The 72,089-nt window shown below is 41.1% G+C and overlaps 1 protein-coding gene and 2 pseudogenes across 4 annotated transcripts; 1 reads left to right on the top strand and 2 right to left on the bottom strand.

The window, feature by feature from the left end:
- LOC119506939 overlaps positions 1–33 on the bottom strand; it is a 15,405-nt pseudogene extending 15,372 nt beyond the window's left edge.
- Positions 34–18,856: 18,823 nt separating this feature from the next.
- On the bottom strand, positions 18,857–27,165 carry LOC119506940 (annotated as a pseudogene).
- A 345-nt stretch (positions 27,166–27,510) lies between these two features.
- On the top strand, positions 27,511–59,572 carry LOC119507337 (cytoskeleton-associated protein 2-like). Of its 4 annotated transcripts, none has more exons than XM_037800508.1 (10): positions 27,511–27,629; positions 44,219–44,494; positions 45,595–45,679; positions 50,488–50,566; positions 50,672–51,534; positions 52,265–52,469; positions 54,292–54,462; positions 55,234–55,303; positions 57,884–58,136; positions 58,631–59,572. In XM_037800508.1, the coding sequence occupies exons 4-10, from the start codon at positions 50,504–50,506 to the stop codon at positions 58,884–58,886; spliced, it is 1,881 nt and encodes a 626-aa protein (XP_037656436.1). In that variant the 5' UTR covers positions 27,511–27,629; positions 44,219–44,494; positions 45,595–45,679; positions 50,488–50,503; the 3' UTR covers positions 58,887–59,572. The 4 variants fall into 4 exon arrangements, with proteins under 4 accessions (XP_037656436.1, XP_037656437.1, XP_037656435.1 ...); XM_037800509.1 differs by having other exon boundaries at positions 44,219–44,465; XM_037800507.1 differs by lacking the exons at positions 27,511–27,629; positions 44,219–44,494 and adding an exon at positions 44,680–44,805.
- The last annotated feature ends 12,517 nt before the right edge of the window (positions 59,573–72,089 follow it).

Raw genomic sequence — 72,089 nt, forward strand, 5'->3', positions numbered from 1 at the left:
AAGTGCGGGAGGGCCGCTGCCGCCGCTTCCCATTTGTGCGCGCGAGAATTGAACGGGCCAATGGGCGCCGAGGGCGGGGCCAACGTGCGCGCGGGGCGGGGCCGGGCCCTCCGAGGCCTGCTTGGGTCAATGCGCTCGGCCCTGCGTACCCCTTGCTTTATTCAAACTCCCTCAATCGCTTGACATGTGTTCAGTACCTACCATGTGCCCTGACCCTGGCTGATAAACACCTGCGGTAGGCCAAGTCCTCAGACGCTCACAGTCCGCTGAAGAAGGCAGACGAGGAAAAGGCACGTATAACCAGGGAGCAAGGACCCAGAGCCTGGGAATTTCCGTTGCACAAAGGTTGTCATCTGGGCATCAGGGTTCTGAAGGGGGAACGTTATCTCCTTTTCACAGGTGAGGCGTCAGGCTCAGAAGTTCTTTGTCCAGTGATTGCTGGAGGAAGGCAGACGCTTTACCCAAGGTACAGGAACTGCAAATATGCACATGAAAAGATGCTTCCCATCAGCCCTCATCAGGAAAATACAGTTAATGAGATACCACTTGCTACACGCACACAGCTTCTTGGTGTCTCAGTGTTCTCAACTGTAAGATGTGTCTAATAAGAGGATCTCCCTACCCCATGGCTTTTTTTAAGAAGATTCGATGAGAAAATTATTATAAAGAGCCTAGTGGTGTCTGACACGTAGTATGCCTTCAGTTAAAGTTAGCCATTTTTACTAGCTCAGCCAGATGAACAAGTATATATAGATGCTAAGTCAACTTGCTTCTCTAGATGGAAATTACTGCAAGAATTTGGTAGTATGTGGCAACTGATACTGGTATCAGACTATGAAAACAAACTAGCTTCCTCCATGAGTCTCCAAAATTGCTTTTTTTTTTTTCCTATTAAGAATGCTCTTGATGCAGAGCTAAGAATTATTAATTATATTAAATCTTGACCTTTAGGAGAAAAAAAGTGACTCAGAGAACCTCCAAAACATTATATGAAATATCAAAAATAGATAAATCCATAGATACATGTGATGGTTGGGTGGCTTTATGTGCCCCAGAAAAGTATGTTCTTCAGTTAATCCATTCCTGTGAGTGTAGACCTATTGTGGGTATGAATTTTAATTATATTATTGCAATTGAGATGTGACCCACCTCATTCAGGTGGGACTTAATCCTCTTACTGGGGTCCTTTATAAGAGGATAAAACACAAAGAGAGGAAATACAGAGAAACTCAGAAAAAAGACTCCGAGAAACTGAGAGGAACCCACTGAAGCTAGAAGCTGGAAGCAATGAAACCTGGGAGAGAAGGACCAGTGGACATTACCATGTGCCTTGCTGTCTGACAGGAGCCAAAGCTCATGGGTAGCTGGCCTTCAGAGAAGGTATCATCATGTTTATACCTTAATTTGGACATTTTTCACAGCCTAAAAACTAAGCTTATAAGTTAATAAATTCCCATTGTAAAAGCAACCTGTTTCTGGTATATTGCATTTTGTCAGCTTTAGCAAACCAAAACAAGAAGCAATGCAGATTGGTGATTGCCAGGGTGGGAGGGAGGGAGGAACAGGGAAAATCCATTTAATAGTTAAGGGATTTTTCTTTGGTGGGTCGGAAATGTTTTGAAACTAGATAGGGGTCATGGTTGTACAACATTGTGAATGTACTAAAGGCTACTAAATTGTTCACACTGAAATGATTAATTTTGTTAGATGAATTTCACCTTAATAAATTATTTTTTTTAAAGCGACTCAAAGAAAACCATTGAGATCTCAGTAGGCTGAGTTGGTGAATAAGAAAACCTGCAAAACTACTAGGTTTTGCAATAGGGTGATTCTCCCCTAATCTCCGGACTCACCTACTCCAAATGGTAATTTTTTTTTTTGAGACACTTTTTTGATATTCTCATCCCACAATTGTTGGAGGGATGGCAGATTCACTTCTAAAAGATCCAAGGAGAACTTTCTTACAGAACAGGTGTTTGTGAACACAGCTGGCTGTGAAGCTGCAGGCTCCAAGTGTACCTCCAGTGGTCACAAGAAGCAGGGAAGGTGCCTGTGATACAACAGGGTAGGACAATCCAAGGGATGGAAGGAAAACCAGGAAAGGGTGTGGACACAAAGCCCTGGGAGGAAACAGGCAAGAAAGTGGGAATGATTCACAGCATTGGGCTCTGGAGAGGTCTAGTAGGATTGGGACTGAAAGGGACCACTGGATTCAGACACTAGAACTTTTTGGCAAAAACAGATTTTATGGAAATGTACAAAACATTGTTGAGACGTGGAATATGACTCCCGGGGAGGAATGTAGACCCGGCATCGTGGGACGGAGAACATCTTCTTGACCAAAAGGGGGATGTGAAAGGAAATGAAATAAGCTTCAGTGGCAGAGAGATTCCAAAACGAGCCGAGAGATCACTCTGGTGGGCACTCTTACGCACACTTTAGACAACCTTTTTTAGGTTCTAAAGAATTGGGGTAGCTGGTGGTGGATACCTGAAACTATTAAACTACAACCCAGAACCCATGAATCTCGAAGACAGTTGTATAAAAATGTAGCTTATGAGGGGTGACAGTGGGATTGGGAATGCCATAAGGACCAAACTCCACTTTGTCTAGTTTATGGATGGATGTGTAGAAAAGTAGGGGAAGCAAACAAACAGACAAAGGTACCCAGTGTTCTTTTTTACTTCAATTGCTCTTTTTCACTCTAATTATTATTCTTGTTATTTTTGTGTGTGTGCTAATGAAGGTGTCAGGGATTGATTTAGGTGATGAATGTACAACTATGTAATGGTACTGTAAACAATCGAAAGTACAATTTGTTTTGTAAAAAAAAAAAAAAAAAAAAAAAAAAAAAATAAAATGATGATAAAAAAAAAAAAAAATTTTTGAGAAAAATTAACGAAGGCTTAAATAAATGGAGAGATATAATAGGGACAGGGATCAGAAGACTCCTATTTTAAAAATGTCCATTCTCCCCAATTTACTCTATAAATTAATTCCATCCCAGTGAAAATCCTATAAGGCTTTTCTATAGAAATTGACAATCAGATTTCAAAATTTAAAAGGAAATAAATGCAAAGGATCTAGAATAGCTTAAACAATTTTGAAACAGAACAAAGTTGGAGAACTAACATTTCCTGATTTCAAGGTAGTGGACTTATTATAAGGACTTGTTATAAGGACAGTAATCAAGACAGTATGGTAGTGGTGTAAGGAGAGACAAGTAGATCAATGGAATATAATAGAGATTCCAGACATATACCCAAACCTATATGGCCAATAGATTTTTTACAAAGGTGCCAAGACTATTCAATGGGGGAAGGAATAATATGATAGACTTCAATATTTCACTTTCAATTATGGATACAACAACTAAGCAGGAGATCAAAAAGAAAATAGAACACTTGAATTACATTATGAATTAACCAACTAGAGCTATCAGACATCTATAAATACTCAATAATAGCAGGATATATGTTTTTCCCATGGGACATTCTCTTGGATAGACCAAATGTTATGCCATAAACCAAGTCAATAGATTTTAAAGGATTTAAATAATACAAAGCATGTTCTCCAACCACCATGGAATGAAATAGAAATCAGTAACAGAAAGAAACATAGGAAATTCACAACTATGTGGCAATTGAACAACACTCCTAAATTACCAATGGTTCAGAGAATAAATCACAAGAGAAATGAGAAATACTTTCAAGTGGAAGAAAACAAAAGCAAAATGTACCAAATTTGCATGATGCAGCTGAAGAAGTGCTTAGAGGGAAACATAAGAAATACTTTAAGGAAATAGAAAACTAGATGAAGAGCAAAATAAATGCAAAGCTAGCAGAAGGAAGGAATAAGAAAAATTAGAGTGGATATAAATGAAATAGAGAATAGGAAAACAGACAAAATCAGTAACACTAAAACCTGGTTCTTTGAAAAGATCAACAGATTGACAAAACTTTAACTAGACTGACCAAGAAAGTCAGAGAGGACTCAAAACTCTAATATCATGAATGAAATAGGAGAAATTACAACTTAAAAAAATGAAAATATGGAACTCACAATAGTTCTCAAACCTTTAGGAGACACAGAAACTTGGTATAATGATTACAAGCCTGAGGCAGGAGAAAGCAGAAGATGGTGTGGGAGAGAGGAGAAGATGGCAGCATAGAGAAGAGTGGAAGTTAGTTAGTCCCCCCAGAGCAACTAATAAAAAACCAGGAACAACTAGTAAAAGAGTTGGAATAACTGCTGGGAGACTACCATTACCGTCCGCACATCGTACAACAATCTGGAATGGGAGAAATGCCCGAGGTCACAGCAAAAAATCTGTAAGTAAAAACTGCGGACCCGAGCCGAGAGCCTCCTCCTTCACAGCAGCCTGAACCGCAAAGCCTTGCGGTGCTAGAGAACAGCACTCTGAAAAAGCGAATATACCTCAGCACAGCTCCAACTGGGGTTTTAATGTTAACCACTCAATACAAACTACAAATCCCCAAGCAGACAGAGGCTTTTGGTGATGACTGACCTTGGAGAATCAGGGGATGTATCTGTCTCGGGATAGGGAGCCAAAGAATCAGGTGCTATCTCTGTCTGATGGGTGAATCTGGGGGCCATAGGCTGACCCTGAAAGGAGACTTTCTATGCCTTTCTCTCTCTCTCTCAATCTGGGCAGCTCAGTGGAGAAAGCCTCAACCATTTTCAGCTCACAGTGCTCTACAGTAGAGAAAGCCTCAGCCATTTAAAACTCGCAGCACTCTGACCCAGACAAGGGTAGAGATAGCAGAGTCAGAGAAACAAAGAATCTATTTATATGCAAATGACTTCTCTCTAGGGGGCATAGCTTCCCAAGAGGAAAGAGGTGGGACCCACCTCTACTACCCTCCTTCTATTCAGAACCAGACCCCTGAGCCTGGGGGAAAACAGGAGGCCACACCTCCTTATACCAATCTGGAGTGACAGGCTGACAGACACCACCTGCTGGGCAGAAAAGCACAAGGTGTGTCAGTCGTCTAAGACACACCATCAGGTAAACCGGACACCGAATATTTCTTCCTTCTGGGACCTCAGCCTGCTGTCTGCGGTCGGGGTTACTGCTTCTAGGGGGAGTGGCGGCCGGTAGCCGAGCCCTCAGCTCTCGGGGCTGCTTAAAAGGTACCGGCGGCAGGGGCTCTTTCCCGGAGGCGAGGGCGAGGCGGAGGACGTGGCCAGGGTCCTCGGCGAGAGGCGTGCAAGGTGTGGAGGGCGGCGATAAGGACAAAAACACTCTTCATCCAGTAGGAGTATGCGCCAAAGAGAGAGAGTTTATTTAGGGGGGTTACAGGTTATATAGGCTGGTAAGAGGGGCAGGGCTGGAAAGGAGGTGAAGTAGCCTTAAATGGCAATATTGAAGGGAGAGGGGCTAGGATTGGTTCTGAGAGGACGCAGGAGCCGTTGCAGCGGGCGGGGGTTGTTCTGGCCACGGTGCATGCGCGCTGGCGGTGGCAGGAGTGGCCTTGGCACCAGGGAGTGAGTGGGTAAGATAAGGTAGTGGGGAAAGGGCAGTTGGGAGAAAGGCGGTTTCCTCCGGCAAGCCTCCCCTGCCAGTGGCATTTTGGGTGAGGAAAAGGGAGCTGCCTTGACCTCGCTCCTCAGGCTCGGGGGGGCTGCAGAGGGCACTCACGCCCGTACCTACTACCCTCCCCAGGGGGTGATCAGGTCCCCTGGCCCAGGCCTGGCAAGCCGAGGTACAAGCTCAGACACCCGCAATTCCCCTTTCTTTTCTAATTAGAGGAAGAGGCTTTACCGGAGAGGCCCGCTAAGGGTGAGGGAAGGGGGAGGTTAGGGAAGGGAAAAAGGGGTTGACGGTGGCTCAGCGAGGCTGGAGCTCAGTGTTGGTGTGGTGCCCGGGCGCTTGACAATGGCTTCGCTGCAGCGGGTTGGGCGAAGGTGAGGGGTTTAAAGTTCAGGGGTTTAAAGTTCAGGGGTTCAGAGAAGCTGGAACTCGAGGCGAGAGCGATGTTCAGGTGATTGAGAAGGGCCTCGCGGTCGGCGGGTTGACCGGTGGCGTTGAGGTCGCGGAGGGTTGGCTGTCATCTTGGAGTGGGGGGCGTCAGAGGTGGCGAGTCGCTGATACTGGATTTGCACGAACGAGGAAAAAATGGCATCTGTTTGTTTTCTTACAAGCTGGACAATTTTGCGTATGAGGCAGGGTCCTAAGATGAGAGCTAGAATAATTATTAATAGGGGGCCAAGAAAAGGAAGGATGTATGGGAGGATGGGAGTGAAAAAACTGGACCAATAATTGGTGGCTTCACGATCTCTTTTACGCTTTTCCAGTCCCTCTCGGACCCTTTTCAGGCTGTCCTCGACGAGACCTGTGGAATTGGCATATACACAGCACTCTTCTCCTAGGGCGGCGCAGAGGCCTCCTTCTTTGAGGAGGAGAAGGTCAAGACCTCGGCGGTTTTGGAGCACTACCTCAGAGAGGGAATTGACAGAATTTTTTAGATGGTAAATAGCGTTTTGTAGGTGACGAATGTCCTCGTCAACAGCCGCCCTGAGGTGAGTTAGGGCGGAGCCTTGACTGGCTAGTGCAGCGATTCCGGTGCCAGTGCCGGCAAGACCTAGGAGGGAGGCAATTGTGAGGACGGTGATGGGCTCTCGCTTTTGCAGAAGGGCAGGAGTTGCAGTTTTTTCCAGACGGAGGAAGAAGTCTTCTTCGCTGTGGTATAAGACCCTAGGGATAAGGACAATTAGGAGGCAAGTTTCTTTATATTCACTGATGATATTCGTGCTGAGACAGGGGGTAAGTCCTGTAGAGGAGCAGAGCCATTGGGAGGAGTTATGAGGAATGAGAAATTTTGCCGAGCTGCTGGGAGATGAGTAGCTGGCACAGGCAGTGAGGTCGGGAGAGTTACTGGAGCGAGGGCGGACGCACTTTCCCGTATAGGAGACTGAATGAAAGGTCAGGGGGACGGCAGAGGTATTCCAATTGCATTCCGAGGGGCTGTCTTCTGTGCTTTCTGAAAAGGAGAGGTTGGAGGCAACGGGCTCGTACAGTGAGGAAGAGGTGGAGAGGCAGAGCCAGCAGGAGGAGGTAAAATTGGGGTTGGAGGAGTTCACTGAGGCAAAGGCGGCTTGGATGAGGCTGAGGAGGGGAGAGGAATAACGAGAAGGGGGGCAGAAAAGGTTGGGGTGGTGGGGTTGGCGATGCGTTGTTTGTAGCTGAGGTGCGGCCTCCGGATGCGCTGCTTGTACTTGAAGTGCGGCTGGAAGGCTGTGGAAAAAGGGGGTTAATGACTTTATTGGGACCTATGCCAGAGGGTGTTCTTAAAGCAGTATTTTGGTATGGTTGGCTTATAGCCTCCTTTTTTATTAGAATAAGTGATCCTCGGTCGCCTCCTTTCTCATAGATTCTGAAGCCTCAAGTTTGACCGAGTAACCAGGAGGGATCAGTGGGGAGCTGCACTGTAAGATTAAGATGTGTGCAGGATTTCTCACTTTCTTGGCCGAGCCAGTTAACAGTAGGGAGTTTGTACCCTGTAGGAGCCCACTTTAAGGTAAGGTAATGATCAGGAACAGGAGGCTTCCAATTAGTGGCTAATGTTTCACACCCCCAGTATGCACGGTAGTACTCGTTGGGGGAATTACAGCACGATTTTCCAGGATTTGAGGATGGGCACATGTAATATTGGGCCTGGGGATTACTTACCTTTCGAGCGCAGGTTTCTTCGACTCTGGAGACAAAGGTGGTGAAAGGCTTACTCGGCTTCTGGAAGAGCTTGGTGAATTTATTAGGCCGACAGGCAGAGCAATTGGCAAACGCGCGTAAGGCGATGCCTCTGAGGACAGTCCAGAAGGCAGCAGGGGCATTAATATAAGCAGACGCATTTAGAAACGCTCCAGTGCCCAAATAGGCTTCAGGGGGATGATAGACTCCAATGGCTGCATCTTGCTCACTTTGCTTAGCTGCTTCTGCCTGGAAGTGAGCACGCCAGTCAACAAACTGACCGGGGTTAAAAATTGAACGGGCAAGCGAGGCCCAGTCTTGTGGGAGGCAATAGTTCATGGCGAGATCCTGCAGTATTTGGGAAGCATATGGGCTACCTAACCCGTCCTCCTTGACGGCCTTGCGAAGCTGCTTGATAGTATCTAAGTCAATGGGATACCAGTCATGCGGCCTCTGTGGGGTGGGGGCAAGGTTAAGAGGAAAACAGCGAAAAGCACGAGAGAAAGGAGGACGCGCTTGCAGAGGGCTTGGCGCGGGAGTGGGGGTAGGGGGAGCGTTGCCCCAAGGGTTGCCTTGAGGTGCAGAAGGCAGCCAGGGGTTGTTAGCCGGCAGGGTGGAAGGAGTGGCGGCAGCTGCCGGTAGCGGCTCCAAGGGGGAGCTCGCCGGAGGGAGAGGCGGGAGTGGGAGGCCCCAAGCGTCGCAAGATGGCGGCACGGTGGGCGTGGCTAAGACACAAGATGGTGGATCAGCCCCGCCCTGTGAAAGGGTGGGGTTCAAGGCATAAGATGGCGGACTAGCTCCGCCCTGTGGAAGGGCGGGGTAAAGCGTATGCGGTTTCTGGCCCAGCTTAGGGCTGATGTCATCGCCAGAGCATTTCCTTCCCTCGATGGAAGAAGAAGGAGGAAGTTCGCCATCTTGGCGTGGCGCAGTGTTATTTTGCTTTTTGGGAGTCACCTCGAGCGCGTTGTTAATCTGCTCGACTAAGGACTCCGTGTCCGAGTCATGATTTGAATTAGTATCGCTATCTGAATCTGTTGGCTGGGTTGATAGTGCCTCCTTGGATTTAACGGGGCCTCTATCAGGGGGGAGGGAGCCTTGAAGGCAGGAGCGGATGGTTATCAAGGTGGGGAGCAAGCCGGGAGGGAAACGCTTGCTCTCATGTTCCATGGCGTTAGTGACTCGATCAATAAGGCGATCATAAGTAACAGGGTCCCAAAGATGGCAAGTGGTGAGCCATGGGTTAAAGGGCAGCAGGAGATCCCAGTATATCTGCAGCTGCCGGACAGACACTTTACAGCGATGCGTGTCTAGGAGACCCGCTAGAGCACGAACTTGAGGTGCCTGACATGTAGATATACGATTACCCATAGCTGAGGGGAGAGGAGGGGGAGTTGTTCCCGAGCCGGGCCGGCCCGGCTGGCGGGGAGGAGGAGGAGGAGTTGCTTACCGAGCAGAGAGAATGAGATAAACTGTGGCTGCAAGGCCGAAGGAGACGGCGAGAGCAGAAAGCAGTGCCCTTTGGTAACGGGAGCAGTGAGGGGGGGCAGTTGCAAAGAGGCACACGGCACCAAATGAGGAAATAAAGATACAAAGAACTACAGCAAAGTAATGGAGGGGAAGAGGGAGAGTGTTAGGAGGAACGGGGGTCATAGAAGTGCGCATACAAGAGGACGAAGAGAGCGTGGGGGAAGGGAGGAGTTCCTACTGGATGAAGAGAGCGTGGGGGAAGGGAGGAGCGGCTTCGGAGCAAGGAACCTCCCACGGCTCCGGAAGCGGCGAGGGAGAGGCGGCCCTTACCTTGCAGGCGAGGAAATGGGAAGCTGGAGAGGCGTCCGGGCGAGCGGGTGACCTGCCAAACTGTTGTGCGGAGACGTTCCTCACACGGGGCACCAGTTGCGGTCGGGGTTACTGCTTCTAGGGGGAGTGGCGGCCGGTAGCCGAGCCCTCAGCTCTCGGGGCTGCTTAAAGGGTACCGGCGGCGGGGGCTCTTTCCCGGAGGCGAGGGCGAGGCGGAGGACGTGGCCAGGGTCCTCGGCGAGAGGCGTGCAAGGTGTGGAGGGCGGCGATAAGGACAAAAACACTCTTCATCCAGTAGGAGTATGCGCCAAAGAGAGAGAGTTTATTTAGGGGGGTTACAGGTTATATAGGCTGGTAAGAGGGGCAGGGCTGGAAAGGAGGTGAAGTAGCCTTAAATGGCAATATTGAAGGGAGAGGGGCTAGGATTGGTTCTGAGAGGACGCAGGAGCCGTTGCAGCGGGCGGGGGTTGTTCTGGCCACGGTGCATGCGCGCTGGCGGTGGCAGGAGTGGCCTTGGCACCAGGGAGTGAGTGGGTAAGATAAGGTAGTGGGGAAAGGGCAGTTGGGAGAAAGGCGGTTTCCTCCGGCAAGCCTCCCCTGCCAGTGGCATTTTGGGTGAGGAAAAGGGAGCTGCCTTGACCTCGCTCCTCAGGCTCGGGGGGGCTGCAGAGGGCACTCACGCCCGTACCTACTACCCTCCCCAGGGGGTGATCAGGTCCCCTGGCCCAGGCCTGGCAAGCCGAGGTACAAGCTCAGACACCCGCACTGTCTTCTTGGAAAACCTGATTGGGGTGGCCAAGGAGGTCAGATGTCTAGACAACAGAAAACTACAACCTACACTAAGAAAAACAAAGTTACAGCCCAGTCAAAGGAACAAACTTACACTTCAACTGAGATAAAGGAATTTAAACAAATAGTGCTAAATCAATTCAAAAAGTTTAGAGACGATATGGCAGAAGAGATAAAGGCCATAAAGAAAACACTTAGCATACATGAAGCAGAAAAAACAACTGGAAGAATCTATGGAAATGAAAGGCACAACACAAGAGATGAAAGACACAATGGAAACATACAACATCAGATCTCAAGAGGCAGAAGAAAACACTCAGGAACTGGAGAACAAGGCACCTAAAAGCCCACACACAAAAGAAGAGATAGAGAAAAGAATGGGAAAATATGAGCAACATCTCTGGGAACTTAAGGGCAAAATGAAATACAAGAATGTACATATCATTGGTGTCCCAGAAGGAGAAGACAAGGGAAAAAGGGCAGAAGCAATAATAGAGGAAATAAACAATGAAAATTTCCCATCTTTTATGAAAGACATAAAATTACAGATCCAAGAAGCTCAGCATACTCCAAACAGAATAGATCTGAATAGGCTTATGTCAAAACACTTAATAATCAAATTATCAAACATCAAAGACAGAGAGAATCAGGAAAGCAGCAAGAGAAAAGCGAACCGTCACATGCAAAGGAAGCTTAATAAGACCATGTGCGGATTTCTCAGCAGAAACCATGGAGGCAAGAAGGAAGTGGTGTGATATATTTAAGGTACTGAAAGAGAAAAACCACCAACAAAGAATCTTATATCTGGCAACACTGTCCTTCAAATATGAGGAGAGTTCAAAATATTCTCTGATAAACAGACTGTTCTAGTTTGCTAATACTGCCAGAATGCAAAACACCAGAGATAGATTGGCTTTTATAAAAGAGGGTTTATTTCATTACACTTTTACAGTCTTAAGGCCATAAAGTGTCCAAGGTAACACATCAGCAATCGGGTACCTTCACTGGAGGATGGCCAATGGTGTCCGGAAAACCTCTCTTAGCTGGGAAGGCATGTGGCTGGTTTCTGCTCCAAAGTTCTGGTTTCAGAATGGCTTTCTCCCAGAATGTTCCTCTCTAGGCTACAGTTCCTCAAAAATGTCACTCTTAGTTGTACTTGGGATATTTGTCCTCTCTCAGCTTCTCCAGAGCAAGAGTCTGCTTTCAACAGCCATTTTCAAACTGTCTCTCATCTGCAGCTCCTGTGCTTTCTTCAAAGTGTCCCTCTTGGCTGTAGCTCCTCTTCAAAATGTCAGTCTCAGCTGCACTGAGTTCCTTCTGTTTGTCAGCCCATTTATATGGCTCCACTGATGAAGGCCCACCCTGAATGGGTGGGGCCACGCCTCCATGGAAATATCTCATCAGAGTTATCACCTACAGTTGGGTGGGGCACATTTCCATGCAAACAACCTAATCCAAATGTTCCAACTTAATCCCCACTAATATGTCTGTCCCACAAGATTGCATCAAAGAATATGGCTTTTTCTGGGGGACATACACATTCAAACCAGCACACAAACAATGAGAGAGTTTGTGAACAAGATACCTGCTCTACAGGAAATACTAAAGGGAGAACTACAGACTGATAGGAAAAGACAGGAGTGAGAGGTTTGGAACATAATTTTGGGTGATGGTAGCACAGCGATGTAAGTACACTGAACAAAGATTGCTATGAATATGGTTGAAAGAGGAAGGTTAGGAGCATGTGGGACACCAGAAGAAAAGAGGAAAGATAAAGACTGGGACTGAGTAACTCAGTGAAACATAGAGTGTTCAACAATTGTGATAAAATGTACAAATATGCTTTTTCATGAGGGAGAGCAAATGAATGTCAACCTTGCGAGGTGTTAAAAATAGGGAGGCATTGGGGGAAAAATACAATCAACATCAACTAGAGAATGTAATTAACAGAATCATTGTATTATGCTTCCTTGAATGTAACAAAGGCAATATACCCAGGTAAATGCAGATAAGAGGGGGGCATAGGGGAGCGGTGTGAGACTCTTGGCATTGGTGGTGGTGTCTGACTCTTTATTCTACTTTGATCTAAGGTTATCTTTCCTTTTGCTGCTTTCGAGGTGACATGTTTTTTTGTTTTGTTTTGTTTTTTCTCTTTCTTTCTTCTTTTTCTTTTGCCTCTCTACCTTCTTTGACTCTTCCTCCTGCTTTGTGGAAGAAATGTAGATGTCCTTATATAGATAGTAGTGAGGGTGGTGAACACATAAATATGTGACTATATGTTTGTTTTCTTAGGATGGAATGTATGGCATGTGAACAAAACCGTCTTAAAAAAAAAAAGTGGGTTGATGACCAAACCTTGAGAGCAATATACTGAGTGAAATAAGCCAGACACATAAGGGCAAATATTGCCGGGTCTCACTAATAGGAGCTAATTATAATATGTAAACTCATAGACATGAACTATATATAAGTTACCAAGATATAGAACGAGGCTAAAGGATGGGGAGCAGTTGCTTAGTATGTACAGAATGTTCAACCAGGATGAACTCAAATGTTTGGAAATGAACAGAGGTGACAGTAGCACGTTGTGAGAATAACTAACAGTGCTGAATGGTGCGTGAATGTGGTGGAAGGGGTAAGCTCACGTATGTCACCAGAAGGAAAGTTGGAGGTTAAAAGATGGGAATGTATAAGACAATGAATCTTGTGGTGAACGATGTCCATGACTAACTGTACAAATATTAGAAATCTCTTTCATGAACCAGAACAAATGTGTGACACTGCAACTAGAAGTTAATAATAGAGGGGCATATAGGAAAAAATATATACCTATTGCAAACTATATACTACAGTTAGTAGTATTTCAACGTTCTTTCATAAACAGTAACAAATGTACTATACCAATACTAGAGTCAACAATGGAGGGGGGTGCTTAGGGATTCGGGAGGATTTGAGTTTCCCTTTTTTTTTTTTTTTTTTTTTGTCTTTATTTCTTTTCAGGAATAATGAAAATGTTCTAAAAATTGAACAAAAATTAATTGTGGTGATGGATGCACAGCTGTGTGATGGTACTGGGGGGCAATTGATTGTACACTTTGGATCTTTGGATAATTGTATGGTATGTGAACAATCACAATTAAAAAGAAAACTGTTGCAATCAACATGGATTAGTCATCCAATCATGTTGAGTAGAAGAATCAAATCAAATATAAACACTCTTTGATCCCATTAATACAGTTGTTTAAATCAGGCAAAAATTGTGGAAGAGAAAGAGAGCAGTGAATGGGATGAGGCACAAGGGAGGTTTCTGAGATTCTGGTAATGTTTTATTCTTAACCTGGGTGGGTGATTAAGTAGGTATATTCATATAGGGGAAATTCAACATACTACATGTTTATGACTTCTGTATACTTTCCTTTAATAAATTTTTAAATAAAAAATAAAATTTAAAAAAAAAGCCTGAGACAACCCAAATTGAATCTTGTATTTTTCACTACCTGAATTTTTTCCTTTGTTATATATTGATTTTTAACTTTTCCCCGTCTTTGTTTGCATTTTTCTCTAATCATGTAATATATTTTCAAGGCAGACTGCCAACATGTTCTTAAATAAGCATTGCCCAACTTGACATCTAATGCTAACTCCAATATGTTTATTACACAAAGAAAACTTTTAAAATATTACTCTCTCACATTGTTTTATATCCCACTCTGCTATTTTTCAAACTTTAATAGCTACTTTAATGACATGAATGGTAAAAAGGATTTTGCAGTAGAATCTTAAAGCTGGAAAAATCTAGATTGCGTGTCACTAGGGAACAGGCCTGGGGCTTTATGGGAAGGAGTGGAGCAAAGGATTGTTATACCTTTTATAAACCTGTGAGTGCCATTTAGTTTTTTTTTTTTTTAGCCATGTGTATGTATTACTTTGATTTTGAAAATATATTAAAAAGGTTTATCTGCAAAATATTGACTACAAGTAATAAACTATCCAAAAACCTTCTCTAGATATGGAAGTTTTTTCTATTCATTTTTCTCTTACTTCTGAACCACCATAAGGTTTTAGAATAGCATCTTAAAGACACCTCAAAGAAGAAAAATAACCAGCTGGCAGCTAAATATATGAAATTTATATGAATTCATTTTAGCAGTCATTTTCTTATTGTATTTATGGAATGTACTAGCAATCAAACTTGTAAACTTTCTGAATGAGCCTGAGGTTGCAAATGAATGACATTACAGCATTAGATTACTTCCAATGCAAAATATCCTGCCTCAGATTTACTGAGGTATAGTTTACATACAATAAAAACCATTTGTTTTTAGCATACAGTAATGAATTTTGGTAATTATTTTATACAGTCATACAATCACCACCACTATCAGGATATAGACATCCCATCACCCTAAAATGAAGAATATTGGAATATAGACTCTCCCATCACCCTAAAAGTTTCCTGTGCCCCTTTGCAGACGATCCCAACCCCTGCCCCCAGGGTCATCACTGAATTTCTGTACCACTTGTGGTGGACACATTAGTGTGTTTGCACAAAACGCCGAGGGTGTGGATATGTAAACAAAATGAAGAAAGAGTAAAATAGATGTAGGGTAAAAGAGGACTCGAGGCAGAAGAGATCACCGTGCAGGTCAGTGCAGCGCGGTTGGAATGAGGCAGGGTGGGAGGTGGGGAGCCCTCAGAGCAGAGAGCAGCGGGTCTCAGGGTGGAGGGGAGCCCAGAATCTCCCGGCGGCTGTTAGGGAGCCCACCCTCACCACTGCCCCTCCAAGATGCTGGGGTCCTTGTGGGGGGACCTTCAAATCGCCTCTACAGGGAGTCACCTCCGTTAGGTGGTAGGGATTTATGAGGCACCTTGGTGTCTGGGGAGAGAAGTTTGAGAAGCACCGTGTAGAAATAAGACAGCTCAACGTGCTGCCTACAGTTCAATTAATCAATACATTCAACAAATAACTGAGAACCTCGGCGCCAGCCACTGTTTTAGCACAGGATATTTATTCCTTCTCACACTATATGCAGATTTAGTAAAGACTAGATAGTCCGGGACTCTTCTTCATGACATCAAGAGCTCAGATATTATGGAATAACACTGAATTAAGTGGGAAAATTTTGGCTTTATATGGTACCTTTATAAAAGATTTCATTTTGATATTTCAGCATGAAAAGCCCAGTACAGCGAACAATACTGAAATCTTTCATACTCATTTCCTTGATAAGGACTGCTCAAATTCTGTTATATTATATGAATCCTCTTCATACTTGCAAAAGTTTACATTAATGGCTATTAATGTATATAGCTATTAATATACATGTACGTATATTATGACTATTAATATACGTATATGCTGAGTATATACATTAATCTATATAGTATATGTATTCGTTAATGTGTAATATAAAATGTATATGTATGTATGATGTATACAGCTGTTAATATACATAGACACTTTATCAGTGTTTTTTAAATTCACTGATTTTTATTTAAAATGAAAATAGCTGACTGAATATTTGTTTACCTTTTTTGTAGCAATTCAAGCATTATGCAATCTGTATTCTTAATCCCTTTTAAAGCAAGAGGAAGAACAAGATAGAAAGCATAGCTCTGCTGATTTGGAAACATTAAAAAAACTTGGTTGAAAATGCATTGAGGAGAATCAACAGAAAAGAAAAGGGTAAGTTATTCAAATTCTAATCATTGTATAGCTGGGGAATTGGAAAATATTGATAGAATATCAATTTTCATGTGACTTGATCTTAAGTGTCATAAGCAAGTGGTCAGGCAGATTTTTGTTTGCTTATATAAGTAATTTATTTAATGTTATAGGAATATTGTATTTATCCATACTGAAAGAGACAGTAGTGTTTATCAATAAGAGCCACCTAGAAATGTAGTATTCTGTGCTATCCACCATAAAAAGCATGGCATACGGTGTGTATATAATTCCACTTGGGGCTTCATTCTTGTACATAGTGTCATATGGAAATATATATATATATAATTATTTTAAATAGTCACATTAATGACTGTTTTTTTCCTCTTGATTTTAGATCTCTTTTTATTGTGGAATATAACATATTTACATAGAAGTGATAACTTTCCAAGTGCAATTCAACAAGTAGTTGGAGGGCAAATTTCAAAGAATTCAACTAGGTGGTTCTGTCATAAAGTACAGTGAAAATAATGCCTATAAGCAGTGTTGAACATCCTTTAGAATGTGATCTCAGCTTGGCGTTTCAGACATACACAATATATAAACCAGGTGATTTCTGTCTGTTATGTAACCATGGGAACCCTTTGATTTTAAAATTATAAAAGAACTCATTTTTAGGTGTTCTTGATTCTTTTCTAGCCAGTCTTGAGCTGTAGTTAAAATTTCCCATAGAGCTATCTTACTTCTTTCTATTTGCTCATCGGTTGGTTTGTTTTAGTAATCATCCAATTACTTTCTTTGAAGAACAGCCTGTTTTTGACATGAAAATATGCCACTGCTTTAGTGGCTTTACGGCTCAGGCTTCACTGTAAACTTTCATTGAATAGGGCTGAAAAAAGGTTGAATAGGGCTGAATAGGACTTGATTTTCTCATGTTTCTAGAGACATTTTCACTAAAATTGTACAAAATAACCTTTTGTAATGTTATCCCCAGCAATCCAGGGCAAGGGACAGCATTATGAGCGTGTACATATGTGTATGTGTACATGAGTGTAAGTTTGATAATTCAGTTACTAACCCACCTTGCTTGGTTAAGATCTAACATAAATTATACCAAGAGGAGCATATAATTTTACAGCAAGTCTCTATTGATTTATTCTAAGAGGTTTAAGCCTGTATTTTTCATTCAATCAGCATTTATTGAGTACTTAATAGATGCTGGGTTTAAATATAAAAAAGAATAAAACACATTTCCTGCCCTGAAGGAATTCAATACTGGGTTGACCAGCACACAAATAGAGAGTTTCAGAGCTATTCTGGACATATACTGATGGAACTGCGTGCAGAGCACTAGGGAGCCCTGAGGAAAAGCTGATGTGTGGGAGGAAGGTGTGAAGGAAGGTTAATGGTGGTGAGTTTTGATTTAGCGATTATGGGTCCTGGGTTTTATTTCTGGTCCAATGATGCAGTCTGTCATTTTAGGAAAGTTGTTTCAAAAATATATCATAGCTCTATTTTGGTTTGATTTTTGTAAAGCTGTATTCAGCCCATATTACTATGTCAGCATATTGTTTTGTAATCAGAAATCTAAATTAATTACAATTTGAAAATGTTAATAGAGCATGCCTGTGCTCTTTCTTTTATTCCTTATTTTTATTTCCCTCCATTGTGAAAATGCAGGAGATAAAAAACTCAAAGGAAAATAACCCAACTCTAATCTTACTATCAAAATGTAACTTTTAATGCCTTATATATAGGTTCCTATATTTGAGGGTTTTAATTGTAATTTTCTGAGTTTCTTCTTTTGAAGAAAGTGCTATTTTTGACTTAATCCACAAACTGATGTTTACTGGGCCTTTTTTATGCCAAATCATGCTGGGTGGTGTGGGGAGGCCTCTGCAGAAGGAATAGGGAATACGGCATTGTCCTCAATCAGCTAGCAAGCTTTGGAGGATGCTTGTCCAATATTCATGAAATGAGTAATACTGTTGAAATTTGCATGATTCCCGTTACTCTGAAGGTTCAGAAGGGCTCTTGAAAGGCCCCCTGTCTGAAGAAGCAGATGCAGCAGACAATGTCGATGGAGGTCACGATGCTGTCGTTTTAGATCCGGAGAGACTTGAACCTGGTCTAGACGAGGAGGACACGTATGTTGTGACGTCCCCAGAAAACTCTAGATGGCGTCTGTGGGTGTGTGGCTTAACTACCATAAAAATGCCTTGTTATGTCACCTTGCACCATAAATGAATATTTATTTACACCTTGATCTTTTATCTGGGATGAGCAATGGTTATTACAGAATTTCTTACTGGCCCTATGCTATAATCTTTCAGCTTGGACTTACTAGTTTTTCAATATACTAGGTTTGACTTTGAAAAAAGTTATAGGACAATGAAGGAGGTGTTTTTTGAAATCACTAACAACCTTTTCTTCTGCTCACTTGCCTTGTGCCTTGTGGTGCTCATTTTTTAAAAATTAAATATTGTTATGGTGGTATTATGCTTTGAGCCCATCAACAAATTCTCTCTGTGCCCCTAATATGAAGGCTTAATGTCCAAAAAATTTTTTCACAGGGACTTTGAGGAAGACGACAGCTGTGACTGGGTGTCAGAGCGGAAGCAGCGCTCTGGCTGGCAGGGAGCAGCTGATGAATAACACTTGGGAAATGTGCCTCAATCATACTGCGTAGATTTTTAAATGAGTCTTTAATGTTTATATTATAATTAATCCATAGGATGAATATTTTCCCTCGGAAACACAATGAAGAGAGGAAACTGAATATTAAAATTGTCCCTGATAGTATCACGGGCTTTACAAAACTCTAGAACTCCTGAGGTTTTGTTTTGTTTTGTTTTGTTTTTACCACGAATGATACTTTATTTAGTCATTTTGGTTTACAGTTGAAACTCTGGAAATTCAAAATTAACATCCTTGCCAGTGAGTTTCTTACACACATCAGAGAAAGTTTCAACCTTGTGTTCTATATTGTTCTGCTGCGGTTTGTCCAAATGAACCTTTATAAGCCGGCTGCTGTCCAGTTTTACACGATTCTCTTGCCCACAGTTTTACTTGGAAATACCAAGTTTTCAAGTATTGCATCGTGTACAGCTGTTAGAGTATAGCCCCTGGGACACTCTTGCTTATTTTTTGTACGGCTTTTTTGAGTTGGTTTAGGCAGAATTCTCCTCTGAGCAATAAAGACAACGTGCTTTCCACTGAACTTTTTCTCCAATTTCCGTGCTAGCCGGACTTGGATTTTCTGGAAAGACTTCAGTTGAGGAATAGTAACAAAGATTATAATAGCTTTCTGACCACCACCAACTTCAATTTCCTTGGCTGCTGTTCTATTCAGTTCCCTTTATTGAGCCTTTAGGTCTGAGTTCATCTCTAGGTCAAGAAGAGCCTGAGAAATGCCAGATTCGAATTTATCTGGCTTTTTTTTTTTTCACATTTTATTTTGAAATAAATTCAAAGTTATAGGAACAGTTGCAAAAACAATACAAACCCCATACACAGAACTCCAGCATTCCCTGATGCCCCCTGATACCCTGATCCACTAACTTTGACATGTTGTCACACCGCTATTTCTTTCCCTCCCTCCCTCCCGCCTTCCCTCTCACCCTCCTTCCCTATCATCCATCATCTATTGCTCTGTCTTCTGACCATATGAGAGCCAGCTGCACACATGCTTGAACAAATACTATAATTCACCTATACAATTCCCATGAACAAGAACATTCTTTTATGCAATCCCATTAAACTCAGCTAAGAAGTACAAGAGATTCAACAATGATACAAAGCTTACATTCTATATTTCCTTTTCCTTATGTCTCAACTGTGTCCCTTCGAGCTTGCTGTCCTCCATCCTCAGATCCCATCCAGGTTCATCCTTGGCATTCAATTGTCATCTATTTAGACTGTCTTTTTTTTTTTTTCTCAATTGTGGAAACATATATACAGCCTAAATCTTTCCATTCCACCCCCTCCCTAGCATTCCATTACTGGGATTAATCACATTTAGAATGTTGTAATGCTATCACCTTCCCACCTTTGATTACTAGACATTTCCCTTCATCTCAAACAGCAACCCTACACTCATTTCTTAATTCCCCATTGCCCCTTCCCCCATTTTTCTTAACCCATACTCTACTTTTCATCTCTATGGTCATATTATCTGATAATTTCTTTGTGTTTACTGTGGGGCTTAAAATTAAACTCTTAAATCCATAACAATCTTGTTTTTCTTTGATACCACCTTAATTTCAATAGGACACATAAACTATGTACCTATACTCCTCCATTCCCCCACCTTTATATAGTTCTTGTCAAAAATTACATATTTTACATTGAGTTCAAAACCACTGATTTGTCATTAGAGTTTGTGTATTTTATATCATGTAGGAAGTAAATAGTGGAGTTACAATTCAAAAATTATTGACTCCTATTTGTAGTCCATTGTGGTCAGAGATTGTGCTTTGAATATGTTCAATTGTTTTGTTTTGTTTTGTTTTAATTTATTGAGGCTTGTTTTATGTCCCAGCATATGGTCCATTCTGGAGAAAGATCCATGATCACTAGAGAAAAATGAGTGTCCTGGTGATTTGGGATGTAAGGTTCTATATATGTCTGTTAAAATTCCCTATATCTCTTTCTCCTTTCTTTGTTTCTCTGTCAGTAGGACTCCCTTTAGTATCTGAAGTAGGGCAGGTCCTTTATTGGCAAAGTCTCTCAGCATTTGTTTGTCTGTGAAAAATTTGAGCTCTCCCTCAAATTTGAAGGAGAGTTTTGCTGGATTAAGTATTCTTGGTTGGAAATTTTTCTCTCTCAGAGTTTTAAATATGTCATGCCACTGTCTTCTCGCCTCCATGGTGGCCGCTGAGTAGTCACAACTTAGTCTTATGCTGTTTCCTTTGTATGTGGTGAATTGCTTTTGTCTTGCTGCTTTCAGAACTTGCTCCTTCTCTTCAGTATTTGAGAGTCTGATCAGAATATGTCTTGGAGTGGGTTTATTTGGATTTATTCTATTAGGAGTTTGCTGGGCATTTATGATTTGTGTATTTATATTGTATAGAAGGTTTGGGAAGTTTTCCCCAACAATTTCTTTGAATACTCTTTCTAGACCTTTACCCTTCTCTTCCCCTTCCGAGACACCAATGAGTCTTAAATTTGGACGTTTTATTTTATCTATTGTATCTCTGAGATCCTTTTCGTTTTTTTTCTCTATTCTTTCTTTTGTTCTTTCATTTTCTGTTCTGTGGACTCCTAGGACACTGAGTTGTTGTTCAGCTTCCTCTAATCTGGTATTATGAGTATCCAGTCTTTTTAATTTGGCCAACAATTTCTTTTATTTCCATAAGATCTTCTATTTTTTAATTTAATCTTGCAATTTCTTCTTTATGCTCTTCTAGGGTTTTCTTTATGTCCCTTTTATCCTGTTCCATGGTCTTCTTCATGTCCTTTATATCCTCTGCCATGTTTTCATTCCTCGATTGTGATTATTTGATTAGTTGTGCCAAGTACTGTGTCTCTTCTAATATTTTGATTTGGGTGTTTGGGATTGGGTTCTCCATATCGTCTGGTTTTATCATATGCATTAAGCTTTTCTGTTGTTTTTGGCCTCTTGGCATTTGCTTTGCTTGATAGGGTTCTTTCAAGTTGTAAAAAAAAATACCAATCTAATTTTTCAGAAATACAAGTTGGCTTACACTTTCTCCAACTAAATGACAGATGGCGTCTGTAAGTCACCTATACCCCTCAAGTCAGTTCTCCCCAACTCTGTCTCTGTGGTGTGTGGGGAAATGATTTTTGTTGGGTTTAGTTGGTGAACTCAGTTTGGGTTTGTTGTTGGTGCTGTCCACCCTGAATGTGGTGCTTGTTTCTGGGTGGTCAGGGAGGCAGGGCTGCTTTAGTATTCAAACCTCCCAGGTATTCCCGGAGATTCAAGGCTGTTGCAAGAGTCTAAGCCTTCATTTCAGATTTGCCCCAGATTTTCTCTGTCGCTGACCCAAAAACCACCAGCATTCATGTAGCGTCCCTGGGTTTTCCGAGCAGGCCCCCCCTTTTCAGCTGTGATCTTCCATGACCTCTGCTGAGGGAAGGCTGTGCTACGTCACTAGTGCGCGTCGTCCCTCAAGGGAAGCCCTGGGCTGCCGGGCCATGCAGGGACACTCTCAGCCTGATGCAAAGATTAGCCTATAATTCTTGACTGGCGTAAGTTCTGAATGAAAGGCAGGTAGTAGAGCTGGGCCCCACCCCTTTTGTTCTACTTTGCTAATGCTGCAGAATGCAAAACACCAGAGATGGATTGGCTTTTATAAAAAGGGGGTTTATTTGGCCACACAGTCACAGTCCTAAGGCCATAAAGTGTCCAAGGCAACACATCAGCAATCGGGTACCTTCACTGGAGGATGGCCAATGGCATCCAGAAAACCTCTGTTAGCTGGGAAGGCACGTGGCTGGTGTCTGTGCCAAAGTTCTGGTTTCAAAATGGCTTTCTCCCAGGACGTTCCTCTCTAGCAAGCTTGCTCCTCTTCAAAATGTCACTCACAGCTGCACTGAGTTCCTTCTCTTTGAGTCAGCTCATTTCTATGGCTCCACTGATCAAGGCCCACCCTGAATGGGTGGGGCCACGCCTCCATGGGAATATCTCATCAGAGTCATCACCCACAGATGGGTGGGGCACATTCCAAGCAAATCTATTCAGCACCAAAATGTCTGCCCCACAAGACTACATCAAAGATAATGGTGTTTGGGGGACACAATACATTCAAACTGGCACACCTTTCCTCTTAGAGAAGATAGACGCCCTAGGGGGAGGTCATTAGCATTTCAATGGTCTCTCTCTGCCTGTGCCACACCCTTGTCTGGGTCACAGAACTGGGAACTGAAAATAGTGGAGGCTTTCTCCACTGAGTTGAAAAAGGAGCAGAGCTAGTCCAAGGTGACCCTCCGGCTCTCCAAGGTCAGTCATCACCCAAAGCGTCTGTCTACTTGTTGGGGATTCTTACCTCATAGTGAGCAGTTCACACTCGCTAATTAAAACCCCGGTTGGAGCTCAGCTGAGCTATATTTGCTTGCTGGGAGAAAGCTTCTCTCTGGAACCAGGAGGCTTTGTAGCTTGGACTGTGGGGGCAGGGTCTCCCGATTTGGATCCGCAGTTCTTACTTACAGATTTTATGCTGTGATCTCGGCCATTCCTTCCAATTCAGGTTGGTGTATGATGAGTGGATCGTCATGTCTGTCCCCCTGCAGTTATTCCGGATTATTTACTAGTTGTTTCTGGTTTTTTTCAGTTGTTCCAAGGGGACTACTTAGCTTCCACTCCTCTCTATGCCACCATCTTAGATCAGCCTCTTATCTGGCTTTTTGCCACTGGGCTTCACAATCTTTCCACTCGAACTGAACGTGGCCTTTATCTTGTTGAGCACCAGCCTAGGAAGTGTCCTGTGAGGTTTTGAACTCAGGGGCACAGCTGTGGCATAATAGGTATGAGCTTTGGGCTTTGGAGTCAGGTAGAACCAAAATTTGGACACTAGCATCACTTACTAGTTGGGTGATCTTGGGAAAGGCTTAACCCCTTTGACTCCCAGTTCCCACAGCCCCCGGGGGTGCTGAACCCAGAGCAGAGCAGTGGCCCCTGGTGTTCTTTTCATGAGTTATGGTCTCTGCTTATTACTAGGTAGCTCTTTGTACAGTTCCTAAATGTTAGAGGATGCAAATGCATTTACGACATAATACTGCGTCCAACTTTTAAATAAGACCCATTTTGTGTGAGCTGCACCTCATTTTTTATGGTCTTCCCCAAATGCCAGCTGCCTTTAAATAGCATCCTTCCCAGGACCTGGCTGTGGGTCTGGCTGGAGGAGTGGGGTGGGCTAAGGCTGTGTCAGGGAAGGTGCAGTCCCATCAAGGAGCAGGGGGGAGGGCCAAGGGCCAGGGTGGACATGGGGAGTCTCAGGGACCAGGGAGAGTTGTGGGACTGATGCTGTGTGTCCTCACAGCACCCGTGCATGTGCCGGGTCCTGTCGTGGGTACCTCATGGATACTGTGATACCTTACTGGGGTGGGGAGATTTCCCTAAAGAAGAAACAGGCTCAGGCTCCCAGGGACACATGCAGGACCACCGCTAACGGGAAGAATCGGGGTGAAACAGTTGTGAACTGCAGTAGGACGGTTAACCAGAATCTGCTGACATATGGAACACATACGTCTTTTTAGAACTTGACCCGTCATTTTCATTTTAACACACAAACCGTCTAGCCCCCGCCCCCACCTTATTTACACTGACACAAAACCATGTCTGTGTAGGGTTGAAGTCCTCCAAGGCCAAAAACACTTGCCTAGAAATCTTGGTTTTAACATTTTGCCTTACATTCTTTGGTTGCTAGTTTGTTTTCTAGATTAGATTTTTATTCTTTTAGTTGGAGAAATACCATATTTTCTTGTGTTTATTACCCTTTAACTTATAATTAAAAAGTAATTCAACAATTATGTGTACAGTTTAATAAGTCTTTAGTGTAAGCAGTTGCCTTCCAGAGCAGCTGGTGGCTCCGTGGTCTACACACTGCAGCATCTATCGCCCACTCAGGAAACAGGTCCCGGAAGCTCAGGTCACACCTGACGGAAGGAAGGGTCAGAGCTGCTTTATTTCTGTGAAAAGGATTTTGTCAACAGTTGAACTGTTGATGTGACCTCCAATTTGGTGACCAATTATGGAAAAATTATTTAGCAATGTGATGGATATTCAGATTTAAGACAGTCCAAACTTAGTGAACCTAAAAGCATTGTGTTCATGTAACTTTAAAATATGCCAGACATACAAAGGTAGAACACAAAATTATATATAGTACATAGTTATAAGTATAAATACATATGGAATGGGCAAAAAAGGAATTCACATAAATGAGAAAACTTGTGTTAGGCTAATAGGTCTTATTTTTTCCTTTCAAATTTTAAAAAATATTTTTACAAATGTAAAGAAAAAAAATACACTGAACCCAAAGTCCTATTTCTCTGAAAATGTTATAGAATCCACAATATTTTTAAGAGCCTTATGCTATATGTAAGCAAAGTCTTTTTTCTGTTAAAACAACAGAAGCTTAGAAACTGTAAATGGAACTGAAGTGCATGCAGAGCAATCATAACTGGATCCCTGGAACCCCATCTGGAGGGGGCCATACAAATCCTGCAAAGAGTTAAAATGGCCAGTTACTCCAGCTGGCTCACTTCTGAATCAAAGGCACACAAATCCTTACAGTTTCTTATGATGGCCAGCACTAGGAGCCAGGAATAGATGCTACTTCAGGAGGGCCCTTCAAATTAAAATCGGTAGTCATTTTCTGCTCTGTTGCTTGCACTTTCTCCTTTCATTCATTTCTTTGCATTTGAATTTTCAAGAATCCTCTTAATGCAATGTTGAACGTGAGGTATGGACATTGTAAAAAAATGGTGTGAGGACCAGGCTGAGGGAAATGCTGAAAGGAAAACATGCAGGAGGCATCCAAAATCTCATTTTTAATTTGCTATTTTCACTCTACTTCTTTTAAACATAGTAATTTGATCCAGTTTCCACCAAGGACCCACTATATGAGTGGAATTAGGCAGAATTTAAATCTATGTAGGAGGTGATCACCTGCCCCCAGGGAATCTTATTAAATGTGACAGAATGTGAATGCAGCAGTACCCTGGAAGGGGTTCAGTGTGCCCTGTGGGTGCTCCTTGGAGATGAGTGTCTGTAGAGTTATGATGGCAGAGCCTCCATAGGGAAGCTCCAAGCTGCCTTCAAATGGGCATTTACTAAATCTCCAGAAAAAGTGCAAAGATAATACAGCATTCCCATATACTCCCAGTTTCCCCTAATGTCTACCTCTTATATTACTCTGCTACATTTGTCAAAGTTAATAACCCACTGTGGGTGCATCATTATTAGCTAACCTCTGGTTGTTATTAGGATTTCACAGTTTTCCCACCGATGCTGTTTTTCTGTTCCAGGATCCCATCCAGGACTAAGGTTGCAATTAGTCGTCTGATCCCCCAGGCTTATCTGGACTGTGAGTCTCAGTCTCTCCTTGTTATTCTCGACCTTGACATTTCTGAGTTGTACTAATCAGGTGTGCTGTAGGCTGTCCTTCAGTTTGGGTTTGTCCCCTGTTTTTCTCATGATTGTCTGAGGATATGGGTTGGGAGGAAGGATCATGGAGTGCAGTGCCCTTCTCACCACATCCTATCAGGGAGTAGGCAATATCAACATGACTTCATCACATGGCTAAAACAGAGTCTGCCAGGTTCTCCCTGTTAAGTTTCTAATCTTCTCTTTCCATACTCTATTCACAATAAGTGAGTCACCACATCCAGCCCATTCTCAAGTGGAGAGGAACCATGTTCTATCTCCCAAAGGGGAGTATCCTCCAAGAGTAAGTTAAGTCATCTAGTTTGTTGCCCATATTGCTCCAGCTTGGCCATTGGGCACTCTTCCAGGTGGGCTTCTGTGTCCCTTGGCCATGCCCCCATACTTTTGTTGTTGTTGTTGTTGATTTTAAGTATTCCTTACTTTCTGGCTCTCCAAGAAGTTGTTCCAGGCTTTTCTTGTACCTTCTCTACCCCCAGCCCTAGAATCAGTCATTTTTCAAGGAGCCCTGGTTCCTTTTATTGGTTTAGAAACCAGGAGCTGGGGGCTGTGTTTGCTCATTGCTACCAGAGTGTCTCAGAGCTAGGAAATACATGTATGTATGTCAACCTGTATATACTCTCCCATCTATAGTTATTTTTGTATCTCTCCATTTATATGTATCTGTGTGACTCATGAGCTCACACTGATATCTCAGACTCTAATCCACTAACACAGGGTACATTCTAGCTCCCCCCACCCTCACTTTCTGTAACCTCTCTTTGAGGGTGGAAAACCCAGCTCACACCCTCCACCATCCACTGCCTTTGTTGTTCAACCCCAGTATGCATGTAAGGTAGCTCCAGAATCAACTGGTTCTTTTGTGAGAAATGAATTTACCAGCTAGAATATTGTCTTTGGCCATAGTTTCCTGTCAAAACACCGTTTTCCAGAGTTACTTATGTTAGCTCTTTTTGTTCACCAACCTCTTAACTTTTCATGAGTTAAGGCAAGTATGGATAGCTGAGGGTATTTCCAGATACTCAGCTTCCATAAATACCGTGCTTTATACCTCTTAGCCATCTCAAATCTTATCATTGCCCCAGGGTGTAAACATTTCTAAGCCATCAAACAAGGAAATGAACTCATGGATAGCTATTGAGAGTGCATGAGTCTTGACTGGATTGCAAATCTTTTGGAGAGTCCGATGGTTTTCAGGGTTTTGCTTTCAGTGAAATTTGAGGTCGTTCTAATGGAATTGGCTGATGACTACAAACCATTTTAAATAATAGATTACAATATCATTCTTGGCATATAACTAGGCAAGAATTGAGGGACATGGAACGAAAATTCCATTCCTATCTCCTTCCTTGTGTGGATGACGTTTTACTGACGGGCGCTGGTCTTTGTGGTCCCCGCCCAGTCCCCGAGGCTCCGCCCCGCCCCGGCCCCTGCCCGCCTCCGCCGCTATCGTTCGCGCCCCGCCCGGGCCGCGGGAGGCGCTGCGCCCTCCCCATCCTGGACAGCTGGACACTCCTCCCGCCCCCGGCCGGGCGCAGCAGGTACATGGCGGGCGATCGGCTCTTAGTCCCAGGTTTCCGGGAGCCAGGGGGAAGGGACGGGAACCGGCGGAGGGGCGGGAAGGGAGGGAGCCGCCTGGCGTCCCGGGCCGCGGCGGTCTCTATGGCAGTGCGCACAGCGTCGCGCGCGGGGCTGTGGCCGCTGTCCCACCGCCTCCGGTGTCAGGAGAGGGGAGTTCCCCTGAACCCGGGGGTTCCCACCGTCAAGCCCTGGTTCCGCCTCGGCCGCGCTCAGAGCCGGCCCTCGGGTGTCCGCAGGTTCCACTGCCCCGAGCGCAGCGCCGGGCCTCCCGCTCTGGCATGAAATTCGCGTAAAACAATTTACTCCTTCTGCCAGTTGGTTTGTCAAACTTTCAATTTCTACCTTATGTATGCCCAGTATTTTCATTACATGGTTCAGCTCTTTCGCCATATTTTCCCTAAGCTTTTTGAATTGACTTGTTATTAGTTGTTTAAATTCCTGTATCTCAGTTGAAGTGTAAGTTTCTTCCTTTGACTGGGCCATAACTTCATTTTTCTTTGTGTAGGTTGTAGTTTTCTGTTGTTTAGGCACCTGACCTCCTAGGCCACCCCAATCAGGTTTTCCCAGACTTGGACAAGCTCAGGTCACAGAAAGAGGAAATATTCAGTATCTGTTTTCCCTGATGGTGTGTCTTAGAGGATTGACACACCCTGTGCTTTTCTGCCCAGAAGGTGTCACCTGTCAGGCTGTTGCAGGCTGGTGTAAGGGGATATGGCCCATGGCTCTCCTCCCCCAGGCTCTGGGGTCTGGTTCGGAATGGATGGAAGGTAGTAGAGCTGGGCCCCTCCTCTTTCCTCTTGGGAAGCTATGCCCCCTATAGAGAGGTAATTTGCATAGAAATAGATTCTTTGTTTCTCTGACTCTGCTGTCTCCACCCTCGTCTGGGTCATTGCGCTGGGAGTTTAAAATGGTTGAGGCTTTCTCTACTGCACAGCACTGGTAGCTGAAAATGGCTGAGGCTTTCTCCACCCAGCCGCCCAGGTTGACAGAGAGAGAAAGGGACAGAAAGCCCCCAGATTCACCAGTCAGCCAGAGATAGCACCTGATCCTTTGGGCTCTCTGTCCCGAGACAGATACATACCCTGATGCTCCCAATATCCATCATCACCAAAAGCCTCTGTCTGCTTGTTGGGGATTCACTGTCTGTATTGAGCAGTTAACCTTGAAACCCCAGTTAGATCTGGGCTGGGGTATGTTCAGTTGTTCAGACAGTGCTGTTCTCTAGCACCGCAAGGCTTCTATGGGGGGGGGGGCTCTTGGCGCAGGTCCACAGATTTTACTTACAGGCTTTATGCTGAAATCTCAGGCATTCCTCCTAATTCAGGTTGGTGTGTGATGAGGGGACGGTCACGTTTGTTTCCCCGCAGTTATTCCAGGTTATTTACTAATTTTTCTGTTGCTTATGAATTGTTCCAGGGGGATTAACTGGCTTCCACTCCTCTCTATGCCACCATCTGAGCTCCCTACCCATTTGTCAAACTTTTGATGTAACCCTAAGGACTTTGGCTATGAGTCCACTTATTGGAGAACTGAGAATGCTTTCTTACATAAGCTTCATCCTTATTTGTAATTTCTTCGTTTCCTTTCTTCAAAGTTGAGTAAGAATTTATGGATAATCTGCATGCACAATCCTTTTAGAAAATTTCCAGTAATTTTCCACTAGTTTCATCCATCGTTTAGGTCAATGGCATTTATTTTTCTTTTTTTAGCAACTCACATTTCCTGAGTCCTCCAAAGCATTCAACTTAGTTTTTGTAGAAGTAATCACATTCTTTATCCATTCATATTTCAACCATTTATGTAATAATAACAATAACAAATTCATTTGGCATAAACAGATTTGGGAACAAGCAGAGCGATCCTGGTAAGCATCAGGTCAGTTGGTGTGAAGGGAGGTATTTTGGGTCCGTGAGCCTGTGTGTCTCCAGCTGTAACCTTGTGTGGGCACCAGTCAAGGGGACTGTCCATTAATCTAGAGAGAAGGTCGGGCAGAGGTCAGTTAGAAGGGCCTCTGTTGTGTTTAATAACATGGCTGAATTAAGTGCTGTGTAAATAAAACTGTATACCAAACTCAGGGAGTGGCTTTTAGGCCCTCCTGGAGTGCTGAGAAAGATTGCAGCTTCTGGTTTCACAGCACATTGCTAATCTCTTGCAGGAGTGTATTAATAAGAATAGCTAACATGTAGAGAGCTCAAGCTCTCATCATGTGCAGGCTCTGTTCTAAGCATCTTTCACAGATTAACTCACCTCAACTTTACAACAATCCTAAAAGGATTATTGTCTCCATTTTGCACATGAGGTAGTGACACACAGAGATTAAAATAATTTGCCAAAAGTCTCAGAATTAAGGAGCGTAAATTGGGAAGTGGGATTAGAACCCAGTCCCTCTTGATTCCACAGAGTTTTTAGCTATTCTGCCCTGCAGTTTTTAGTTATATTCTCTACTTTCTAGAGCTTGAAAAGCAAATGATTAGTAAATCTCTAAAAATCCTCCAACACCAAGTGATGATTTTTCTTGCAGAGAATAACAGGTTTTTTATTGTGATGGAGTATTATGATGGAGGAGATCTCATGAAAAGGATCAGTAGACAGCAGGGAGTGTTATTTAATGAAGATCAGGTAAACACACTTCTAATTTGCTTTTTTTAATTTTATTTTGAAATAAATTCAAACTTACAGGAACAGTTGCAAAAACAATACAAACCCCATATACAGAACTCCAGGATACCCCAACCCTCCTCCCGATACCCCGATCCACCAACTGTAACATCCTGTCACACTGCCATTTCTTTCTTTCCTTCCCTCCCTATCTATCATCCATCATCTATTGCTCTGTCTTCTGAACATATGAGAGCAAGCTGCACACATCCTTGAAAAAACAGTATAATTCACATATACATTTCCCATGAACAAGAATATTATTTTATGCAATCCCATTAAGCGCAACTAAGAAGTTCAAGAAATTCAATATTGATACAAAGCTTACATTCTATATTTCCTTTTTTTTCTTATGTCCTGTATATGTCCCTTTGAGCCTCCTCTCCTCCATCCTCAGATCCCATCCAGGATCATCCTTGGCATTTAATTGTCATCTATTTAGACTGTCTTTTTTTTTTCAATTGTGGAAATGTATATACAGCCTGAATCTTCCCATTCCAACCCCTCCCTAGCATTCCATTAGTGGGATTAATCACATTTAGAATGTTGCAATGCTATCACCTTCCCACCATCCATTACTAGAGATTTCCCTTCACCCCAAACAGAAACCCTACACTCATTTCTTAACTTCACATTGCCCCTTCCCCCACTTCTCATAACCCATACTCTACTTTTCCTCTCTGTGGTCATATTCTCTTTCTTTCCTTCCCTCCCTATCTATCATCCATCATCTAGAAAGAAAATGATACTTTCTTTGTGTTTACCGTGGGGCTTAAATTTAACCTCTTAAATCTATGACAATCTTGTTTTTCTTTGCTACCAACTTAACTTCAATAGGACACATGAACTATGTTCCTATACTCCTCCATTCCCCCACCTTTATGTAGTTCTAGTCAAAAATTACATATTTTACATTGAGTCCAAAACCACTGATTTATCATTACAGTTTATGTATTGTAGGAAGTAAATAGTGGAGTTACAAATCAAAAATACAGTAGTATTGGTATTTATATTTACCATGTGATCTTTACTGGAAATCTTTATTTCTTCATGTAGTTTCAGTCAATTGTTTAGTGTCCCTTCCTTTCAGCCTGCTCACCTCCCTTTAGCATTTCTTATAGGACTGATTACTGGTGATGAAGTCCCTCAGCTTTTGATTATCTGGGAATGTTTTCATCTCCCCATCATTTTTACCCTCCAGGTGTTTGTGAATTCTCCAAGTCTCTGATGGTTATTGACTTCTATTTGTATTCCATTGTGGTCAGAGAATATGCTTTGAACAAATTCAATTTTTTTTTTAATTTATTGAGGCTTGTTTTATGTCCCAGCATATGGTCCATTCTGGAAAAAGATCGTGATCAGTAGAGAAGAATATGTGTCCCAGTGACCTGGGATGTAATGTTCTATATATGTTTGTTAAATTTCTCTATCTCTCTCCTTTCTTTGTTTCTCTGTTGGTAGGGTTCCCTTTAGTATCTGAAGTAGGGCAGGTCTTTTTTTTTTTTTTTTTTAATCTTCATTTTATTGCGATATATTCACATACCATGCAGTCATACAAAACAAATCGTACATTCGATTGTTCACAGTACCATTACGTAGTTGTACATTCATCACCTAAATCAATCCCTGACACCTTCATTAGCACACACACAAAAATAACAAGAATAATAATTAAAGTAAAAAAGAGCAATTGAAGTAAAAAAAGAACACTGGGTACCTTTGTCTGTTTGTTTGTTTGTTTCCTTCCCCTATTTTTCTACTCATCCATCCATAAACTAGACAAAGGGGAGTGTGGTCCTTATGGCTTTCCCAATCCCATTGTCACCCCTCATAAGCTACATTTTTATACAATTGTCTTGGAGATTCATGGGTTCTGGGTTGTAGTTTGATAGTTTCAGGTATCTACCACCAGCTACCCCAATTCTTTAGAACCTAAAAAGGGTTGTCTAAATTGTGCGTCAGAGTGCCCACCAGAGTGACCTCTCGGCTCCTTTTGGAATCTCTCTGCTACTGAAGCTTATTTCATTTCCTTTCACATCCCCCTTTTGGTCAAGAAGATGTTCTCTGTCCCACGATGCCAGGTCTACATTCCTCCCCGGGAGTCATATTCCACGTAGGGCAGGTCTTTTATTAGCAAACTCTCTCAGCATTTGTTTGTCTGTGAAACATTTAAGCTCTCCGTCAAATTTGAAGGAGAGTTTTGCTGGATAAAGTATTCTTGGTTGGAAATTTTTCTCTCTCATAATTTTAAATATGTCATGCCACTGCCTTCTTGCCTCCATGGTGGCTGCTGAGTAGTCTCTACTTAGTCTTATGTTGTTTCCTTTGTATGTGGTGGATTGCTTTTCTCTTGCTGCTTTCAGAATTTGCTCCTTCTCTTCTGTATTTGAGAATCTGATCAGAATATGTCTCGGAGTGGGTTTATTTGGATTTATTCTATTTGGACTTCGCTGGGCATTTATGCTTTGTGTATTTATATTGTGTAGAAGGTTGGGGAAGTTTTCTCCAACAATTTCTTTGAATACTCTTTCTAGACCTTTACCCTTTTCCCCTTCTGGGACACCAATGAGTCTTAAATTTGGACTTTTTATTTTATCTAACATATCCCTGAGATCCATTTTGATTTTTTTGATTTTTTTCCCCATTCTTTCTTTTGTTCTTTCATTTTCCGTTCTGTGGTCCTTGAGGACACTGAGTCATCGTTCAGCTTCCTCTAATCTTGTATTATGAGTATCCAGAGTCTTTTTAATTTGGTCAACAGTTTCTTTTATTTCCATAAGATCTTCTATTTTTTTATTTACTCTTGCAATTTCTTCTTTATGCTCTTCTAGCATCTTCTTTATGTTCTTTATATCCTGTGCCATGCTCTTCTTCATGTCCTTTGTATCCTGTGCCATGCTCTCATTGTTTGTCTTTAGTTCTTTGATTAATTGTGCCAAGTACTGTGTCTCTTCTGATCTTTTGATTTGGGTGTTTGGATTTGGGTTCTCCGTATCATCTGATTTTATCACATGCTGTAAGATTTTCTGTTGTTTTTGGCCTCTTGGCATTTGCTTTACTTGATAAGTTTCTTTCAGGTTATAAAAAATACCAATCTCTAATTTGTCAGATCTCCAGCTTGGTGGCGTATACTTTCTCTAACTAACCAACAGATGGCGTCTGTGAGTCACCTATTCCCCTCAAGTCAGTTCTCCCCAACTTTGTCTTTGTGGTGTGTGGGGATCTGATTCTTGTGGGGTTCAGTTGGTGCACTAAGTTTGGGTGTGTTGTTGGTGCTGCCCACCCTGATTGTAGGGCATGTGTCTGGGTGGTTAGGGAGGAAGGGCAGCTTTAATAGTCAAACCTCCAGGTGTTCCCAGAGATTTAAAGCTGTTGCAAGAGTCTAAGCGTTCATCTTAGACTTGCCCCAGGTAGTCTCTGCCGCTGACCCACAAGTCCTGGGTATTGGCATAGGGTTCCTGGGATTTCCGAGCAGGTCCCCCTTCTCAGCCGTGCTCTTCCAGGTCCTCTGCTGAGGGAAGGCTGTGTCACATCACAAGTGCATGCCAGCCCTCCAGAGAAGCCCTGAGCTGCCAGGCCATGCGGGGGCGTTCCCAGCTCGTTTCAGAATGCAGACTCCTAGTTTCACCAAATGCACGGTCCCTGTGGATTTAGCAGTCCTTGTCCGGCTGGTGGATTGCTGGAACTGGTGTTCTGGGTCACTTTCTGTTTTTTTTCTATTATTTTTCAAGGAGATGTTTTTTTGCCCTGTCTCACCTAGCCACCATATTAGGTTCCTCTCTCTAATTTGCTTTTTAATTTATAAGGGGGGAAATTAAATTTTCAATGCCATACATAGTAGAATGTGCTGATATGAAGCTTGATCATTGGTATAGAAAGTGAAACCACAAAATGGTGGATCAATAATCTTGGTCAATGTAGTCTGGAACATGTTTGCAATTGACCTTAACTCTTTTTGAGAGTGAGATTTTCTTGAGAAAAGATAGTTTTTTTTATTTTTGGACAATCATGTGGAATGCCTCTGAAATAAATCTTCACAGTTAAAAAAAATCAGAATGTGTGTGTTTCTTAGCTATTTAAATGTAGCATTTTAATAATGTCACTCTTTTTCCTTTTTCCAGTTGGTACTCTGTTTTAAAATAGCTATACCAGTTTGCAAGGGAGGATAGAAACTCTTTTTAGCCTTGACTGTTTAGTTTCATGGGTTATTAAGAAAGGGAGAGAAATGGTGAAGAATAACGGTCTCAACTCCCATTTTCTCTTTCTGCATAACACATTTTTCTTCTGTGCTCTGAGCCTCCCCTGGGATCCTCCTGGGAACTGTGCTCTTGGCAGAGACGGGTGTACGTGTGGAGGGGAATCTGAGTCAGGGCCTGTGTGACTGAGCTACAGCTGCAGCCTTCAGCCTGGCACAGAATGGCCACCATCTTCCTTTCCATCTTTTTTTTTTTTTAAGGAAATGGGAAATTGATTATCTAGGGAGAAATTAAAGGCTAAGGAGTTAGAGCTCTTTGATTGAGAGGTTCAAATGATGCCACCAAGACTCTCCACATTGGCCTCTCTGCATCGCGCTGCACGCTGGCCTCTGGCAGAGTGTCCTCCATGCTGCTAGGGGGATGGTCCCCGGCAGTGCTGCCAACACTGCCCTACCACACAGGGTCCAGAGCAAGGATGATCTGTCCCGATTGCTCCAGCAGAGATGTCCTGGGGGAGACAGGACCGGGCCAGGCCTGCACCATTCCCGGTAGACAGGCTGCTGTGTATCCTCATCCACCAGGCCCCAGCCCACCACTAGGGTTATGGGGTGGGAGGCAGCCAACCCCATATCCCAACCACCTGGAACGGCTCTGCCCTGTGAAGAGGGGCTTCGTGTGAAAAAGAGGAGTGGGGTGCTGATCTAACAGGGGTAATCTTAGAAGCTGACAAAAAAATACATATGAGCCGTTTAAAATAGTAAAGATATTAACCATTTTATGCCAAATTTGTTAAATATATTTCTCTAGTCTTTGTTCCCATAAAATGGGATTTTGCCTGAGAAGCTGGAGGTAGGAGAATTAATTAATTAATTAATTAATTAATTAATTCAAGGAAATTTAGCAACCGCATACATCCGTAGTGCCTAGCATCAAGCAGTCGTGAATGAGGCCCCTGTCCTCGTGGGCAGCATCTGCTAGGAGTGAGGAGAAAGCCAGGGGGCTCAAAGATGTCCAGGAGGACGTGGGTAGCTACAGGGTCCGAAGTGAGAGCCAGTAGCACCTAGGTAGTAATTAAAATCATGACGGTTTTGAGATTACCATCAGGGTGTATACACAGAGAGGCAAGAGGGGGTGAGGACCGAACCCAGGAAAATCCTACCATTAGCACAAGCTGTGGGGGAAGCAGGGTCAGCAAGGAACCCAAGTGTGTGGGTTTGAATCTATTATGTCCCCCACAAAAGATGTTCTTTTTTTTTTTAACAATCATCCAAAATATATAATCCATTGATCACATTACCATCGTATAGTTGTTTATTCATCACCCCGATCTATTTTTTTTAAACATTTCCCTTGTTCCAGAAAAAGTGAAAGTAAGTAAAGTAAGAGTAAAACAGAACACCCAAATTGTCCCCCTCCACCCTATCTTTCTGTTAGTTTTTTTGCCCCCGTTTTACTCCTCATCTAACCATACACTGGATAAAGGGGAGTGAGATCCACAAGGCTTTCCCAATCCCATTGTCACCCCTCATAAGCTACATTTTTATACAATTGTCTTCGAGATTCATGGGTTCTGGGTTGTAGTTTGATAGTTTCAGGTATCCACCACCAGCTACCCCAATTCTTTAGAACCTAAAGAGGGTTGTCTAAAGTGTGCGTAAGAGTGCCCACCAGAGTGACCTCTCGGCTCCTTTTGGAATCTCTCTGCTACTGAAGCTTATTTCGTTTCCTTTCACATCCCCCTTTTGGTCAAGATGTTCTCCATCCCATGATGCCAGGTCTACATTCCTCCCCGGGAGTCATATCCTGCATTGCCAGGGAGAATCACTCCCCTGGGTGTCAGATCCCATGTAGAGGGGAGGGCAGTGATTTCACCTGCCAAGGTGTCCCCCATCTTTCTTTAGGCCATTTGTTTCTTTGCTCTATTCTAGCATTTAGAACATCATAACCATATAATAGTCTTCTACAGTTAAAGTTAAATCTTTTGAATGTATGAATGATTAAATAATCAATCTCTGCAACGTCCATAAATTTAATCAAGTATTTTTCCTATGTCCATTTGCATTATATATTAAACTATCTTTTTATAGAAACTCTTCTTTATTCCCATCTATACATTATTTTGCCACATTTAATAACAATGTCCTTCACCATAAACTTTTGAATTATATTTTGTAGCATCGCAGCTTTATCTATGTGGAGGCTTTAAGCCTAAAAAATATATATATTTTAATATGTATATTTTTGAGGGGTAGATTATAAGTTTTAAAAAATAAAATCAATGTACAATGTGTTTTTGCTTTATTTCCATCTGTGTGTGTATCAAATTTTGTGTTAATGATTTTCATGTGTTGCATTTCCATATCTTTAGCCTTTTCTTACTCCAATAATAAACTGTTATTGTATTATTTAATATATTTTACTAGTTCCATTGAACTTGCTCAAACTTGAATTGAAACACCTTACTATCTGTCCCCAGAGATCTGTCAGAATAAACTGTACGATAATAAAATGTGGTTGCTAGTTGCTGACTATTGGTTTGAAAGAATTGGTAAAATCTAGTGGATGATACTGAATTAAGATTCTACTTTCTGAAGTTCTAATCCCTTTTCTCTTTATTAGGCTACTTTTGTGGTTTCACTTACTCCATGTTTGAGTGTCTCTGACCAGTTCAGTGTTCCCTGAAGATTTTGCACTTATTCAGAAGACAACCATTTCTCTTCATTGAAACATAAGGTGATATAAATAAAGAATAATGCCGGAAGTCGCAGTCCCTTTAATATACATCTTTGTGTTTTATTTTCATAGCTTTTAAGCACACACTGGGGGCCTGAGGGTCCCAGGCCAGCAGCATGGGTTAGTTTCCTGGCCCTGCTTTTTAAGAATTTGAGTCAAGACAGTATTTAAATATGGGGAGATTTTTTAAAACCTACAGATTTGGTGCTTCTGAAAATGGGAAGAGCTTGGCAACCACCAGCTGGGCAACTTCCATCCCCGTTGGTCTAGGAGGCTGCCTCTGGTCTCCACAGGGCTGAGCGCTCATGGGGAGGATAAGGTCATTGGAGGGTTGCACCCTGCCTGGGCAGCCGCTGTCACTGCCCCAGTCCTGGTGGGCACATGGGTTCACCACCCTGGAGAGAGGGGGCTCTGGGATCAAGGAGGAATCTGGGACCCAGGGAGAAATTCCACGTGGTGGGAAGTGGTCAGTGGTTTCTAGGAACTAAGGTGTGTGATATTCTGCTGGAAGTTCTGTCCTACCTGTTCTGTAATCACCCTCCACTGTCCCCAGACTTTGATTTTGTCAGTGTCCCCCACCTCCCACTTTCTCTCTGCCTCCCTCCCTCTTTCCTTCTCTCTCGCCTTCCCTCTCCCTCTCCGCCTCTCGCTTTTCTCTCCCTCCTTGTGCCAGTTTGAATGTATTGTGTCCCCTAAACGCCATTATCTTTGATGTAGTCTTGTGGGGCAGAGGTTTTGGTGCTTATTAGATTTGCTTGGAATGTGCCCCACCCAGCTATGGGTGATGACTCTGAAGAGATATTCCCATGGAGGCATGGCCCCACCCATTCAGGGTGGGACTTGATTAGTGGAGCCATATAAATGAGCTGACTCAAAGAGAAGGACTCAGTGCACCTGTGAGTGACCTTTTGAAGAGGAGCAAGCTTGCTAAAGAGGAACGTCCTGGGAGAAAGCAATTTTGAAACCAGAACTTTGGAGCAGATGCCAGCCATGTGCCTTCCCAGCTAACAGGTTTTCCAGACGCCATTGGCCACCCTCCAGTGAAGGTACCCAATTGCTGATGTGTTACCTTGGACACTTTATGGCCTTAAGACTGTAACTGTGTAGCCAAATAACCCCCCTTTTTATAAAAGCCAATCTGTCCCTGGTGTTTTGCACTTCGCAGCATTAGCAAACTAGAACACTCCTCCTCTCCCCTCACACACACACACTCAGGGAAGTGTTGATAACTAATTGTGCCTTTCACCTCACTTACCTGAATCCCACCTTTGGCCCTTTGACTGCCTCTTTGACTTTTCATTATATTTCTTTGGTGTTTCATTTTAGTGGGGATTAAGTTGGAAAGTTTGGATTAGGTTGTTTCCATGGAAATGCACCCCACCCAATTGTGGGTGGTAACTCTGATGTGATTGGATAGTTTCCATGGAGGTGTGGCCCCGCCCATTCAGCATGGGCCTTGATTAGTTCACTGGAGCCCTATATAAGCTCAGACAGAAGGATCGAGCTTGCTACAGCCAAGAGGGACACTTTGAAGAATGCACAGAAGCTGAGAGAGTAGCTGCAGATGAGAGACAGTTTGAGGATTGCCGTGGAAAGCAGACTTTTGCTCTGGAGAAGCTAAAAGAGCAAAAACGCCCCAAGAGCAGCTAACAGTGACATTTTTGAGGAACTGCAACCTAGAGAGGAACATCCTGGGAGAAAGCCATTTTGAAACCAGAACTCTGGAGCAGACGCCAGCCAACAGAGGTTTTCCGGATGCCATTGGCCCTCCTCCAGTGAAGGTACTCAATGGTTGATGCATTACCTTGGACACTTTATGGCCTTAAGACTGTAACTGTGTAACCAAATAAATCCCCTTTTGTAAAAGCCAATCCATTTCTGGTGTTTTGCATTCTGGCAGCATTAGCAAACTAGAACAGGAACCATGTTATTTCAGAAAGAGCAAGAACTTATGAAAATAAGAATATTTTATTTTTGCGTTTTCCAGCACGTGACATAAAATTCTCATGGCTTTTAAAAACCAAGTCTGTTCTTTCCCCAGCCTTTTCTTTGGATCATGAATTCATATCCAGCTGGAAAGTGCTCCAAAGAGAAACCCCCAGGTTGTGAAGGAAACAGGTCTACTTCCCTTCAGAAAAATCAAAGCTAGGTGCACATAACTCTCAGGGTTTCTCCCACCCAGCCTCAGAGCAAGTGGCTTCACCTGTACTGGTTCGGGAAGGGACAGATGCTCTCTTCCCTAACCACACCCACTGAAGACTCCCTGTCACTAATGAGGAAGCCCAGCGTTTGTTGTGGGTGCCCTCTCAGAGGAAGAGGAAGAGACTTCAAAGTGTGCAGAACTACAGTCTGGCCTCTGAAGGAAATATCTTAATTTGGGATAACAAAATGAGTGCTTCAGGACCACTTACTCCAAATTCACATTTTGCCAAAGAAAGGCAAAGTACCTGCATATCCTCAAGGCTATGTATGGCACCCTCCCAACACATAGAACGTCATCTTCAGGTGGAACTGCTTTCCATGGCACTTTTTTTTTAGATTTTTTATTGGAGAAGTCATAGGTTTACAGAAAAATTATGCAGAAAATACGGAATTCCCATATACCCTCATCCCCCACCAGGTACATGAGCTTGCGCTACCATTTTTTAAAGCTGTTTCCTGGATTCAGCATTTGCCCAGTTACTGAAACCTTTAATTGTCTTCCAGAGTTCTGAGCAAGATGGTTGTGCCAGTTTGAATGTATTATGTCCCCCAGAAAAAGCCATATTCTTTGATGCAATCTGGTAGGGGGCAGACAGAATAGTGGGGATTAAGTTGGAATGTTTGAATTAGGTTGTTTGCATGGAGATGCACCCCACCCAACTGTAGATGATAGGATATTTCCATTGAGGCATGGCCCCACCCATTCAGGGTGGGCCTTGATCGGTGGAGCCATATAAACGTGCTGACTCAGAGATGGAACTCAGTGCAGCTGTGAGTGACGTTTTGAAGAAGAGCAAGCTTGCTAGAGAGGAACGTCCTGGGAGAAAGCCATTTTGAAACCAGAACTTTGGAGCAGACTCCAGCCACGTGCCTTCCCAGCTAACAGAGGCTTTCCGGACGCCATCGGCCATCCTCCAGTGAAGGTACCCAATTACTGATGTGTTACCTTGGACACTTTATGGCCTTAAGACTGTAACTGTGTAGCCAAATAAACCCCCTTTTTATAAAAGCCTATCCGTCTCTGGTGTTTTGCATTCTTGCAGCATTAGCAAACTAGAACAGATTTTGGTACCAAGAGAAGTGGGGTGCTTTTGCTGCTGAGTTTGCAAATACCAAACATGTTGGAGTGGCTTTTTAAATGGATAAGGGGAAGTTTTTGGAAGAATTGTGAGGAGCTTGATAGAAAAGGCCAAAACTGCTTTAAAGAGACTGTTTGTGGAAATATGGACTCTAAAGATACTTCTGATGAGGACTTGAGCAGAAATGATGAATGTGTTGTGGCAAACTGGAAGAAAGGCGATCCTTGTTTTAAAGTGGCAGAGAATTTGGCAAAATTGAATCCTGGTGTCAGATGGAAGGAAGAATTTGAAAGTGACAACCTGGAAGACTTAGCTGAGGAGACCTCCAGACTACGTGTGGAGGAGGTACCATGGCTTCTTCTTGCAGCTTATAGTAAAATGCGAGTGGAGAGAGAGAAACTTAGAACTGAACTCTTGGGTTCAAAGAAACCAGAAGCTGATGGTTTGGGAAATTACGAGCTTCCAGGGGTTGGATTCCCAGAAGCTACAGCCCAACGTGAGGATGTAACCAAACATGGAACCCAGCCACCATTTCAGTACAAGCCAAGATTGGAGATGGAATTATCCAGAAAGGATTTGTGGAAACTCCTGTTGTCTGATGGCTTTGACCCCTGCATGCTTCATGCAAAGCCAACAGAATTTTTGCAAGAACTTTATAGACAGAGCCGCTGCCAGTCTGGACTGGAAGAGACAGACAAGGAACAAACTGAAGGAAAAGTTTCTTCAAAAACAGAGCCATGGAGGTTGAGGTCTGGAGTCAAGAGGTCTCAGGCTGGGAGAGCAGAGCAGCCCACACACATGGAAAGGGTGAGTTTCCCCCGGAGATCGAGGGTGGGCATTCTACCTCGATGCTCTGGAAGAGTTTTGCCACCCGAGGTCCCAAAGAGGGTGGAACACATTCCCAGGGAATTGGGGAGAGCCTGGCTGCCACCACACTGTTTGGAAGGGGTTGAGCGTGTGCCCCAGAGATGGAAGGGAATCCGGGAGCTGCCCCGATGTTTGAGGAGGGTGGGGCCGAAAAGGTGGTCTCCCCAATGTGTGGAAATGTTGGAGCACTCACCCAAGCATTTGGAGAGGAAAGGGCTGCCACAAAGGCACTTAGGAAGGGTTAGACTCCCGCTCTGTCAAGCCCCAAGGATGCAACGTTATTCTGTTAATGACTCTCAGACTTTGAAATCTAATGGAGTTTGTCCTGCAGGTTTTAGGAACTGTTTTGGTCCTGTTAACCCTGTTTTCCTTACTCTTTCTCCTTATGGCAATGGGAATGTTTATCCTATGAATGTCCCTCCTTTGTATATTGGAAGCATATAACTTGTTCTAAGTCCACAGATCCAAAGCTAAAGGAAAAGTATGCCTTAGGACTGACCACGCCTATATTTGATTTTGATGGGATCTTGTACTTAACTATTGTTACTGAAATGATTTAAGTTTCTGTGGTATTGTGGGATTAATGTATTTTGTATTTGGAAAGAATATGTTTTTCTGGGGTCCAGGGGGTGGAATGTGCCGGTTTGAATGTATTATGTCCCCCAGAAAAAGCCATATTCTTTGATGCAATCTGGTGGGGCAGACAGAATAGTGGGGATTAAGTTGGAATGTTTGAATTAGGTTGTTTGCATGGAGATGCACCCCACCCAACTGTAGATGATAGGATATTTCCATTGAGGCATGGCCCCACCCATTCAGGGTGGGCCTTGATCAGTGGAGCCATATAAACTTGCTGACTCAGAGATGGAACTCAGCAGTGCAGCTGTGAGTGACGTTTTGAAGAAGAGCAAGCTTGCTAGAGAGGAACGTCCTGGGAGAAAGCCATTTTGAAACCAGAACTTTGGAGCAGATGCCAGCCACGTGCCTTCCCAGCTAACAGAGGCTTTCCAGATGCCATCGGCCATCCTCCAGTGAAGGTACCTGATTACTGATGTGTTACCTTGGACACTTTATGGCCTTAAGACTGTAACTGTGTAGCCAAATAAACCCCCTTTTTATAAAAGCCTATCCATCTCTGGTGTTTTGCATTCTGCAGCATTAGCAAACTAGAACAATGGCTTTGCCATTTTGGTCAACCGGGAGACCACTAAGATCTCTATTTTTTAACATGTATATTAAATTCAGTTTTATCAAGATACATTCACATACCACGCAGTCATCCATGGTGCACAATCAACTGTTCACAGCACCATCCCATAGCCATGCATTCATCACCCCAATCCATCTCCGAACACTTTCCTTACACCAGAAAGAATCAGTCTGCTGCTTTAGATGCTCCAAAAACATATGAATTTCTTGAATTGAGAATTGTTTCAGCTGCTTCAAACTCTTTGGGCAAGGTGAGCTGTGAGATGTCCTCCACGGGGCTGCTCTGCAGATAGCAGTGAGACTGCCAGGATCTTGAGTCACTTTGTAACTGTATTAGTCAGGGAAACAACCAACAGGAGACATCTGTAAATATGATGAGATTTTACAAAATTATCTCACGCAACTGTGAGATGCATGAGTCTAAATTCTATAGGGCAGGGTGCAAGCTGGGAACTCTGAGGAAGGTTTTCCACGAATTCCCGAGCAGAAGCTGGTCAGCTGAAGTAGTGATGAAAATTTTCTCTTCTGATTGCTGAGATCATTATTTCTCCTTTTAAAGCCTTCAGCTGATTGGATGAGACATCTATTATGGCTGAAGGCAGTCTCCTCAGTTGATTATAGATGTAATCAACCATAAATGCAATCTATTTAATGATGACAGAAGTCCATGAAATGTCCTCACAATAACAATTAGGCCAGTGCTTGCTTCACCAAACAACTGGGCACCATTACCTGGCCAAATTGATACAAAACCTAACCATCACACTGTAATATTTTGTTAAGGGTTCTCAGTCACTTATTGGTCATCCCTGGTTACCTAACCGATCTGATGCTTTAGTAAATTATGAACAATATTAACAGTAGTGTGTAAACTGTGCTGAGGTTTTAAGGATGTTGGTTTTCCAAGAGTCAGCCTTAAGTGTAAACAAAGTTATACTAAAAACGGGACATTTGGTACAGTAGAAAAGTACTGAAAATTCCAAACCAGTTTCCTCATTAGCAAAATGCGACTAAAGGATGCCTGAAGAAAAAAATACAAAAGGAGGGGAGGTGGGGACTGGGAACTGATCACAACTGAGGACCGGGACAGGGGAAGGTAGAAATCACACCCTCCCCTCCTCATCCCCCACTTAACATCTGGCTGAAAAGAGCCCAGGCCAGCCTTACTGCAGTGAGCAGGAAAAGGGGAGACATCAGCCAGAAAGGCGTGTATCCTTACTCTCTCTAACTCTCCCCCACCCTACCCCAAACCTTCTAGTTCTTTAGTTTTGTTTTGTGCAGTGGGTGTTTGTGTGGGTTTTATGAAGCTGCTATTTCTAGAAAACGATTGATAGATTATGACACCATGAAAAGACACAGCAAAATGTCAACGATGAATAACAAACGCTGTTTTTATCTTATCACCTGAGGTGAGGGAAGGGATTATTTTATCCCTTTTTCCTCCTTCCTCCCTTCTTTGCATCTGACAGTTGTGTAGTACAAAAGTGTGGGAAATTAGGCTCTCATCTCAGTTTGCAGTCTGCGCGCGTGTAAGTGGTATCTCCTTAATTGCACATTCCTGATGACGACTGATGGGAAGCATCTTTTCATGTGCGTATTTTGCAGGTCCTACACATTGGGTGAAGAGGCTGACTTTCCTCTAACAAGTGTTGTACAAGACTTCTGAGCCTGACGCCTCACCTGTGAAAAGGAGCTAACGATCCCCCTTCAGAACCCTGATGCCCAGATGACATAATCTTTGTGCAACGGAAATTCCCAGGCTCTGGGTCCTTGCTCCCTGGTTCTATAGGCGCCTTTTCCTCGTCTGCCTTCCTCAGCGGACTGTGAGCGTCCGAGGACTTGGCCTGTCCAGGTCATTATCAGCCAGGGTCGGGTCACAGGGTAGGCACTTGATACTTGCCCAGCCACTGAGGGAGTTTGAATAAAGCAGGGACCCTCGCCTGACACTTCAGGCCGGCCCCGCCCCGCGCGCATGCTGGCCCCGCCCCCGGCGCCCATTGGCCCGTTCAATTCTCGCGCGCACCAATGGGCGGCGGCGGCGGCAGCCCTCCCGCACTTGAGCCGCGGTCGATCGATGGCTGCGGGTTGTGAGTGGGTCCGCTGAGCCCGCCTCGGGGCTGCCATGAGCCTCCCGGCCGCGCCCCGCGACCTGCAGCTGCCGCCCAGTCAGAGAGCCCGGCCCGCGTTCCGAGGTGAGGCGCCGCGCGGCGGTGGGGACGGCGGCGCGAGCCGGGTCGTTTGTCTGAGGGGTCGCGGACCCGCCAGCTTCACGCCCGACTAGCCGCGTGAGAGCCCTTCACGTCTCGTTCCCGTCTCCTGTGAGGCGGGTGACACGAGGGCGGCGCCCTGTTCGCGGGGTGCCGGTGCGGGGTGACCGTGCGGAGCGAGCGCCGTGCGGACGCGGGCTCAGGCGGGCGCGGGCCTTGGCGTCGGGAACTTGCGTTGGGATCCTGGGCGCGCGGCGAGGACCGACTGCGCCTGCGCGGGCTGCGCGGCCGGGGTGGGGTCGGGCTCCGAGGTCCAAATCCAGACCTCGGCCTCAGACCTTAGAGAAGGGTCCTCAGGGGTAATGTTGACGCTTCTGTGTTCAACACCTGGGGGAACAGAAGAAAGCAAGTGAAGTGTCTCACCCAGCCTGATGTGGTAAAGTTCAGAATTTTGGGTGTATGGCTCATCTCTGCCGTTGAGTTTTATAAAAGCTTGGCTTTCACTTAACTAGATGTTCAACATGCTCTTCTCCAGATTTTTACTGTCAGACAATACAAAATGTGCAGAGCCGTCGTGGGAGATCTTTTTTTAGCCATTTTATCAATGAGATTATTTCTCAAGGGCAATACTGAATTGGGAAATTTTCTCTTCTGTGGGAGATGCCGTCTCAAGTAGAATGTTTTTCTAAGTAAAATCTTCATTTAGTGAACCATATTTATTTGAGGTTATTGTTTTAGTAAGCTGACTTGCAGATCTTTCCTTTTGTTATTTAGAGCAAAGAAGAGAAAACCTCAAGGAACTTCTTTTAGAAAGAAAAACACGTTTTGTATACAAAGAGGAAGATCAGATATTATCCAGGTGAGGTCAAGTTAATTTCATTTCAGTTCTGAAATGTTGTATCAGAGTTGTCCAATAAAAATACAGTGTGAGCCACATAAGTAATTTAAAAATTTCAAGTAACCACATTAAAAAGTCTTTTGAAAACATAAAATGAGTTTTAATCTAGTATATTCAAAGTATAACTGTTTCAGCATGTGATCAATATTTTAAAATTGAACTATATTACTTACATACTTTTTTGGTTCTTAATCTTCAAAATCTGGTGTGTATTTTACATTTTCAGCACATCTCAGTTTGGACATTTCAAGTACCTACAGACCACATGTAGCTAGTAGTTAAGTATTGGTCAGTGCAGCATCATATCGTCATTTTCTGTGTAAATTCATACTCTGAGAGGAAACAATTTTAAAACAAAAGTGCATCCTTATACTAAAATGTTGACTTAGGGTTTATACAGTGTCATGAAGGTCAGTCTTTCTATAATTTAGCAAGGTTATGGGGGGAATTGTTTTTTAGGGGGTGGCCCTCCCAAATGTTTGAACATGTGTTTGAATTTCAACCCTCTATAGAAATATCTCTGTATTTTGTTTTAATTTTTAAAATTAAATATGATTATGTCAAAAACAAGCAAAAAGCCACAAGAGTATATAAAATAGAAAGTCAGAAGGTTTCCTCACTCTCTAGAATTAAGTGCTAGTAGCATCCTTCCAGGCTTTTTCTGTGAGATCTAGGAGCATGGGCTAATTTAAAGTGATAAGGCATTAAAGGTGATCCTGAATCAATTAAAGAAAGCTAAGAAGACATGACAGCTAAATGCAACACCTGACCCCATACTGGGTACTATACTGGACTGGGGGAAAGGCTCTCAAGGACAGTATTAGATAATTGACCACAGAATGTGGACAGTAGATTAAAGTAGCGTGTCAGGGTAAACTTATGAATTGGATAATTGTACTGCGGTTATGTAAGTGAATATCTGTATTTCTATGAAATAACCACTGATGTATTTAGGGTAAAAGGCCACAATGTATGTAATTTATCTTTAAATAGTTCAGGGAGAAAAAAAATGTATATATACCACCCACACACTGAAAGAGAGTAAACAATAACTCAAATAGGGTAGAATGTTAGCAGTAGGTGCATCTGGGTAAATAGTATATAGGTATTTTTTGAACTCTTTAATTTTCAATATTAAATAAGCTTGACATTATTTCCAAACAAAAATGTCTTTTTAAAATTTATAACTTGACATTAACAAGTTCTTTCATTTAGAATAAATGTGTTCTCCTTTCACAAATCCCATATTTGTTTAACAAAGAAAAGATGATGCTAGGTTTTTGGTTTGAGTCAGTGGATAGTGATACCATATACTGAGATGGGTAAAGACTGATGGAAGAATGGGGGAATCAGGAGTTCTGTTTTGACCATGTTAAGTTTGAGGCACCAGTAAGAATCCACATGGAGATGCCAAAGAGTTACATGTCTGCAGTTCAGGGCAGAGGTTGGGACTGAGGTAATAAACTTGGGAATTGTCAGTGTACAAACATTTATTTAAAACCTCGGTACTGAGTGAGATTACTAGGGAGGGAGCAAAGATAATATTAATTTAAATAAGACAGTGACTCTCAGTTGTTTATTTAAATAAGGGATCCATTGGGGTCATGGAGTGTTCCGGTTTGCTAAACCTGCTGGAATGCAATATACCAGAAATGGGTTGGCTTTTTCAGTGGGAATTTATTAGGTTACAAATTTGCAGTTCTAAGGCCATGAAAATGTCCAAATTAAGGCATCAAGAAGAAGAGAGCTTCTCTGGGGAAAAGCTGCTAGCATCTGGGGGTCGTCTGTCATGTGGGAAGGCACCTAGTGACGTCTGCTTGGTCCTTCCTTCCTGGTTCTGGTTTTAATGGCTGTCTCCAAATGTCTGGGTATTTCTCTGTGGGCTTTTCTTTGCTCTCTGAATTTCATCCGTCTTTTATCCTCTCATGGAGAACTCCAGGAAGGGATTAAGATCCATCTTGAATGGGCTGGGTCCCATCCCCATGGAAACAACCCAATCAAAAGGTCCCACCTAACAACAGGTCTGCCCCCACAAGAATGGATTAAAAGAACATAGTCTTTTCTGGGATACAGAACAGCGCCAAACCAGCATATGGGATTTATACATGACAGGAAGAAAAGAAAATTCTAAAACGCTTCTTCTGAGTTAACCAAGAAACTTTACAGGTACCATATTTACTCCTTTCAGAAAATAGATGTCAGTTTAAATAGTACTTGAACAACAGACTATCAGGTGAGAGCCATTCAGAGTTGCAGCTTTTCAGGGTTAAACAGTTCTAGTTAGGCCAGCAATTTTGAAGACTTAACACTGACAGTAAAAGACAAATTGCTGAGAAGTATAAAAATTATTAAAATGAAAGGGTAGAAGAAAAGTTTAAAATTGGAATAAGGCTTCCAGCCTTAGAAAGGTTATGAAGAAGAGAGACTTAAAAGAAGTGGACTTGTGAGGTAGGAGGAAAAGTAGAAGAATTGGTGCAGTAGCAAAGAGAAGAACACTATTAAAGAAAAAGTGATGAACAATGTTGAGTGCTGTTGAAAGGTCCAATAAGATGAAGCCTGGAAATTAATGTTGAGTTATGGAAACATGGAAGTGGAGTGGATAACATTAAGAGTTTCAGTAGAATGGTGGGGACAAATTCCTGATAGGCAAAGGGTACAGAAAGAATGAAAGGTGACAACATGGAGATAATGGGTATTGATACCTTTTTTTGAGTTTTGCTGTACAAAAAAGAGAAGTTAGTAGTCGGAATGTGAAGTTTACGGTTTTTAAAATGAGAGAGATTATATGGTGATGGGAATGACCTTGGAGAGGGACAAGTTAACAATGAGCAAATAATCACAGGAGCAAAGTCTGTAGGTCACCAAGAGAGAATGGAATGGAGAGCACAAGTGGAGAGATTCACCCTAGATCAGTGGCAGGGTCAGTTCATCCATTAAAGTAGGGAAGGCAAAATAAATGGCTACAGAGGCAGATAGACTGGTAGACTTTAGTGGAAGAAAGACAAGCTAACCTTATTAAGAGATAACTTCTAACTTTCACTCTAAGGAAACATCACAGCAAGCTGTGAACACAGAAGTTGCAGAAGCTGAGATCAGTGGGGGAGCCTGGTTGGTTGAGTTGCTACATTGGAAGCAAGTTGGCAGATTGACCATGAACATCATCTGCCACCCTATGCTAGTGGGGTAGGGAATAGCAAGAGGGGTATTTACCACCAGGTAGTGAGTGCAGGAGCTTAAACTGAGGAGAGATTGTATTCTGGGAGACTGACAGTGCCTGGGAGGAACAGGGAGGCACCACGCTCAGAAGATAGCTGCTATCTCCTTGGCCATCATTCAAAAGTGTGCAGTAGAAGCTGTGTCAGCAGTTCCTCCCCTTCCCCAAGCAGACTGAGCCGATGGATGTGAAAGGCAGTGTGACCAAAATGATCAACAGTAAGGATATTAAAGATTTTGATTCAAAGATGCACATTCTTTCACATTTTAACATCTCTGAACTTGGGGTCTGTCTTAGAATCAATGCCATATCTGATTGGCAGGGCTTTTTCCTTTCTTAATGGTACCCAAAAATGGTGCATCTTAGAATTAATACCGTCTTGGCTTTTCTCAAATGGTTGGTAATTCTTGACAGATCTAACACAGTGAAAGAAGTAGAAAGTAAGCATTCCGAGGAACTCATATCAATGAAGTGGATTTTTAAGTAAGTATTTGCAAAGAGCTAAGAGATAATATTACGTCCATACAACAGGAAAGAGTGGTAGTGATAAAATAATCAATTAGACACCTTAGGAATGAAAAATGTAATTGTTAGAATATAAACCTCTGCAGGTCTGAGTAACAGAGTGGGTAACTTTGTGACCAGTAGGATCAAGCCTGGGAACTCTCCCAGAACACACAGCACAAAGGAATGGGAAGTCGATAAGAATAATTGCCAGGTCAGGGATGAAGACAGTCCCATCATCTGGATAATTCCAAAAGGAGAGAAAAGAGAGAAGATAGTATTTGGAGGGGGAAAAAATAGCTGAAATTTTCCTAGACTTGAAAAACTCAGTCTGTGAGGAGAGTTTGGTGAGAAAAAAAAAAATTCCACTGATGAAGAATCTATATGGAGAGGGACTGCCTTCTAAAGATCACTTTTTTTTTTTTGCTTGAGCTGGGGAATGTTCTCTCTTCGCTAACCTTTGTCCTTCAATTTAATAACAGTACCCTTAGTATTGGTATCCTCCTAAAAGATTCTCACAGCCTGTATTGGCCAGTCCATAGCTGTCAACAAGATATCAGGTTAAATTCTTGAGGAAACATTTGCTTTGGATAAATACCTAAATGCATTGCCACCTGGAAACTAAGGTCTGTATCCTTAATGTGTCCTATTATGAGTTAAGCTGTGGGTGTGTATGCTGTTTCATATTTCTTTGGGAGGGCTATTTTTAAAATATTTTTCAATGTAAGCCTTTTACTAAATATTTAAAACTAAAGAAAGTTTTACTTAATAAAGGTATTTTGGAATGAGATTATTGTTTACGTATTCTATTGGGGGAAGGGGTTAAGAGTTTTAAAAATGTCTTTAAAGTCCTTAGCCATCTGTTTTACAAAGAGTCACACATCTGTAATAAAGAAAAGTTTTGCTGAGGATAAATAAATCTCAGCTCACTTCTTGTCTCCATTTAAAAATTAAAATTATTAAGTCAGAATTAATTGTTAATATCCTCCACCCATGAAAAAAGTTGTCATCTTGGTACAGGCTTAATTTTTCTATTTTTATTTTTTTTAAGTAATAGAGATTGGAGAATGATGACATCTGAACACCAGGTCCAAGAAGGGACAAAAGTTCTGAAACTTAAAACAAATATGGTGAGATATGGACAAAGCAACCATAAACAGTCCCTTTCCCCCCTTTCCCTTTCCTAAACTCTGAAAGAAATGAGTTCTGAAATACTGATTTGTGTTAACTTTTAGGCTGATAAAGAAAATGCCAATCGACTGACAGAAACCGAAAATAATATAACGATGGGAAAAAATTGTAATCCTTTAAAACCTTCTAATGACTTAACCAATTCAACTATTGTACTCGATATACATAATCTGAAAGACAATAATAAAACTATTCAGTTGTTACCAGTTAAAGATGATCCCCAAAGTCAACGTAGGACATTTAGCCAGGGATTTCACTTAAAAAAAAATGGTAAAGAAAACCAAATGACTACAGAAAAACCAAAGCATGGTGTTACTAACATTCCCAAGAAACTTGTGCTTGGATCTTACCGTGGCCAAATTGTTCAGTCTAAGGTTAATTCATTTAGAAAACCAGTGCAAGTCAAAGATGCGAGTGCTGCCACAACCCAGAAACTTTCAGTTACTGTGTCTGAAGCCACAGAGCCTCAGCCTGTAAATACCAGCAGTGTAACAGTGAAAAGTAATAGCACCTCAAACAGAGCTACCACAAAATTTGTGAGCACTGCACGTCAGGACCGACAGCTTGTGCAACCTCCTATTAGAAGTCACCACAGTAGTAACCAGGACAAGGTGAAACAGGACATCAGCAGAACTTCTGCCAGTGTTACAGTCCAGAAAGGGCCCACTGGAAAGGGGTTACTACAGTTAAAAACAGATTTATCTAGGGTCAAAATCAGTTCTTCTCAAGACACAAAAAGAAATGAGACATCATCAAGAAACCTGGGTTCTGAAATTATAACCAGGCCAGCTTCATCTACTAACAGAAAACTGATAGAAAAGTCCAAAACCATTGACCAGAGAAGACATACTGTAGCCCAGGCAACCTTTGTTAGATCAGCTCAGCCCAAAGAAACTGCAGAGAGGAGGTGAGTAGAAGTATTTTCTTCATTTTAATACCTTAATTTTCAAGGGAGTACTGTTTGTGAATTTGGTTTGTAATTTCCTTGAATGTATTAGAATTTTCTTTTGTAAATTCTCCTGTCATATATAAAGGAACTTTAATTCAATTTTACTGAGATATATTCACATACCGTGGAGTCATACAAAGCGTACATTCAGTTGTTCACGGTACCATTATATAGTTGTGCGTTCATCACCAAAATTAATTTTTGAACATTTTCATTACCACAGAAACAAAAATAATAAGAATAAAAATTAAAGTGAAAAAGAAAATTAAAGTATAAAAGAACACTGGGTGCCTTTTTCTTTTTTGCCCCCATTTTTCTACATGTCCATCCATACACTGGACAGAGGGGAGTGTGGTCCATATTTCTTATAAAGAAATTTAAACTAATTTATTTTTTTGGACAATATGTCCTAAAAATTACTGTATCTGGGTGTATTTTATTAGGTTGCTTTTTGTAACCTGTGTTAAAATGCTTAATAAAATTGGCAATATTTTATAACTAAATAAATGTGTTTTTGTGGTCTTTGAGCACATCATTGACTTTGATATGCTCAATATTTCTTTTTCAAGCTTGTGAACTATGTCTGTGTCACTAGTATGAAATTACTTTCATTTTTTTTAGCTTTTTGTCTAGTTGCTAGAGTTTTATCGATATCATAGTAATGTTTATATACTGCTTCTAACTGTAGAATCCGTCTGACTGAGTGGAAAACTGGCAGAGGAAGAGTGCTGAAAAGGCCTTCTAGCTCTGTACTTACTCAGCTAGAACCTGAAGGACAAAATGAAAACCCTGTTGGGTCTTTCTGGTCTACCATGGCAGAAGAGGACGAGCAGAGACTATTTACTGAAAAAATAAACAGGACATTTTCTGAATGCCTGAACCTGATTAATGAGGTACAGCATCTTTATCATATTTGTATAGCATCTTATAATTTACAAATTACTTTCTTAGACATTATCTCATTGCAATGACACTTTCAGATAACAATTACATTGTTAGTCTTTTTGGCCAGGTTATATCAGTGACATTATATTGACTGAATGTGAGATTATTCCTTTTTTGCCATTAATTGACTACATTTTGCATTACATTCATATAAGTATATCAAAAGGATAATTTTGTTACTTGGATTTTAAATACTGTATTCTTCTAGAGAGGGCTGGAGGTGGATATTAATTCACTTTTCAACCCTGCCTTTTACGTTTCTTACATTCATTCAAACATGCTAACAATTTATTTTTCCCACTCATTCAGTATTTCACCAAGGACTAGCAATACAAATTAGTGAGCCATTATTACTACAAATTAAATTCAAGTTAACTAAAAGATTTGCAGACAAAATCCCATTAATCTAAATCATCATTGAGTTGTTGGATTTATTGTAGAGTTTTGCTATTTGACCAAAGTCCAAAGGAGTATAATAATAAACTCCAGAATATTTCCTTTCTTTCCTGACTGCAATTTAATCTTGCTGTGGTCACCTCCTAGCATCTAAGGTCCATAACAAGACTGAATACAGGGTATCAGTCTAGTCTCCTTGAGCATCTTTAAACCTTTTGTAGTTCTAAAGACCAATAAAGACAACTGGAAAGACAACCAGAAAGTTACAATCAGGAAAACACCGATTCTATTCTTATTTCTGCTCAGTTGAGGTTTTTTGTTTTGATATTGTAGAATTTTTCTCCCCAACCATTTAACTACATTGTTCAGGTTTGCTAATGCTGCCGGATTGCAAAATACCAGAAATGGATTGGCTTTTATAAAGGAGATTTATTAGGTTACAAAGTTACAGTCTTAAGTCCATAAAGTGTCCACTGTAACGCATCAACAATCAGGTACCTTCATGGGAGGATGGCCTGTGGCGTCTGGAAAACTTCTTTCAGCTGGGAAGGCACATGGCCGGCATCTGCTGATCCTGGGTTTTATTCCAGCTCCTCTCTCAGCTCCTGGTGTTCTTCATTTCTCCCAGGATGTTTCTCTCTAAGCACCTGGGAGTCCTGTCTTAGCATATCCCGGGGCAAGCTCTGGGCTAGCAAAAGTCTGCTTTCAATTGTCTCCAAAATGTCTCTCTCAGCTGCAGCACCAGACTCCTTCTGTCTGAGCTCTTATTGGGCTCCAGTAAACTAATCAAGACCCAGGCTGAATGGGCAGGGCCACACCTCCACGGAAACAACCTAATCCAAAGAGTCTAACATAATGAGGACTAAATACGTCTGCCCCCACAGGATTGCATTAAAGAACATGGCATTTTGGGGGACTTAATACATCCAAACCAGCATATACATATAACTCTTTTCTTACATAAACCATTACAGATTCATGTTAACGTTAATATCCAAAGTTAACAGTTAAGAAATAAATCTGTAGTCTGTTGTCACTCATGAACATGGTAGATGCAAACATTCTAAATAACTTATTAACAAATGGAATTTCATAATATATGGGGACCAAGTAGATCGTTGGTCATTTTTTTACTAATGTATATCTCAAGTAGTATTTCATTTTTTTTTGTCTTGTATTCATGGTTTTGCTTTTTTGCTAGCCACTCAAAATAAGTTTGGAGTGAAGAGGATGAAATAGTGAGTGTTTCTGTGAATAGTTTTCTGTTAGCTTTCTTCTGTCGTTATCACTGATCTTAATTATAGTAACCATAATTATTAATTGTTCATAGTTTTTAGGCTAAAAACATCACGCATTTATTTCTTGCTATTTTAGGGATGCCCTCCCCCAAAAATACTGGCCACACTGAATGACCTGGTTAAAAATATTCCAGGTGCCAAAAAACTTGTCAAATATTGGATATGCCTTGCACGTCTTGAACCAATCACAAGTCCTATTGAGAATATTATCATGATCTATGAGAAGGCCATTCTGGCAAGGGCTCAGGTGAGAGTAAAAGCAACTAATCTTTATTGTTACACTGTAAATGATTCCTAGTTGTTTTGGAACACATCATGATGCGGTCACTTGATAAAACTGTGGTCATGTAATTGTAGTAATGACACTTGTTGAAAGGTCACAAGGGTTACATTATAAAAGCTGTTTCTCAGCCTTCTAAAACTTTTGCTGCTGTTTTGCAGATAATCAGACCTTAGAAAAGGATGCAAGCTGAAATCTAAATTTAGTAAAACTTGCTGTGAGAGATACTTTAGCCCATGCATATAAACGACAGTGTAAATTTTTGAATGGATGAAATATGTTGAGGTGTTCATCCTTAATCTGTTTGGAGATGCATTTAATAGCAAGTTGAAACAAAAATAACCATAGATTTAAATGTAGGAGAAAAGGAACTGTTAAACTTTATGTAATCAGGTCTTTAGTAGGTGTGAAGAATGTTAATTTGCTACTTGTCCATTAATTTTCTTATAAGGCCACCAGTAATAGTCACCAAAGGCTTAAGAAAAATTATGGGCCAAATTTTTACTGATGAAATTCCATCCCTTGAGTTTATTTTTATTCTATGAATTGGAAAAGTTGGCCTATTTTCTTTTTTATTGGCAAAGTAAATGTTCTGAGAAGCATGGTTTAAGAACCACTGCCTTATTTTAAAATATGAAGTTTAATCACTGTGGTTTTAATAATTTGAATTTGGGCAATCTAGTGTCTGAGAATATCAAACTTATATGATTCTGCTTTCTTCATTTAAACAAAATTAAGCCTATTGAGGAGATGCGACGTGCAGTTGTAGATATTCTTACCCTGAAGAGTCAAGAAGAAGTTAGTTTTGGTAAGTTAGTTTTTTTTTTTTCCTTCAAGAAAATTGTGGTTTTATTAAATTTCTTTGCTGAATGAGTTTTTTCTCTTCTTTAACTTTTAAATAAGTAGAGTGTTTCTTTCCTCATACTTCTATTGACCTACCTCTGAAATTCAGTGGAATCGTTCTGAAATTTTAAATTATGTGTATAATGCAAGTTTTTGTCTCCTAACTGGTTTCCTGCCTCTTGACTCTTGTTCCATTCCAATTCTTTTATTTATTTAGTTTTTTAAAAATTTTATTTTATTAGAGAAGTTGGGGGTATACAGAGCGATCAGGCTTAAGATTCCTATACCCCACCCCACCACCAATACTTGCATTGTTGTGGAAATGTGTTACAATGTAATAGTACTTCTTTGTAATTCTACTTTTTTTTTTAACAGTGGTTACATTTGTTACAACTGATGAAAGATTATTAAAGCAGTACTATTAACTATTGTCCATAGTTTACATAGGGGTATTTTCCCCCCATATTCCCATCCTGTTATTTGTTTTTTTTTTTAATGCATGCCTTTATTCCTCATCTACCAATTCACTGGATAAAGGGGATGTCAGTCCCCAAGTTCTTACAATCACATAGTCACAAGATGAAAGCTATATAGTTATAGAATCATTATCAAAGGTCAAGGCTACTGGATTACAGTTCAACAATTTCAGGTATTTCCTTCTGGCTACTCTAGTACACTGGAAACTGAAAAGAAATATCTAAATAATGAGTCAGTAGTTATAATCATTTGTTGAATCTTAATTTCTCCATTACAACTTCTCTCTCCTTTGTCCTGCCGCTCATCTGCTTAAATTCCTGACCCTAGCCTGTTCTCGTCGTCCTCCTCTCCCCCACATCCTTGAGTTTATTATTGTTTTCATTCATTTCTTGAATGAAATACTATTTCTTGCCCCTAGGTCTGTCCAAGCCAGTCTTCTAAATTTTCTTTCCCTGATTCTTACCTATCCTTTAGACTGCAGGTCAAATGTCATTTCCTTTAGGAAATGATACCCTCTGATACCCATCTCATCCCCCTGCCTTGTCTAGGTTAGATACACCCCTTTATACACCCTGTTTTTCCCTGTGCAATCCTTGACACACTTAGTTCCTGTTTGTCTTATCTTAAACTATAAACCCAGTGGGCAAGGACAGTGTCAGATCTTCCTTATCATTGTACCTCTCATGCTAAGACAATGCCTGGCTTATATTAGGCACTTAATTACTTGTTGAATTAATGATTTCATATCCCCTCTGTCTCCACTTCAACTTCCACTCAGTAAAAAAAAAACCATCATGCAAGTGAAACTTCTCTTAGTAAAATCTTTAATAATTTCCCAATCAAATCCAGAAGTCCCTTCAGCTCAGTAGATTTTCCAGGATTTTCCCCAAGTATTTCAAATTGAACAGGTTTTAATTTGAACTGTTTATCTTCCCTCACTATTTACCCATAACCCAACATCTCCTACAAAGGGGGTGGGGTGTACAAAAGAAAAACCCTTCCCTGTCTTTAAGGTCTCCTAAACAAGAAATGTTTAGTTTTATTCAGACACTTACGTACATTCATTTATTAAGTCCTGACTATTCTGCCTCAGATATATCTCAAATTGGGCCCTTCTATTCCATCCCCACTTCTACTACCTTACTTAGGCTATTACAAAAGCTTTGCTTTCTTACCATCTGGCTCTTCTGACAGTGTCTGAATTTCCTCTCTTAAGAAAGCCTCCAGTCATATGGATTAAAGCCTTCCCTCATTCAGTTTGGCCACACCTAAATTGAATCTTCTAAGACAAATGAATTCACACCCTGCCTCACCTCAACATTTTCCAAGTTACTACTTACAGAAAGGCTCACATCCCCAGGAACACAGGTTAAAATTAAATGTCTTCAGCTCGGGTCCATGATTCACTCGACCACACACCTCTCTCCATTCTAATTGTGTCTCTGTCTCTCCATAAGTTTTGATCAAACCTCTTGCATGTAGGGTTTATTACGATCCAGCTGCTGCCTCCTGAGCTTACTACCTGCTCCTCACACTCCAGCCTCGCTCCTTACCTGTATTCTAAGCACCGGACAATGTTGTCTCAGAAGATCATTTCCTTTTATGCTTCAAACCAAGATGACTCCTTGGTCTTACCTAGTACTCATTCTCAAGACCCAGCATAAATGTCACTTGGGAAACCCTCCCTAGCCATCCTCCAGCTTCACAAGCAAGTTAGTTGGTTCTTTTTTATGGATTCCCATGACCTTTTGTTCTAACCTCAGTTACACCATTTATCTCAGTTTATAATGAATTATTTTCAAGTGTGAGTGTTGCATAGAATGTGAGCTGCTTAAGGACGGGGATAGTTTCATTCTTATGTTTGTATTTATAATCCCTGATCCATAGGAAATGGTAAATATTTATTAAATAGTTGGCACCTGTATTTGCTTAGGAAAAATAGTGGTTGGGAAATGGCAGTTTGGTTTAATTGTTTTGAAATTTGGTCAACTATGAATAACTTTAATGTTTTCTGATTTTGTTCTTAAAATTTGGCCAAAAGCTTAATCTGTAAATGTATTTTCTATAGGAGAAAAGACCAAGGCTTGTGCAGCCACAGAAGAAATCCAAGAAGTCAACACCGATAACATAGGTGTTAACCTAGAGCCAGGAAAACTGGAAATGGAACATAAACAACCTAGAAGTGTGATATTTCAGGACTGTGAAGAAGAACAAGAGGACAAAGCAATAGAGCCCATCAGTGGTGCTAAAACCCCCAGTAAAGAAACTGGAGGGAGTTGCTTAATTAAATACAATGTTTCTACCATGCCATACTTGCAAAGGTAAACTTTTAAAATGAAATGTTGCTGGGGATTCTTTTTATGGTGAAGGATAATAAATATGATATTTTTAATTCTTTAAGGCAGATTCAGTTAAAACTATTTGTTAATACAAGGATTTTCAAACAATTGGAATGTCATTGCGACAGTTCACCTTTTAAATAATATATTTACATTGCTTTTCTCTAAATATTGCCATTTTGAAAGCAACTCTCAAGTCATTTTACTTTAATCCCTTGTGTGTTATTAATAACAATAGGTTTTGGAATTGAACAATTTGCCAATTTTACAGTTATTCCAGTGTCTACTGAGTATAAGTTGTAAAAACAAATAGAGAAAAGAATAAGCTCCTCACTTCAAGGAGGCTGCAGTGCCTCTCTTTCTGTAGGATGAGCCATCAAATCATTGTAACACAGAAGTTTTAAACAGCACAGATGAACAAAGTAAAAGTGTTAACACAAGTTTTTGAACTCTGGGAATAAAATTTTGTTTTTCAGTGTAAAAAGGAAGATGCAGTTTAATGAAACGAATTCTACATTTAAAGAGCTGAAGTTTCTAACGCCAGTGAGACGTTCTCGACGTCTTCAAGAGAATAATTCCAAATTGCCAGATATGCTAAAAGACCATTATCCTTGTGTGTCTTCACTGGAGCAGTTGGCAGAATTGGGAAGCGAAATGGATGCTTTTGTCTGCCGTCCTAATGCAGCGCTTGGTAGGATGTGCTCAGAGGCTGAAACAGCAGAGGAGAAGTAAAGCTCTGATGAGGAATAGGGTTTTAATATAAATACAGTAATGCGGCATCATCAGAAAATGAGATAAAATTTATGTTTATGTAAAAGAAAGTTCTTTGTGTTAAGAAGGAAAAGGTGCTAAACTTAGTGGCTATTAGAAACCTTAAAGCTAGCCTGAGTTCCCTTCTTAGTTAAAATTTTAACTTCATAGCTTCGTTTGATGTAATTTATACATTATTTGATTGGAGTTAGGGATGGAATATATACTATTTAATAACTCTCAGTTTAGTTTAGGTAGCGTTTCTAAAAGAACTAATGTTAAACTTGTTTGCATCTGCATGATATAAAAATTTTACTGTTAAATCATGTCCCCTGAAACCTAACCATTATATACAGTAAACATTTCTCTTCTCCTCACATATAAATACCACCAATAAAATTGTTTTGTAAAGCCCTGAAGTAATACTTAAATAACATACATAATCTACCAACTCTATACAGTTTCAAATAAGTAGTGATTTTTCATTGTAAAAGATTAGTTTTAAAACAAATGAATATGATGGAAGAGCACGTTTCACCTTATGTGCATTCATTCCATTTGTGTGATAGCAGGTAACTGTGTTCTATTTATTGTCTTTTGTTCTGGAGAATAGGACTTTAATTTCTTTTTAACTGTGTACACCTAATATGCATCCAATAAATTAAAATACCTGTATAATGATGTTCCAGTGACATTTATTTCAACAAATAGATTATGAAGTGCACCTTCCACAGTGAATGTTTTGAACTTGACCTTTAAAATACATGGTAGTAAGATTTGGCTTGAAATTTTTAACTCTTACAAGTAAGTGTGTGATTATTGGTATATTTCTTTTTGAAAAATAATTACCCACTTATTAATTAAAAACTAATATATTTTTTTTCCTGTTACGGAAACAAGTTCTTTAGTACATTTTGTCATACTTTTTATGGGCAACCAACAATATACCCTTTTTTTTTTATTAGAGTGGTTGTAGGTTTATAGAAATATCAGGCAGAAAGTACAGAGTTCCCATATACCACCTCTTACAGGCAGTTTTCCCAAGTAATATTTTGCATTAGTGTGTACCTTTGTAACAATTGATAAAACAATATTATAATTATGCTGTTTAACTTTAGCCCACTATTTACTTTAGTGTTTGCTTTTTGTGTTGTAGACTTCTATGGGGTTTATGTGTGTGTGTGTATACACAATGTATACACAACTTAAAATTTCCCTTTTTATCACTTTTGGAGTATATAATTCAGTGGTAATTAGCCTACACAAAGTCATGCCTCCATCATCATCATCATCCTTACCAAAACTTTTCCATCTCTCCAAACTGAAACTCCATACTCTGGTAACCTGCATTCTAATTTCTGACTTTATGAATATGTTTATTCTTATTTTCTATAAATGAGATCATAAAGTCTTTGTATTTTTCTGTTGGGCTTATTTTACTGAACGTGATGAATTCAAGGTTCATGCTATAGTATATGTCAGAACTTCATTTGTTTTTACAGTTGAAAAATAATCCACTGTATGTCCATACCATATTTTGTTTATCCGTTTATCTTCTGGGCACTTGGTTTGCATCCATCTTTTAACAATTGTGATTAATGCCAAATGGATATTGGCATGTAAATACCTGTTGGTGTCCCTGTTTTCAATTCTTTTGGGTATATACCTAGAAGTGGGTTTGCCAGGTCACCTGGTAATCCTGCACTTCACTTTCTGAGGAAATCACCAAACTGTTTTCTGGAGAAGCTGTACCATTTTACATTTCTACCAAAAATGCATGCACATTCCTGTTTCTCCACATCTTCTCCAATACTTGTTTTCTGCTTTTTTAAAAAATAGCCATTCTAGTGGGTATTAGATGGTATGTCATTGTGGTTTTGATTTGCATTTCTCTGGTGGCTAATGATGTTGAGCATCTTTTCATGTATTTATCAGATATTTGTATATTTCCTTTGGAGAAATGTCTTTGTTTTTTTTTCCCCATTTTTAATTGGGTTGTCTTTTTGTTGAGTTGTAGGAGTTCTTTATTCTGGATATTAAACCCTTATCAGATATATGGTTTCCAAATATTTTCTCCCATTCTGTAGGTTGTCTTTTTACTTTCTTGGAATGAAGTCCTTTGATGTAAAAAAGTTTTAAATGTTGATGAAGCACCATTTATCTGTTTTTTCTTTTATTGCTCATGTTTTGGTATAAAGTCTAAGAAACCACTGCCTACCACAAGATTCTGAAGATATTTCCCTATGTTTTCTTCAAGGCGTTTTAGTTTTAGTCCTTATATTTAGGACTTTGATCCATTTTTAGTTATTTTTTGTATATGGTGTGAAGTAGGGGTTGACCTTCATTTTTTGCAGCTGGATATTCAGTTCTTCCAGCACCATTTATTGAAGATTCTGATCTTTCCTCATTGAATAGACATGCCACCCCTCTCAAAGATCAGTTGGCCAAAGATTTGAGGTTTTATAGCTGAACTCTGAATTTGATTCTGTCGGTCTGTATGCTTGTCCTTGTGCCAGTACCATGCTGTTTATTAGTGTAGCTTTGTAATAAAATTTAAAATCAGGAAGCGGGATTCCTCCAACTTTGCTCCTTTTCAAGATGGTTTTTGCTTGTCAGGGCCAGTTACCCTTCCATATGAATTTGATGATTGGTTTTTCCATTTCTGCAAAGAAATCTGTTGGAATTGGAATTGAGTTGAGTCTGTATATAGCTTTGGGTAGAATTGACGTCTTAACAATACTTAGTCTTCCAATCTATGAACACAGAATGTCTATCCATTTATTTAGGTTGTCTTTAATTTCCTCCAGCAATGTTTTAAGTTTTCCATGTAGAAGTCATTTATATCCTTTGTTAAATGTATTTCTAGATATTTTATTCTTTTTGGTTGCTCTTATAAATGGATTTTTTTCTTAATTTCCTCTGATTTTTGCCTGTTGCCCTTATACCCTGCCAGTTTGCTGAATTTGTTTATTTGCTATAGTAATTTTTTGTTGTTGTGGGATTCTCTGTGTTTAGGATCATGTCATTTGCAAATAGGGAAAGTTTTACTTCTTTCTTTCCCATTCAGATGCCTTTTCTTTCTTTCTTTCTTTTTTTTTTTTTCTTTTTTTTTTTTTTTTTTGACTAATTGCTGTGGCCAGAGCTTACAGAACAATGTTGAATAACAGTGGGCATCCTTGTGTTGTTCCTAATCTTAAGGGGAAAGCTTTTGGTCTTTCACCATCAAGCATGATGTTAGCTGTGAGTTTTTCATATATGCGTATTATCTTCTTAAGGATGTTCCATTCCATTTGTAATTGTCTGATGGTTTTCATCAGGAAGGTGTGTTAGATTTTTTTCAAATGCCTTTTCTGTGTAAATTGAGATGATCACATATTTTTTTTCCTTCATTTTATTAATGTGTATTACATTAATTTATTTTCTTGTGTTGAACCACCCTTGTGTAACTAGATGAATCCCACTGCTCATGGAGTATAATTCTTTTAATGTGCCCTCAGATTTGATTTGCTAGAATCTGTAGAGAATTTTTGTCTCTATAAGGGATATTGGTCTGTAATTTTTTTTTCTGTAGTAACTTTATCTGGCTTTGGTTATAGGATGAAGCTGGCCTTATAAAATGAGTCGGGAAGTCTTCCCTCCTCTTCAATTGTCTGCAAGAGTTTGAGGATTAGTGTTGATTCTTCTCTGAATGTTGGGTAAAACTCATCAGTGAAGCCATCTCCTCCTGGGCTTTTCTTTGCTGGGAGGTTTTTGATTACTCATTCAATCTCTTTACTTGTTACTGGTCTCTTATTTCCTTCCTTCTGCTTATGTTGGGTTTAGTTTGCTGTTCTTTTTCTAGTTCCTCCAGGTGTGAAGTTAAGACTCTGATTTGAGCTCTTTTTCTTTTTAGTGTAAACATGCAGAGCTATAATTTCCCTCTTAGCACTGCTTTGCTACATCCCATAACTTTTTTGATACATTGTCTTCTCATTTTCATTTGTCTCAAGATATTACCTAATTTCCCGTGTGATTTCTTCTTTTGCCATTGATTCTTTTTTTTTTTTTTTGTCATGGAATTGCTAGTTTTTTATTTGAATCAGTCATAAAATAAAATAACAACTTCCAGAATTAACTTAGGAACATAGAGAAAATTTATTTGAGGGAAGTCTATTTTAATTGAATTTTTGTTGCATAGAAACATTTCCCTAAATACTCTGCATACAGCCAGTTCCAATAACATACCATATAAAATATCCCAAAGAACAACAAAAAGGAGACGAGTATTTGAAACGACAATGCTCACTATCGAACAGAGAAAAAAAAATTCAGAGAGACAAGGCTGATAATTCCCAGTGATGCAGATTTTCCATAAAATGGACAGGTCTCTTAATCCTGGCTAAGTAAATCCCATTCTCGTAGGTGGTGGTATTTATTTAAGTGATGTCATTGAAATTTTATTCCAGGATGATTAAGATGATTATGATTAATATTATCTTATCACATTTGTGATTAAAACAATAACTATTTATTAATTTCTTTGAATTGTTTCAATCTTAGTGGTCCCAAATCTATTGAGACATGATAATTACAACCATTGGACACTTTTATGACACAGGAAAATCTTAAGGGTGAGACAGAAGCTTTGATGGAATGAGCAGGGCTTGGAACCAAATGGATGCTGTGAATGGCCAAGCAGATAAGAAATTAAAAGTTAAAAGAGCTCGCTAGGGACAACTGCATATGTAGGATATCTTGATGCCAAACACGTCTATAAAACAATGCCAAGAGAAGAGAGCCATGGACTCACCACAGCTGAGGTTGCTTTCTGCTTTCAGAACCAGGGTTGGGATGGTCCAAAAGTCATTTTGTGAGTCAACCACATTCCCCTTCACGTTACAGCTGAGGTTGGAGAGGGTTTTGGAATTCATGGTACAATTCCAAAGTCGAAAGTTATAAATGTCCCCCTTTCAGAGGGGCAATTTCGTTTTGAATGGAGCCCAACAATTTCTCACGCTCAGGAATGGCTTTGCCAATGGTGGAATCACATGGAACCATTCTGTAGTTTCTTTTGAAATTTACACCCACGGAGCCCGAAGAACTATTCCAAACGACGCAGAGCTGCTCAAAGCTTTCGGTGAAAAGGTCTCGCCTTCCTTGACAGGGAGCACGCCGTTTAGCAAGCATTTGAAACTGGAGATAGAAAGTAGCCACTACTGTACTATCCGGAACGCAGCCAAGGCGTGAAGGACGCGTCCGCGTAGGAGAAGGCGACCGAGTCACTGTCTCCGTGGCCAGTTTTGGTGGCTTTGAAGCAGATGGTCAAAGCGCTGAGCTGTGTTTTTGCAACGGAGACCTGGTAGGCATCTAGCTTCAGGGGTAGAAGGACCTTGTGATTCCTTAAGGACACAGCAACTCTGATGTAGCTGGCATTGAAACCTTTCTTCCGGATGCTGAAGTCGCTTGTAAAGGACACATGCATCTTATTTGCACTCCAGTTAAATGTTAGACCTTTGGCATTTGCGCCACAAAATTTAGTCTGGCTCTCTCCATTATCAAGGGATAACGAGTCATAAATACAGTTGGGAGCTTCTGTGTCGAAGTCATTAAACGTTATCTGGATGATGCAGCCGGCGGGTGCGCGGACGGTCCACAGGCAGGCCTGGTGTTGGGGTAGTCGTTGGGGTAGCACGGAGAAGTGAAGGTCCTGGAGGGGCTGGACAGCATGAGCCTGCAGTTGGCACACCCCCACGCCATTGATTCGGTATTTTCTGAGGGCCTCTTATGTGCCAGGCTCTATTCTAAATAGTTCGCATACACCAAGAGGCAGGAAAGACAACTTCTCCGAATGAGTCTTGCACTTCAGTCTTGGACCTGAGTGAGGCACACATATGATATATAAAGCAAATAAGAATAACAGGGCACGGGGTCCATCTCCAGTGACAGTTCCACATTCGACCTGCATGCAACATCATGTTGGCATCTCTGCGCAGAGGTCCCCGAGGCCGCCGGTCACTGCGCGCCACCCCCTGGGTGTCCCCGGTCCCACCAGGACGCCCCGGCCCTGGGCAAGCGGGCTGGAGGCTCCCCAAGTCCTCCGGGCGCACTCGCCGGCTCCCCTCGGCCGTCCCTGCGCGCTCCTTTCCCATTGATTCTCTAAGAGTGTGTTGTTTAACTTCCATATATTTGTGCATTTTCCTGTGCTCCCTCTGTTACTGATTTCTAGCTTCATTCCATTGTGGTTAGAGAATAAGCTTTGTATAATTAACGATCTTTATAAATTTATTGAGACTTGTTTTTGTGAACTAACGTGATCTACCGTGGAGAATGATTCAGGTGCAATTGAAAAGAATGCTTATTCTGCTGTTTGAGGGTGCAGTGTTCTGTATATGTGTGTTAGGTCTAGTTCATTAATAGTATTGTTCAAGTTCTCTGTTTCCTTATTGATCTGCTAGATTTTCTATCCATTGACGAAACTGGTGTACTGAAGTCTCCAACTATTACTGTAGAGGTGTCTATTTCTCCCTTCAGTTTTGTCAATGCTTGCTTCATGTATTTTGGGCACTGCAGTTAGGTGCATAAATGTTTATGGTTGCTATTCTTGGTGTATTGACACTTTTATTAATAAATAATGTCCTTCCTTTCTGTTCTAACAGCTTTGGCTTAAAGTCCATTTTGTCCAATATTAATATAGGTAATACTAATTTACTAATTTACCCCTGCTCCTTATTGAGTACTGTGTGCATGGATTATCTTTTTTTTTTAATTAAGATTTATTCACACACCATACGATCATCCAAAATATACAATCAATTGATCACATTACCATCATGTAGTTGTTCATTGATCACCCCGATTTATTTTTTAACATTTTCCTTCTACCAGAAAAAGTGATAATAAGAATAAAATAATAATATTGAAAAAAGAACACCCATATAGTTCCCCCCCCCGCCATATTTTTCCTTTAGTTTTTTGCCCCCATTTTTCTACCCATCGGTCCATACACTGGATAAAGGGAGTGCGATCCACAAGGTTTTCAAAATCACACTCACCCCTGGTAAGCTACATTGTCATAAAATTGTCTTCAAGAATCAAGGCCACTGGGTTGGGGTTTGATAGTTCCAGGTATTTATTTCTAGCTTTTCCAATATGTTAAAACCTAAAAAGTATTATCTGTATAGTGCATAAGAATGTCCACCAGAGGGATCTCTCGACTCCATTTGAATTCTCTCAGCCACTGAAGCTTTATTTTGTTTCATTTCATATCCCCCTTTTGGTCAAGAAGATGTTCTCAATCCCAAGGTGCCAGGTCCAGATACATCCCTGGGAGTCATATCCCGCATTGCCAGGGATATTTGAACCCCCAGGAGTTAGGTCCCATGTAGTGCACCTGCCGAGGTGGCTTAGTTAGAGAGAGAGAGAGGGCCACATCTGAGCAACAAAGAGGGATTCAGGGTGAGGCACAACTACAAGCAGGCCTAGCTTCTCCTTTGTGGTAACAAGCTTCTTAAAGGCAAGTCCCGTGATAGAGGTTTCAGCACATAACCCGCCAGCCCTCAGTGTTTGTGAGAACATCAGCAACCATCCAGGTGGGGAAGCCCAGCTCCTCTGCATTTTCTCCCAGCTCCTCAGGGGGACTCTGCATATGTTTTTTTTCATTATTTCTTTTTTTTAAATTAACTTTCTCAAAAAATTAAAACAACAGACAATAAAAAACCATTTCAAACAAAGCCAAAACAAAGGAATAAGGAAAAACAAATATCCTAGAATAACTACATTTCTTCCAACATGTTCCTACCCTACCCTAGGAAAATATACAGTCTAAAACCCAGGAAAGGAATAAAAAAGACAGATAACCTAAGATAACTACATTCCTGCGAACTTTTTCCTACCATACCCACCAGAAATTAACAAACCATAGTCATTCCTGAGCATTCACAGAACATTAAATTTACCAAAGATAACTTATCTATTCTTAATAGATTATCATTCCCCCTTCACTAATTGGTATCTATCACTAGGTCCCCTACATTCTACATTATAAACCATTTCTTTTAAATTTTTCAGTGTTCACATTAGTGGTAATGTATAGTATTTCTCTTTTTGTGCCTGGCTTATTTCATTCAGCATTATGTCTTCAAGGTTCATGTATGTTCTCATGTTTCACAACCTCATTCCTTCTTACTGCCGTGTAGTTTTCCTTTGTGTGAATATACCACATTTTATTTATCCATTCATCTGTTGAAGGACGTTTGGGTTGTTTCTATCTCTTGTCAATTATGAATATTGCTGCTATGAACATTGGCGAGCAGATATCTGTTCATGTCACTGCTTTCAGATCTTCCAGGTATATACCAATAAGTGTGATTGTTGGATCAAAGGGTAACTCTAGATCTAGTTTTCTAAGGAACTGCCAGACTGTCTTCCAGAGTGGCTGTACCATTATACAGTCCCACCAACAATGGATAAGAGTTCCAGTTTCTCCACATCCTCTCCAGCTTTTGTAGTTATCTGTTTAATGGCAGCCATTCTAATTGGTGTGAGACGGTATCTCATCGTGGTCTTAATTTGCATCTCCCTAATAGCTAGTGAAGCTGAACATTTTTTCATGTGCTTTTTGACCATTTGTATTTCCTCTTCAGAGAACTGTCTTATCATATCTTTAGTTCATTTTTTAATTGGGCTGTCTGTACTATTGTCATTGAGTTGTAGGATTTCTTTAAATATGTAAGATATCAGTCTCTTATCAGAATACATGGTTTCCAAATACTTTTTCCCATTGAGCTGGCTGCCTCTTCACCTTTTTGACAAATTCCTTTGAGGTGCAGAAACTTCTAAGTTTGAGGAGTCCCCATTTATCTATTTTTTCTTTTATTCTTTGGGTGTTAGGTCTAGGAAGTGACTTCCTAATACAAGGTACTGAAGATGTTTCCCTACATTATCTTCTAGGAGTTTTATGATATTGTCTCTTATGTGGAGGTCTTTAATCCATTTTGAGTTAATTCTTGTGTAGGGTGTGAGGTAGGGATCCTCTTTCATTCTTTTGGATAGGGATATCCAGCTCTCGAAGCATCATTTGTTGAAAAGACCGTTATGTCCCAGTTCAGTGGTTTTGGGGGCCTTATCAAAGATCAGTTGACTATAGATCTGGGGGTTTATCTCCAAATTCTCAATTCAATTCCATTAGTCAATATGTCTATCTTTGTGCCAGTACCATGCTGTTTTGACTACTGTAGCTTTATAATAAGCTTCAAAGTCAGGGAGTGTAAGTCCTCCTGTTTCATTTTTCTTTTTTAGAATGTTTTTAGCAATTCAAGGCACCTTCAGCCTCCAGATAAATTTGATAACTAGCTTTTCCAAGTCTGCAAAGAAGGTTGCTGGAATTTTGATAGGGATTGCATTGCATCTGTAGATGAGTTTAGATAGAATTGACATCTTAATGATATTTAACCTTCCTATACATGAACATGGAAAATTTTTCCATCTTTTTAGGTGTCTTTCTATTTATTTTAGTATAGTTATGTAATTTTCTTTGCATAGGACTTTTACATCTTTGGTTAAGTTTATTCCTAGGTACTTGATTTTTTTAGTTGCTAATGAAAATGGTATCTTTTTCTTGAGTGTTTCTTCAGTGTGGTCATTTCTAGTGAATAGGAACATTACTGACTTACGTGCATTAATCTTGTATCCCACTCCTTTCTAAATTTGTTTATTAGCTCTAGTAGCTGTGTCATCAATTTCTCAGGGTTTTCCAGATATAAGATCATATCATCCACATGACAGTTTTACTTCTTCCTTTCCAACTTGGATGCCTTTTATTTCTTTGTCTTGCTGGATTGCTCTGGCTAGCACTTCTACCACAATGCTGAATAACAGTGGTGACTGCGGACATCCTTGTCTCTTTCCTGGTCTTAGAGGGAAGGTTTTCAGTCTCTCTCAATTGAGTACTATGTTGGCTGTGGGTTTTTTATATATGCTCTTTATCATATTGAGGAAGTTTCCTTCAATTCCTACCTTTTGAGGTGTTTTTATCAAGAAGGGATGGTGGATTTTGTTGAATCCTTTTTCAGCATTGACTGAGATGATCATTTGATTTTTCCCTTTTGATTTGTTAATGTGTTGTAATACATTCATTGATTTTCTTACATTGAACCATCCTTGCATGCCTGGAATGAACCCCACTTGGTCTTGGCGTATGATTTTTTTTTAATGTGTCTTTGGATTCAATTTGCAAGTATTTTGTGGAGAATTTTTGCATCTCTATTCATTAGGGAGATTAGCCTGTAGTTTTCCTTTCTTGTAGCATCTTTACCTGGTTTGGGTATTAGAATGATGTTAACTTTGTAAAATGTGTTAAGTAGTGTTCCATTTTCCTCAGTGTTTTGAATGAGTTTAAGTAAAAATTTTTGGTGTCAGTTCTTTTTGGAAATTTTGGTAGAATTCCCTTGTGAAGCCATCTGGCCCTTGGGCATTTATTCGTGGGAAGCTTTTTGATGAATGATTGGATCTCTTTGCTTGTGATTGGTTGGTTGAGGTCTTCTATTTCCTCTCTGATCAGTCTGGGTTGTTCATGTGTTTCCAGGAAATTGTCCATTTCCTCTAAATTATCTAATTTGTTGGCATACAATTGTTCATAATATCCTCTTATAATTTTTTAAATTTCTTCAGGATCTGCAGTGATGTTGCCTCTCTTATTCATTATTTTGTTTATTTGGGTCTTCTCTCTTTTTGGTCGTATCAGTCTAGCTAGGGGCTTATCAATCTTGTTGATACCAAAGAACCAACTTTTGATGTTATTTGTTCTCGCTATTGTTTTTTTGTTTGTTTGTTTTTTATCTCTATGTCATTTATTTCTGCTTTAATCCTTGTTATTTCTTTTCTTCTACTTGGTTTAGGATTAGTTTGCAGTTCATTTTCTAGCTTCTTCAGTTGCTCCATTAGTTCTTCAATTTTAGCTCATTCTTCCTTTTAATGTATGCATTTAGATCTATAAATTTCCCCCTCAGTACCTCTTTTGCTGCATCCCATAGGTTTGTACATTCAGCATTATTACTGTGAAGGCATTTCTTGAATCAGCCGTCCTATCCTTTGGTTTATGTTTGTCAGATATATTTTTTCCCTCTCTCTCTTAATGTCCTTTGACATACCCCTACTGAATCTCTTTAGTTCTGAACCTTTCTCCATACCTCTCTCTCCTTTCTTTGTTTCTCTGTCAGTAGGGCTCCCTTTAGTATCTCAAGTAGGGCAGGTCTCTTGTTAGCAAATTCTCTCAGCATTTGTTTGTCTGTGAAAAATTTAAGCTCTCCCTCAAATTTGAAGGAGAGCTTTGCTGCATAAAGAATTCTTGATTGGCAATTTTTCTCTTTCAGAATTTTAAATATGTCATGCCACTGCCTTCTCACCTCCATTGTGGCCACTGAGTAGTCACTGCTTAGTCTTATGTTGCTTCCCTTGTAAGTGGTGAATTGTTTCTCTCTTGGTGCTTTCAGAACTTGCTCCTTCTCTTCAGCATTTGACAATCTGATCAGAATATGTCTTGGAATGGGTTTATTTGGATTTATTCTTTTTGGTGTTCATTGGGCATCTATGATTTGTGTATTTATGTTGTTTAGAAGGTTTGGGAAGTTTTCCCCAACCATTTCTTTGAATACTTTTCCTAGACCTTTACCCTTCTCTTCCCCTTCTGGAACACCAATGATTCTTATATTTGAGCATTTTATGTTGTCTATTATATCCCTGAGATCCATTTCAATTTTTTTCAATTTTTTCCCATTCTTTCTTTTGTTCTTTCACTTTCTATTCTGTCCTCTTTGAGCTTGCTGATTTGCTGCTTGGCTTCCTCTAATCTAGGTCTGTGAGTACCCAGAATCTTTTTAAATTTATCGACAGTTTCTTTTATTTCCATAAGATCATCTATTTTTTTATTTACTCTTGGAAATTCTTCTTTATGCCCCTCTAGGGTTTTCTTCATGTCCTTTATATCCTGTGCCATGGTCTTGTTGTGTGTCATTAGTTCTTTGATTAATTGCTCCAATTACTGTGTCTCCTCTGATCTCTCGATCTGGGTGTTTGGGTTTGAATTATCCATATCTTCTGGTTTCTTCATATGCTTTAAAATTTCCTGTTGTTTTTGGCCTCTTGGCATTTGCTTATCTTGATAGGGTTCTTTTAGGATATGTAGATTTATTTGAACAATTATCTCTAATTTTCAGAGCTACAGCTTGGTGGAGTACACTTTCTCTGACTAACCAGCAGGTGGTGTCCACAAGCCACCTATTCCTCTCAAACCAGTTCTCCCCAATTTTGTCTTGTGGTGACTGGGAGTCTGAATCTTGTAGGGGTCCAATTGTTGCACCAAATTTCCATGTGTAGTTGGTGCTGGCCACCCTGAATGTGGGGTGTGTCTGAGTAGTTAGGAAGGGAGGGCACTTTAATGATCAAACCTCCCAGGTGTTCCTGGAGATTTGCTGTTGCAGGAGTCCAAACCTTCAATTCAGTCACAGTTTGTCTCTGTCATTGACCCACAAGTCCCTGGTAGTGGTTTATGGCCCCTGGGGCTTCTGTGTGGGTCCCTCTTCCAAGCAGTGCCCTCCTAGGGCTCCCAGTGAGGGAAGACTATGCTACATCACAGGTGAGTGCACTCCCCAAAGGAGGCTTTGGGCCACGGGGCTGTGTAGGGACATTCCCAGCCCACTGGAAAGATGTCTGTATGTGGCATGGTAATTTCCTCCTTTTCATGGACCTCCACCTTCCCAGCTCTGGGACAATTAGCTGCGGGTATGCAAAAGGCTATGTCCACACCAGATACTGAGGCATGTGCACGACTTGTGGGAAGGATTTTCTGCCATGCTGAGTTGTGTGTCCGTAGCCACTTTTGGGTTTTTAAACTAATTCCTTTCCATCACCATCCCCTGATTTCTCCTGACTATGGAGTGGCTGTTCATTCTCCAGCAAGCTCACTCACTCATTTAAGAATGCAGACTCTCAGTTTCACCACGTGTATGGTCCCTGTGGATGTAGCAGACCTTGTACAGCTGGTGCATTGCTGGAACTGGTATTCTGGAGCACTTTCTTTTATCTAGTATTTTTCACGGAGATTTTCTTTTTGCCCTGCCTCTCCTAATCCACCGTCTTCCTCCCTCTCCTGTACCCCATAACTTTTGACTCACATTTTTCCTCCACCCACATCCCTGGCAATCTGTAATC

This window comes from Choloepus didactylus, chromosome 12, assembly GCF_015220235.1.
Source record: "Choloepus didactylus isolate mChoDid1 chromosome 12, mChoDid1.pri, whole genome shotgun sequence".
NCBI classification, from domain to species: Eukaryota; Metazoa; Chordata; class Mammalia; order Pilosa; family Megalonychidae; genus Choloepus; species Choloepus didactylus.

Bases quoted from the DNA above. Each gene is read 5' to 3' on its own strand.
- LOC119507337 (XM_037800507.1), top strand. From the start codon at position 44,736: ATGAGCCTCCCGGCCGCGCCCCGCGACCTGCAGCTGCCGCCCAGTCAG. The intron at 51,535-52,264 runs GTGAGTAGAAGT...TTCTAACTGTAG, and splicing joins AAAGAAACTGCAGAGAGGAG to AATCCGTCTGACTGAGTGGA. The intron at 52,470-54,291 runs GTACAGCATCTT...TTGCTATTTTAG, and splicing joins GCCTGAACCTGATTAATGAG to GGATGCCCTCCCCCAAAAAT.